Source organism: Juglans microcarpa x Juglans regia, chromosome 7D (assembly GCF_004785595.1).
Source record: "Juglans microcarpa x Juglans regia isolate MS1-56 chromosome 7D, Jm3101_v1.0, whole genome shotgun sequence".
Lineage (NCBI taxonomy): Eukaryota > Viridiplantae > Streptophyta > Magnoliopsida > Fagales > Juglandaceae > Juglans > Juglans microcarpa x Juglans regia.
In genome coordinates this window covers 17,660,803-17,732,891 of record NC_054606.1, presented here as the reverse complement: position 1 = coordinate 17,732,891, position 72,089 = coordinate 17,660,803, and the positions used below count along the sequence as shown (strand labels likewise).

Genomic DNA, 72,089 nt, shown 5'->3' with positions numbered 1-72,089 from the left:
CTTGTTACTCACTGTGCGTTTCAACTTCCCAAGGAATCGTTCAATGGGATACATCCATCTATATTGAATTGGTCTTGCAAGTCAAACCTTATATGGAAAATGAACGGCTAGGTGAACCATGACGTTGAAGAATGACAGTAGATAAATACTCTCCAACTTATATAATATTATAGCAATTTCACATTTTATACGATCTAAAACTTCTACATTCAACGTCCTAGCACATAAGTCTTTAAAAAATGCACCAAACTCAGTCAAAACCATGAGCACACAGATTATCGTGACTATGTCGCAAACGAATTATCGACTAGTATGGGAGTTCGAAAAATATACTCTTATTTGTCAAATTCAACTAATTAGCAGTTCATTTTCTCTTCTGTTACTTTTTACGAAATTCATTACGACTGATATCTACAAATTGTACAAGTACATCTTCACCAGACAAATATGGTGATGGGTGCCCCAGTCAATAGTGCCATCAAACATCCTAAAATTTTCACGGCATTTATTGTCACCAAGTAAAAATTGGCAACGACTCATAAAACATGATTTCCTCCTATACGTAAGCGATTCAGATTTGGTATGTTTGTTACAAGTCGGACATGTCATTTTCTCCTTAGTACTCTAACCTGACATGTTTTCATAAGCAGAAAAATAATTTATTGTCTATAACACAGCAACATGCATCTTAAACGACTTGTCTGTTAATGAATCAAATGTTAGGACTTTATTCTCCAACAAATCTCTTAATTCTGCAATTAATGGTTATAAGTGTACGTTTATATCATTTACCGGTGATCTCGAACCTGGAATGAGCAAACTCATCATGAAATATGGATCTTTCATACACTTTCACAGTGGAAGACTATACGACATAAGTATAATTGACCAAGTACTATAACTTGTACTCATGATGCCAAATAGATTAAATTTATGTGCTGCCAACCAAAGTCGCACATTACGAGATTTTTTAGCAAATCATGGGTGTTCCAAAACAAATTGCTTCCAAACCTAGGAGTCAGCAGAATGTGACAAGACACCATCATTCTTGACTCTGGATGATGAGTGTCATTTCATGTCTACAGCCGTTACACGTGACACAAATAACCGTTGTAATCTAAGTATCAATAGAAAGTGGTGTATGACCTTTTGTGGCACATTTTGCTTCTCAGATGCCCATCTTGATTCATGGCAAATGGGGTACTTGTTCAATTGCTTATTCTCTCACCAAAATAATACACAGTCATTATTACATGCATGTATTACGTTGTAATCAAACCCGATTCCTCATTTCTACTGTTTTGCTTCATAGAAGTTGTGAGGTAAAATATTATTTGATGAAATTGCCTCTTTAAATAGCTCGAGTAACATATTGATAGTTTTAATAGATAATCGGCACATGGATTTTATGTGAAGTAATCTAACTATAAATGACAATTTACTGTACCTTCTGCATCTTGAATATAACTCATGTTGTGAATCATTTCACAAGTATGCAAAAGTGTTATAACTCGCATCATTTGAATTTGATGTATCCATATCACCTTCATCCATAAACATTCATGCACCAATATCACACAGCATTTGCTCTATATCTTCATTGTATTCATTACCAACAACCTCTGGCAGGTCAGCTTCATCGATGTCTTCTTCTTCATGTGGAGGCTCGAATGACGTTGGATATGGTTCACCGTGTAAGACCCAATCAGTATAATCTTGGTCAATACCTTTGATAAGTAGATGTTCTCTCACCAAGTCTATCTTATGAGAATGCAAATTCTTGAATTGTCGACATGGACATCTAATACGCCTGTCACTATCAACAATACAAGCTGTGAACCCCAAGAATTTTCTTAACACTTTCATCATATACATTGTAATTCTCACCCAAGCAATCTCTAACATATCGTGTAGGCATTAACAAGCAAGGATGTATCTAACAAATCGTGCAATTTCTTCTTTTTACCGGGTAGTTGGTCATATCTCATTCGAGATTGAAATATCATAGTCGCCAACCTATCAACTATTATCTGTCACATCCAATGAAATTTCGGTAGCATTTCCCCTTAGTTATCCAAATATGCTCATTTGGTCGTGTGCACCGATGAGTAAAACGTTGATGCATCATCACCCAAACTGCATATCCAGAGAACAAGAAGGGACGACTCTACTAAAATCATAGTGTTGAACACTAACAGATATAGTTGTATAGTTTACGAGAATGATTTTACAATCCCAAACTATCCACTCTAGACAATTCAAGAGTTATCAATCAACCGTTCATTTGGATTGATAACTCTCGAACGGGTTTAAGGTTTATTTGAATAAAACATACAAGACACGAGAGTAATGCCCAACAACAATGCAAAACACGAGAATATATCAAACAACAACTAAAAAAATTATCAATATTTATATTAAATTTAAATAATTAATCAAGATTTTAACATATTCTATATATTAATAAATATCCGATTTGCTATGATTTTCTTGTAAATATGATTACTATTAGAATAAGTTAACATGTTATTATGTCTTAAGAATTTTTTAGTATTGTTTTAAGTATTAAGTATTAAGTACTAAGTATTTTAATTTTTTCTTTTATACTATCCTTATTTTAAGTATTAAGTATTTTAATATTTTTTTATACTATCCTTATGTTAAATATGAAGTATTTTTTTAATATTTTTATATACTACTCTTATGTTAAATGTTAATTAAGTATTTTTTATACTATTATTATGTTAACTGCTAATTATTTTTTAACTATTTTTTAATAAGCATTTTTTTATACTATCCTTATGTATTCTATGATTTTCTTATAAATACATTCTTGTGAAAAGTATTATTTGCTATATATGTATAATCTGTATTTAATGTAAATTAACACTCGAATGTATAAAACTAATGTTCGAACAAAACTTTACCGTTCGAATGGTAACATATACACGTTCGAATAGATTCAACCCAGATTCCAGACGCAAACCTAGAATAATATCAATAACTACAATCTTCAAACATAACCTCACTAATCATGTAAAATACCGACAATCACACAAATACATAAATTATAATGAGTAAGCTATAAACTATAAGACACGAAATTTACCATCAATGCAATTCCAAACAATTCAACTCACAATAAAACACCAAGACAACATGTAAACAAACAATAAAATCAGTGAATATAAGATTCATGTGCAGTGAAGAAGATGAGTTAGTAGTTTAAAAAAATCAGTGAACAAAAAACATACCTTTAAAAAAATCTGTCTAGCTCTCTTTGAAATGTGAGTTCAATCTAACTCACTCTATTTCTATCTCTATGTCACTCTTTGTCTCTCTCTAATCGAAATGAGAGAAGAATGAATAAGTGTGGGGAGAAGAATGAAGGAATGTGAGGAGAAAATGATGGAGTGCGACACTGGGTTGAAGGAAAATAAGAGATAAACGAGAATAAGGGGGTCTTGTGGAGTCTTTTAGTTTGTGCAGAATTTTTAAAATTATTACAACAAAAAATGTCGTTGTAATAAGTACTAAGTGCATGTAACGTTGTTGTCAAACTTAAAACTTCTCTTATTAAGGTGAAAAAAGTTGTCACCTATGCGCATTGTTAAGTTATTGATCGTTCGAACGTGAAAATTAATTCAGCGTGTAAGTTTTCTCACTTGATAAATTTTCGTGCCAGCGTTCGAATGGTAATAAAGTTCTACTATTCCACTACTCAAGGATTGGCAGGAGACATTCCCGCCACCATTTCAGGAGGCGCCAAAAGCCTTAGAAAACATTCAAACGTGCTTCTTCATGTCTAAAAACGTTCAATTACTGATTAAGCATTCGAACGCTAGGCCATAACATTTGAACGTATCTTACTAAATTTTTTATTATAGTCTAATATCTACACTATACATTTTAATTTATTACTATATATAGTTTTTTTTTACAAACATTACTATATATATAGTTATATATATATATTGTGATATATAAATATATAAGTACAGTGATGATATATACTATAGTTATATACTAATATACGATATGATAATATACTATATTATAATTAGCATATACTAATACTATATATTATAGTATTTATATATGAAATCACTATATGATATATTATACATATAATATCATATAGTATATAATATATTAAATATAAAAATTAATTAATTTACTAAATTTGAAATAAACACAGTTCAAACAGTAAGTCAAAATCGTTCGAACGTATAACTTATCGTTTGAATGGTTTTGTACATATAAGGTATCGGGAGAGGCTTTTCAACGCAATCATCACCCCCATAACAACCATTCAAACAAAATCAAACGTAACCCATAGACAGTCGACCGCCGTTGTCACCGCCACCGCCGAAGACTATCATTTTAAGTGCTATGCTTCGTATATACCTCATTTGGGTCATTCTAAATAAGTTTTGTTGAATTATTTGTAAAAAATAGAAAAAATTTATTTCTCGGTCAATAGCCACCATAGGTGGACGGAAATCCACCATAGGCTGTTTACCCATCATTGTGTAGTTGTTATTTGTGGAAGAACGAAAATGAAAGGATTAGGTGGATTCATTTCATTTTCATGGACGCTGAGTTGACTGAACCATGGCTAAGTTTGATCCAAATACCGTTCGTTCGAACGGTAGGAACTCAAACGTCGAACGTTTGATAGGTTCACCATACGGGTATGATTCATGTTCGAACGGTGATGTAAAAATTATAATGTTTGAACGGGTATGGATTCGATCGAACAGTATAATAAATAACAGTTTCTCATTGTTTTAATTAGTATATAATTTTGTGAATATTTATGTGTTATATTGTATAACTAATTATATATTTTATTTTTTAAATTCTAGATTGATAATGTACCATTGGAGATGTAAGCATGGTAGACTAGGGCAACCTTCCATTGAAATAGTTCGAGAGATGACCTTTTTACTAGAGCGTAGGTGAAATTTTTTGACTTTTTGACTTTTATCCAGGAGGGTCATTCCTTGACATTAGTCTTCAATGGTCGTGGTTGGACACCAATCATTGTTCAGAAGGATGAAGCATGAGACCTCGTGTCTTATATTGACATCGTCTCTAAGTTCTATAAAGAGCTCGGTGGTGCCAGCCCAGATGACAGAGGGGCATACACAATCTCTATCCAATGAGTTTTAGTTATATTTTCAAAGGACAGACTCGCGTATTTTATTAGTATTTCTAGACTGCGCACTGCATATTCGAACGTGGTGCCTAGAGAGTCTCCACTCTGGGTGATGGGGCTGGAGACGATTGAGGATGAGTGATTAGCTTATACAGATGAGCTCGATGCTCTCGTTGATCATGAGGTGAGAGAGTTGTTATTGGTCTAGATGATCCTCTGTATAATGGGACGAAGAGCATCAAGCATGCATATCTATTTGCTTTCTTCAAAATCATGAACTTGATAATCGCTAACAATATTGATCCTCGGCAGCACAAGACAGAAGTTGGCATGGATCGGGCGAAGTTTACGATATGCGTCATTCATGGCGTTCCTATCGACCTAGTGAGTTATATATTCGACAGACTTTGATTAGAGGCCCGGTACATTACGACTGATATATTTCCATTTGGGATCCTAATTACCCAATTTCTACTACATGTTAGGGTCATGTCAGATATTACCAAGCATGTCTAGGAGCTGATGAGACCGATTAACAACTCCATCCTATCACGAAATATGGGACACTCGAGACTTCATCTTCGTGGTCCTATTCCAAACCTGGTCAATACTCAGAGAGATGGACACCTGGTAGAACGTGAAGTATTGACCGGTGAGACATTCATGCAGGCCAAGACATCATGCACAACTACCCGTGAGGAGATGACTAATATAGTGCGTGTAGAGATCAGCGGACAAATATCAGTGGTGATCGATGCAATGCGTACGGAGATCCATATTGCTATGTTTGACTTGCGTACAAAGATTAATGCTAGCATTTCTGACTTATGTACATAAATCGATGCCGTGTCTGCGATTCAAGTCATAATCAGTACTTGACTGACACAACTAGAGACACGTCTAGCTACAATCAAGGATGTGTATAGAGAGCTATGGTCTTAGTAGTTTCTATCTTTTATTTACATTTTTTTTGTTTTTGGTATAGACAATATTTAGTGTTTTGTAGATTTAACTTCATTATGAATTAAATATGTTTTGTCTTTTCTAAATTAATTACTGATTTCTTTTATTCCTATTATTTAATTGCTAATTTTTATATAAATTAAATATTTATCCATAATTAAACAAGGTATTTTGTTGCCATCAATAATTGTAAAAATTATGTAACCATCGAACAGAATATTTCACATTCAAACGTTTCTAATCTCCGTTCAAATACTTTATTTTACTTTCGAACATTGATTAACTTATTAGTTCGAACGGTATAGTAATCTGTTCGAACAGTAAGTCAATGTGCCGTTAAATTTATTGACTTAACCCACAAATTTTTCGTTTGATCATATATAATATGTGTTCGAACATTGATTATCTTTGACGTTTGAACGTGCTGTATGTTGTTCAAACGATAAGTCAATGTTCTGCTAAATTCATTGACTTAACCCGCCAATTTCTCGTTTAATTATATATAATATCTGTTCGAATGTCATTCGAACATTGATTACCCTTGACGTTTGAACATTATTGTATGTTGTTCAAAGGGTAAGTCAATGTCCCACTAAATTTTGTCACTTAATGTGCCAAATTGTCATTCGACCATATATAATTTCCGTTCGAATGTTTATTTTGTTCGAATGTTTTTTATGGATGTTCAAATGATTATTTTATTAGGGACGAATTTTTTCATCCCTACATATACCGTTCGAAAGTGTTCGAACGGTAAACACATTCCGTCATTTTTTAGGAATGAAATTTGAATTTTGTCCTTACATCTCATTTTTTGGGATGATTTTCGTTTTGTCTCAAACAAAAATCGTCCCAAAAACAAATTTTTGTTATAGTGATTCTAAGTATATAATTGATAGGATACAAGTCTCAAGACAATAAAAGCAAGAAATAATTTAAATTAAGGGCAAAAGAGGACAAAAAAATATTGACTAATTGTTTTTTTTACACACGTTTGTATAGCCATTTTTAGTTTCAAGAAAACGTCGACAAATCAATAATTTTGTATTTCGTTGAAAGTTTTGCTTGAACTTTTTGCATTAATCCGCTAGCAGAAAAATTTATATTAATAATTCTATCGTTCATCATTGTTATCATTCTTAAGTACAAGCTATACATATACATACATACATATATATATATATATATGTGTATATATTTATGTGACATAATATTTTGCGAATTAGTCCATGCACAGGACAAATAATAACCGTGATAACTTGAGAAAATATCGATGTGCCTTTTCATTTCATGATATTCTATTACGCGTACCCTAATATATGCTATCCTTCTTTTTCTTCTTAATTTATTACCATATTTTTAATATGACATCAAATTATTGGTATGATAGTTAAAGAATTAAGAACATTATTATTCAAAATATTAGAAACCTAAAGTTAAAGAGAGAGCTTATATATAGTGATTGCAAGCGCCACGCAATCCTCTTAAGAAAAGTGAGTAAATATGATACCTACATGAAAAAAATTAATTTTTTAATAATAGACCCTACTCTTTTTTAAAAGCATTGCACAGCGCTTGCGCACTGTATAACTATATGTAACATTACTCAGTGATTGCAATGTTTATCATTGATCGGGGAAAATGTTGGTTATGAGCTACGTCTACAAGTTTTCCATCTGCCTTATCTCTCTATTTCAACAAGTACTTCTAGAGATCATGGGACCCCAAATGCAACTCATTGTTCCTACACTACACATTTATTTTTATTTTTTATTCTTTTATTTTTTTTCCTTAGTAAGTATGTGGTGTAGAGTTGCTGAGTATTTTTCCTACTTGTACTCAATATTCATATACTTTGCCTCAAAGGAATGAAGTAAAACGTTGTGATGATCAGTTGGAAGCTCAAAAATATTCCTACCTCAAACTAATTAAAAGCAAAGTATTTATTTACCATTGAATCAAACAAGCACAAAAGGAAAAAGGAAGAAAAAGAAAGTATGGTGTATTGGACTGTTGGTCGTTTTAACAAATAATGTGTTAACTTTCTAACAAATAATGCGTTGCCTATATATATGTTACAAAAAGTTAATTACGCGGTGCTTAAAAGTTTTTCAAAACCAATGTTCATATTGGTTTTTTCCCCCCTCAAATCATATATATTAATAGGGAAATGATTTATACAGTTTTAAACTGTATAAGTCTTGCGTGCACACTCATTTTAATAAAAATAGAAGAATTTGAGACCTACAAGCTAAAGAAATCTTTTTTTTTTTTTTACCTCATTTCTTTTCAAAAGTTATATACACAGAGCTTGCACACTTTAATACTGTATCTAAGATTTAATGAAAAACTGTATTTAGCATTTAATGACAAGAAGAAGGGATGAGGAATTCCAATGAATGGTTCCCTACAATATTACAATTGCGGAAACAAAAAGAAAAATAGTTGGAAAATAAATTAGGTGCTAAAATGTTTCAACTTTCTTAATTAATTAGGTGCTAACAAAAAATAAATTATCACAAAAATGGTTGATCATAAAATTCGGAAAGGACAAAATTAACTACGTTTGGATACTGAGATGATTTCTGATGATCAGTAAATAATAGTGAATAATAATAAACATTTTATAAATAGTAGTAAACTACTTCACTTACCAAACACAGCCTTAAGTTCATAATTGATTAGGATGTGAATATTTAAGAGAAGCTAGGTCATTAGCAACAATATCATAGGGTGAGAATATATATCTATGTATTGCGTTACATTAGGATCCATCTACCTGCATGTAAGACAAAAGTAAAAAAATGAAAAAAAACTCTAATTTGCACACGAAAAAGGTTCAGAATTATAAATTTAAATGCAGATTTAACTGAATAGTGAGTTTTAAATAGAAGAAACACCAATTCCACCTCTTGTCCCTGGAAGGAAAGTAAAAAGATGGGGGAAAAGGAGATATTCGCAAGCAACAGGCGTTGCTTTATGACGCTTTATGAAAAGGCTGAAGACCACCTTTATTATTCTCATGATCAGGAGATCTCCTCTCCCATTATTGCACTGATTGGATGATGTATCTGGGTGGCACAGAAAGAGAGAGAGAGGTAGAAAGAGAGAGAATAAAAAGGAAAGGGAAAAATGCGAGAATATGTTTGGAATTTCATTTTCTTACCACTTCATAATAATAATAATAATAATGATATTTTCAAGTTTAAAGTATGTAAATTTTGCATGGTTTTTTTTAGAAAAATAGGTAGATTTGGGATAAATATGAAAAAATTATTTTTTTATTGTTAGATTTTATATTTTTTTATTAAATATCTGGAGAACTTACATACCTTATATAGCATTAACAGATTCCGTCATAAAGAAAAGTTTCGGGAGCCAATTTTATATGTTTATAGCGAATGAGGTTTTGCCACTTGGCAAAATGGGTAGGGGACACGTACGTAGACAGTGTAGATGGCTTGAGCTAGGGGCTGTGCTTTTGTCGTGGTCCAAGTTCTTTAGCCCACCATGATGGTGAGACCAGCGGTGGCTGTGGATTTGCCTTTTTAGAATGGTGGGAATTATGAATGAACCACCCACTAGGTATTGGTGGCCAGCTTAGCAGAATCTTGGAAATATTCCTAGAATTATGTCTGTAGGTTTTCCTGGCTTACACTTGTGCATGACTTTAGGCCCCTTCCTTTCATCTTTCTAGGGGGTCGAATTACAGGATCCTGTCTTGGAATTTCTGAATATTACATAAAAGTTTGTTATTCCATTGAGTGAGTATTTTACTGTATCAAAACCCATAACTTTATCCTCCTTCCTCTGTTTCTTGACAGACATTGATACCCTTATCTCCAAGTACTGCAGCTTGTAGGGTGGCTATTTTTTTTGTTTTTTAGTATTAATTGTGAATTAACAATATTAAGTTCTGTTAAAAGCATGTCAATGCTGTGTAATAGTTCTGTATTGTTGAGGAATAATTTTACATTACCTGTGAATAAGGTTTTGGACATGTTTATAAGGAATGAACAAACATCTCTTGAAGAACCGGTTTTATGAGATAAGTTAGGCCCCTGAATTTATTTATGATATCAGAGCCTGCTACAGGATGAATGAGGGTCATACTACTTATGCCATGACAAGGATAAGAAAAAAATACTGATCTGCACGTGAAAGAAGGTGTTGAGGAATAATCTCACATTACTTGTAGACAATGTGTTGGACATATTTATAGGAAATAAACTATTATCTCTTGAAGAATCGGTTTCATGTGATAGAGTTAAACCCATAAATTTCTCATAGACTTTGACATGATAGACAGCTGGTGGAGGAGATGGTATAGATCATGTTCATAAGAATTGTCCATATATAGAATAAGTGTTCTCGTAGACATGGCCTGAGCGACAAGATTTCGATGGTCATCCAACTCATTCTGCATATACTTGCACATTCTCTGATCTGGTGCGCAACATTTTGAATTCCAATTTATTATCTATCAAAAGTTGAGACTATGCCACCACCCATGCTTTATACAAGCTAGCAAAAACATTACAGATTTCTAATAGTTGTCAAAGAAATTTTGTTTATTTTTCTATATGAGAGTTCTTTTTGGCAAAAAAAAAAAAAAAAAAAAGCATTCTATTTGCTTCCTCCAGCCACGTAATCCATTGACTTCCTAACCTCGTCATCCTTGTTGATATAAAAAATTTTAAGTAACTGTTCATTTAAGTGGTTGATGTGTCAAAGACATGTAGTCTAATTGATATAACCCTCAGCTTTCAAAATGGAGGTCTGGAGTTCGAAACCCCATTTCTCCAACTAAAAAAAAAAAAAAAAAAAAGTTGGATGGAGCAATACTATGTAACTGTACGTACTATGATTATGATTGTTACATGTAGTTTAAGTTACATAGAGTATGATGTTGTTAAAATGAAATTATAATTTATATACAGCCTGATGATCTTAAGGCTTTGTACGTTGCAGATCATATAGATGTCAATATGAAAAATTAGTTCATATTTTCTTCTTTGAAATTTTCTTTTTTATCTTAACAAACGAAGTAGTAGTACTGTCTTACAAGGAGTATCTTATTCTTTTGCGCTGTGACATTAATGATCTCTCATGTTGGATTCGCTAGCTTACAACTATATTATGATCACCAATTAATTATTCGATATCTTTGCCTTACATATTCAGTTGTTGAAATTTTGCATTAAAATTGCTTTATACAAAAAGGTGGCGGACATTAAGAATGAATGAGCACATATCGTTGTCCATAAAACATATGGATTAGGGCATCATCATAAAGCCAACAGGGAAAAAAAAGAGAAAAAAAAAAAAAAAAAGTAGTTCAAAGGAAGAAGGGCATAATCATGATCTAGTAGTGAGCAAATTATTGCAGGACGTTGCTATGTCTACAGAGGATTTCTAACGAAATTATCTACCGATCAGTTAAAATCTTTTTTTTTTTTTTTTTTAATTTTTGTTACTTTTAGTTTCACCATTTTTTTAATTAAAATATTTAGATATTTTTTAAAAATAAAAAAAATCACATATTCATTTAAAACACTTACTCAATCACTAAGTAAAAAGAAATTAAAAAAAACTTCGGTGATGGGAAAAGCATTTCCCAATTAATGCACAAAGAACTCCGAGCTAGATTAAAAAAAAAAAAAATAGTTCAAGCCCCCACATGCTTACTATGAAAAAAAAAAATGAGATCTATTATTAAAAAATATATTTTTTAAAGTAAATTTTAAATTTGTCTATTTTATTTAAAGGAAGTGGTTAAATCTTGCATATTTTAAGATTGTAGTACAAATCATTTTAAAAAAAAAAATAATAATAGTAGGGATGTAGACAGCAATCCCGGAGCTAAAATGGGGAGGCATAGGACCAGAAAAAATGGTGTTACATGATACCATAAATCTAGGACTTTGTTTTGGAATCCTACTCCATGCGCTTTTGACTCTTAACAAGACAAGCCAGCAATAGACATGGCAAAACTTTTGGGGGCTGCTGAGAAATTGTGGTGGGTAGGGGTGAGGCACAAAACCTAGCATGGAGATGGTGTGGTCGGTTTTCCAACCACTTAATTCCGACCGCTAATATGCTAACGTAATTGTGAATTATATCACTGCTTAGGATGAGACATCACTGCCTTTATTTGTTGGGGGTTATGGCTCCCATTATAAGTATGTCGCTTACTTTCATTATCCATATGGTTCAGGAGGACGGGGCACGCACAGGAGCTGCAATAATATATAATCCAACCATGATATTATTTCTTTATTTTTCTAAAAGGATTTTGCATGTTTTATTTATTTATTTATTTTTAAACAGTACATGGTATGGTTTTTTTTTTTCTTTTATTTATTATAAAAAAAGTTACTATCATATATGTTTTGTTTGAGTATCTACCGGGCCGACAACCTAATGTATCTTTGGGACACGAAAGACCCTTTAGAGCTCAATGTCCCAGTGGCAAGTTGTTGGGCTAGAAAATCCAGAGTTCAGCAACACCAATAACGTTATCGTGATCAAAGCTGGGCCTTAATATTCCCCTAAACTTGCCCACAATTTAATCTTTTTTCTGGTTAACACTAGGGGTGAGTATCGGCGGTCCGGACAGGAAAAACAGACTGGATTGGCCAATTCGGTCTAGCCCGGACCGGACTGGAGCTGGTCCTAGTCGGTCTGGGTCTAAATTTTATAAGACCGAGTTCATTTGGTCCGGTCTACGGTCTAGGGGTTTTTCGGACCGGATCGAATGTAAATAAAATATATATTATAATTTATATATATATAATTAATTATATAATTTTAAATATAATAATATTAGTATAGTATAGTATTACTATTATATAATTATATAATAGTATAATATATAGTATTAGTATATATTAATATATTATAAGCGTTATAGGATTATAGCATAGTGTATGTATAATAGTCTAGTATTAATATCACTATAAGTTATAACTATATATACCTAACTTATAGTCATATTACAATGACTATATATACCTAACTAATACAATGATTTATTAATCATATTACATATTTATTGTTTTCTTTTATCATTGTATTTTTCAAGATCAAGTTTTTTTTTTTAGAATTTTTAGCTAAAAAATATACAAAATTTGAAGTGGGCTGAAAATAATTGAAATTGAGAAAAAAAAAAACACCATATTTAGATGGGCTAAATAGCCCATTTGGGTCATGTCCAGACCGAATGGACCAATCCTGGACCGGATCGAACCGAACCTATATATACTCGATCCGGTCCAGGGTGAAAAATCGCTGGACCGTATAGGTTCGGTCTGGCCGGTCCACAAAACTGCCTAAGGCTGCATTTGGATATTGAACTCAGTTGAGTTGAGATGATAAAATATTGTTAGAATATTATTTATTATTATTATTATTATTTTAAAATTTGAAAAAATTGAATTGTTTATTATATTTTGTGTTGGGATTTGAAAAAGTTGTAATGATGAGTTGAGATGAATTTATTTTCCAAACAAAGCCTAAGACTAGACCGGACTGGACCAGTATCACCCCTAGTTAACAGGTCCCAACTCGGTTTGGAAGGGTTGAAGTTTGCACCGAGATCGCATGATCTCCTATTTGAGGTACATCAATTGAAGTGCACCGATGGGTGGTTCTTGCTGGTCAATATCTACTTTGTTTGAGGAATGTTATTGTAATACCTGAATTCTACTACGTAGGTCCTTACGTCATTTATTAATTTCTTAAGTTAAATATATTGAGATAAAGACTTTTATTGTTTTATTATTTTTATTTTTGAGATGAGTGTGCTTTTATTATATTTTTTTATATGTGGGCTATTAAATGATTCAAGGGTATGATTTTTTTTTTTTTATGACCTTATAATATTTTCTTTCAAACCCTTTAATTTTATTTACTCAAGAAATGACTCAAGCTCTCTCTACCATTGGATGGCTAGATAAAGAAATACCTTTCCACATTTAATCTCCACCATTTATTTCTCTAGCTTATGGGATAAGCCTTGATAAAATCCATTGACTTTTCTCCCCCTTGAACCCGTAGCTTCCTCAATAAGCCAATTAAGTTTCCTTTTTTCTCCCTTATATGTCAGCTTACAAGAGAAGAAACAAATCCCTTCTTCTCTTTAGCACCCACCGACGTCTAGAGCAAGGAAATGAAGAAAACTCTTCTAGCCCTCACCGTGCGACTACAACCCCTTCTCTCCCATTCCATTTCTCTTCCAATCTCAAGCCAAGCTTCCATTTTTCCTCCTTCTCAAGAGGGAAATAGTAAGGTAAGAGCACCCTCAACCCTCTCCCTTGTGTATTTCGAAACTTAGTCATGGTTTAATCAAGTGGATTTTTCTCTTGTTGACTATTGATATTTCGGTTTTGGACGTCCAACCAAGGGTTTCATGTGCCCTCTGTTTTCCTAAGCCGAATCTACCTTCCTCTTCACCATTTTCGTGTTTTGGGAAGGATTTAACCAAAGGTAAAAACCCTAACTTGACCCACTCTGTTTTAGTTGATTTTGGAGACCCATTGAGTTGTTTGAGCTTGAATCTTAATTTTTAGTTGTTGTCTATGTGTTGACAAACATCAATGCTCTGTTCTTTTGGGAAAACCGAGCATATTGAAGCTGTTTGTGCCGTGTATTCATCTACCCTTCGAAATTGGTATTTTCTATTTAACTTGGTTAGTCACAAGTGATGATTAATTGATCTGTTGATATATATATATATATATATATATATATATAGAGAGAGAGAGAGAGAGAGAGAGAGAGAGAGAGAGAGATGAAGAAGTCGTGGGTCATGTGTTTTGGTGTTGCAACCGTGTGTTTTGCAAGGCAGATTTTGTAGTCCTTTCTTGTGTTTTCTTGAGTCTAAGTCATGTTTTAATTATGTCTTTATGTGTTAAATTAATGGAGTTGAGGTTTACACTTTTAGATACACTTTCCTCAAGTTTATGGCCTAAGTAAGCCACTAAGAATTTCTAGTTTAAACTAGCAAACTTGTTTTAGGAATTTTAAGTTGTCGAGTGTTGTATCCCTTTTATTATGCTATGTTTTCAGAAAATATATGAGGCTTTTCTTAAGTTTTCTACAACTATAATATTGCTTAATTGTGTAGTTGAGATTTTGGTTAAGAGATTGATGTTTAAGACCATGAATGCACTAAGACTTGCTAGCTGCTCATGTACTTCAGAATTTTTGAAATATGTTCTGTTTTGAAGCCTAAACCAGCCCATTTCATCCCTTGTTCAATTTCACCCTTTTTGTTTAACTAAAGATAAATTTTACTATGAAGAATCATTGAAGAACAATTGACAAAAATTAATCCTCTTGTGGGCATTGGCCTTTTGTTGGACTTACCTTCCAAATGATGTTACAAAACTATCAAATGCCCTCTTTAAATGAAAATTCTAGACTTGTAGCACTTCCTTGTTCCCTTCCATTCTTAAATAAATCCCTACCATCTATACATTCCTAACTTATGATTTCTACCTATCCTTCATATAGAAAATGATGGCCTTTAAAAAAGGATAGCAAGCAAGTTATGTACTTTCATGAGTTTCTTAAATGTCAAAACGAGGATGTTAATGTTTTGGCTTAGTGCCATGTATAGTGGGTAGCTAAATTGGTTAAGGAAAAACAATAAGTAAGCATGTAGGGGTGTTGAATAGTAAAGCTTAAAGTGAAATGAATATTAATATGTTTATCCCATTTCATTGAATAAAAGTTTATTTTCAAGATTCAAGGAACCTACTTGTAAAGCATTGAGGTAAGTAGTTATGGAAGAATGTCTCTCTCTCTCTTTTCAAATGCTCTTCTAAAGAAAGAATAAATGTATATATATTATGTACAAGCCTTTCTTGGTGGCCCCTGTTAAGCACTCTATTGATTATAATTGTGTGTTTGTGTATAAGGTAATGTATCATGAAAATTTTATACATGATCTCTTAAATAACTACTCCTTATTTATATGTAGCATGACATGAAACACTTTTTCAAAGAAACGCACATGCATTTGGACTAAGGAAAGATAATGAAAACGTTTGACTGCAAAGAAATGAAAGCATGAAGGTATGTAACGACCATATGAATAAAATGGTACCAAAGGAATTGGCAGATTGCAATGCTGGGTAAGTAGTACTAGTAGTGCACCCAGTGCTGCCCCCATGAAAGGGATTCCCAACCTATGGCCGAGGGAGAAATTCGGGTCCAAAAGACTGCTAACCCCAACACATGGGGCGTAATAGTGTGTACCGACCAAAGAAAGTGAAACATAAAGTAAAGTCATTTCTTAGAGATGTTTATGCATGAATGTATAGTTATGCTTTAAGCTGTTTATACATGAAAGTATAGATATGCCTTAAATCATTTGTCCATGAAAGTATAGTTATTCCTTAAACTGTTTATACATGAAAGCATTGTCAAGAACTAGCAAATGTTTATGTATATATATTTTCAAAAGAAAGATTATGTGATTAATAAGTTAACTGCATGGTGTACTGCTTATTGAGTATTAGACTCACCTTGTGTTTATGTTTTAAACGTCCAGGTATGGATGAAGAGGCTGTGGAGCTAGGCACTACTGAGGAGGGAGGGGCCGATGCTTAGAGTTCCTTGTCGGTTCGACTTTCGATGATAATGGTTTATGTTTTTATGTTTTTGTGATGGGTCTCGTGTTGGGACGTTTTGTTGTCTTAACTTAAGACAATATGTCTTTGGGCATCAAACCCCACATACGATGGTTTAACACCTTTTTTGTATGTGTTGTAGGACTGAGTCCCCTCTTATTAGAACTAGTTAATGTTTGATGAATGAATGTTGGACTCTGAGAGTCTTTTATGTAAAATGCTGGACAGATCGTCTATCAGGTGTTCCCTTTTAAACTAGAAATGCAGAGTACATGCATGTCATGTCCACGCATATCACTTATCACCTTCGTAGAGAAAATAAATAAATAAATAAAATAATAATAATAATAATAATAATAAGGAAAGAACAGGTCATGGGTCACGGCCTCGTCCTAGTTTAGGGCGAGGTGGTGACAGTTATTATTCATCTTGGGTAATATTATTCCTAGTCACACTTATTAATATATTACATTTTTTGGATGACGTTCCCAGATTCTGCTTGGGATTGGACAGATATCTGAAGCGTCGAGACATGCAACACAAGGTTACTTACATCCGTTCATGACAGATAAAGATGCAATGTTCCTAACATATATCTATCAATATGCAATATTCGCAGCAGATATATTTTTTTCTTTGAGCAACACTGCACGAAACTAATAATATCCCAAATACTTAAAGTATGATCCATACATATGAAAAAGATAAACGTCCATCATATAGGGCTGTAAATGAACAAATCTGTTTGATAGCCCGCTCGGTACTCGCTTAGTTAAACTTGAATCGAACTCGACTCATGAAAAAAAAGCTCGTTCGTGAAAGTAGATACCCGCTTGAATTATAAATGACACATACCCGACAAAACTCGACTTGACTCGGCTAAGGCTCGTTAAGGCTCACTCGCTTATGCTAGAGTCTACTCGTTAGCTCGACTCGATTAAAACTCATTCATATATTGATAAATATATACATACACATATGTATATATACTCATACATATATATATGTAGTAACTAATAATATAAGCATACCACTTTTATAATTAAATATATAATATATAATCTAATTACTTATGTCTATATAGTAAATATACTTCATAAGTATATTTTATAATTTGTATAATAATTATAGATAAAATTTAATAATTTCATATACTAGTATGTGGGAACCATATATGAAATAGATATATGCTATCATATTAAGTGTATGTATTAATAATATATGTAAGCATATAATATATTGTTATTTTGGATAAATATCAACTAGTTAGATATTAATTACTTATAATTTTTTTAAAATTTTATAATTCAATAGAGGTTTTACTTGTTAGTTGTATAAATTCAATATTAGATTTTTTATTTTTTTATTTTATTAATTATTAAATCTTATTAAAAAAAATACACAGTTTGAGCTCGAGCTCGGCTCGACTCGAACTCGTTTGTGGGACGAGCTCGAGCTCGAGCTCAAGTTAAGTGTTTAGCTTATCGAGCCGAGCTCGAATGAAGAATAAAAAAAAATCCTGAGCTTGGGCTCGAGCTCAAGTATTTTGAGTCGAGCCGAGCTCGGCAAGCCAAAGACCGGCTCGGCTCCGCTCGATTTCAGCCCTACGTCCATGATTACTGTACAAGTCTCAGAAGACTATAATCTCAAAACTTGAGAGACTGAACTCCATAATTACATTCTAAAAAATAATAACTACTGGGTTAGTTCATCGAGTAAGTCGCGTAACTCGATCAATGATGCTATAATATTATCCAAAAATCTAACTAAGGAGGTCACAAGCTCGTGTCGTGTCAGTGTCGCCTAATCAACTCCCTCCAATTGGCCAGGCTCCATTCCCTCTCCTCAACTTGACACATCTTCTATCATTCGGGAGGAATGGTAGTTGGGACTACCAATGTGAGATTTGAATATAAATCTTAGCAAGTTAACAGAGAACTTCTACATAGGTTAATGATACATGCATGACGGTAAAGGCATGAATGTATAATCATAGTCATAAGCAAGCATAAAATAACTTGACATGTAACATGGCATAAATTGACATGACTTGAACTTGAGCATAAACTGAATTGAAACGAAACATGACATGACATGAACTTGAACGTGAAACATGACTGAACATGAACGTGAAATACATGAACTTGAAAACTCCTGCTCAATCTAACACTACTCAGTAGCTCGTCTTGACTCTGGCTGGTCAAGTATAGTTGGAGGGATAATCCTAATGTCTTGTCTAAACCAAGACATTGTAGACTCATCCATCCACCTAATAGAATCAAGGGGCTGACGCTTCTCGTGTGGTAAGGCTCTCCTCAAACTGATGTTACTTTTCCTGTTGTGGTCAAGGATATGAGTCTTATGGTACTCCAATCTCTCTAGGGTCTCCCTCATATGCTCAAGCTGTCTACGTCTCCTCTCAGCCATAACTCTTCGGAGTCGACTGGGGGTCGAATATCCTCGTCGTGCAACCCTGTCGGTTCTGGCCATGACATGACTGCAAGTGACAAGAGAAGTCACATGTTAGGATAGAAATGGAATGTATGCTATGCATGCATGAATGGATGCAGATGCTTTGATGATGCCATGCAGGTTCACAAGCCAAACAAATAAGGGTTTTTGTTTCTCATATTGACTTCCTTTTCCCAAGTAGCTTCTTCGACATCGTGATTCCGCCATTGAACCTTAAGTAGAGGAATTTTTCGATTCCAAAGTTCCTTATTCTTCCAATCTTTGATAGAAATTTCCTCATAAGTTAGGTAGGTTTGAGTGAAATATCCCTCAAATCTACAATTGCTAGTATCTGACTCAATTGCTAGTATCTACAATTGCTAGTATCTCATAGGGTCCTACGTATCTTGGACTTAACTTCCATTTCTTTCCAAATTGAAATACTCCTTTCATGGGCGATACCTTAAGATAAACCCAATAGCCAACTTTGAACTCGAGGTTCCTCCTACGACGTTTGATATAGCTCTTTTGTTTATCTTGGGCAGTCTTCATCATTTCCTTTATTAACTGGATTTGATCCTTCATTTCCTAAAGAATTTCAATACCAAGAATTTTTCCTTCTCCTAATTCATCCCAGTATAAAGGAGATCTACATTTTCTTCCGTATAAAGCTCCGTAAGGTGCCATCTGAATGGTGGTCTGAATGCTGTTATTTTATGCAAACTCAATCAATGGCAAGAGCTTTTCTCAATTGCCTTTTTCTTGTATCACCCATGCTCTCAGCATGCCTTCCAAGGTCTGAATTGTCTGTTCTATTTACCCATCAATCTTAGGGTGATAGGCACTACTAAATTTCACCTTGGTGCCTAGAGCATCCTGAAGGCCTTACCAAAAAAGAGAGGTGAAACGTGTATCCCTATCAAATACAATCATTTTTGAAACTCCATGTAGTCGCACTATTTACGATATAAATAACCGAGTTAGTCCCTCTAACGAGTCGGTATTCTTTATTGGCAGAAAATGAGCACTCTTAGTTAGGCGATCGAATATGACCCAAATAGAATTATTCCCCGTCGAGCTCCTTGGAAAATGGCTACGAAGTTCATAGAAATATCCTCCCATTTTCATTCTGGGATTGAGAGCGGCTGCAATTCTCTAGCGGGTCGTTGATGCTCAGCCTTAACTATTCTACAAACAGAGCATTTATTAACATACGCCGCTACAGCTTTTCTTTAAACCTTCCAATCAAAAATGTTGCTTTAAGTCCCGATACATCCTCGTGCTCCCTAGATGAGCCGTGTATGGGTCTGATGTGCTTCCCTTAGTATTTTATCATTGATCTTCGGATCTGCTGGAATTACCTTTCGGTTTTAGTAATACAGGAACCCCTCATTCTTAAGGGTAAATCCTTCTAGCCCTTCCTTCATTTCTACTTTCTAGCTAACTTCTACCCATTTGGGATCTTCTAACTGCTACTTCTTTACTTCCTCCCACATAACAAGTACAATCTCTTGTATTGCAGCGAGAGTTGCATTTGGTCGAAGATCCTTAATAAGCAAGTTCCTCATGCTGTGCAAAAGTGATCCTTCTTCCAAATTGGGATTGTCATTCCACGACTTACGACTTAACGCATCAGCTACTATGTTAGCCTTACCAAGGTGATACTTGATTTCATACTGGTAGTTGCTAATTGATTCGAACCACCTCCTATGTCTCATTTAAATTCTACTGACTAAACAAATATTTGAGACTCTTGTGATCCATGTAAATTTCGTAAGTTGCACCATATAAGTAATGCCTCAAAATCTTTAAAGCGAAAACTATGATGGCTAGCTCCAAATTATGAGTGGGGTAATTTTGGTCGTGATTCTTCAATTGTCGTGAGGCGTAGGCTACCACTCGCTCATCTTGCTTAAGTACACATCCAAGTCCTAATTTGGACACATTGCTAAATACCACGTAAGGCCTATGGGGTTTAGGTAAAGCTAATACTGGTGCGGTTGTAAGTCTTTCCTTGAGTTCCAAGCAACTCTGCTCACATTTCTCCTTGCAAATATACTTAGCTTCTTTCTTAATTAGGGCAGTAAGAGGTCTTGATAGCTTGGAGAATCCTTTCACAAAATGTCGATAGTAGCCAGCTAATTCTAGGAAACTCTGGATCTCATGCACACTAGTCAGACACTTCTAATCTACCACAACTTCAACTTTGATGGGGTTAATTGATACTCCTTGACTTGAGAATACATGCCCTAAAAATCTCACCTCCTTAAGCCAAAATTCACACTTACTAAATTTGGCGTACAACCTATGTTCCTTCAAACGGAGATGTTGCCTATGCTATCCTTCATTTCTAGAGTAGATCAATATGTCGTCAATGAATACGACTACAAAACTATCCAGATAGGGTCTGGACACTCTATTCATCATATCCATAAATGTGGCAGGGCAATTAGTTAAACCAAAAGGCATGACCAAAAATTCGTAGTGCTCATATCTAGTTTGAAATGCTGTTTTAGGAATATCCTGATCCCTAGTTTTGAGCTGATGATACCCAGACCTTAAGTCTATCTTTGAGAACACCGATGCTCTTTGCAATTGATCTAATAGGTTATCAATATGTGGTAAGGGGTACCTGTTCTTCACCGTTAGTTTGTTTTATTCCCTATAAGCAATGCACATCCTTAAAGATCCATTCTTCTTCTTTACAAATAGAACTGCCGCACCCCAAGGTGTTGAATTAGGCCGAATGAATCCCTTCTCTAGTAGTTCTTCTATCTTCTCCTTTAGCTCCTTCAGCTATAAAGGGGATATACGATAGGGTATCTTATGGACAGGGGTAGTAGCAGGTTCTAATTCTATAACGAATTATATCTCTCTATCGGGGGGTAATCCGGGTAAATCGTCTGTGAAGACTTCTAAATATTCTTCAACTACAGATGTCCCCTGAATCTCCTTACTATTACTATTTTCATCTAGTATGAAAGCTAAATAAGTAGTGGCTCCATTGGCGATGCACTTCCTAGCTTACAAAACCGAAATTAACAAGGGGATAGCTTTCACTGACCCTCTTGTATAACAGATCTGCCCAACTACAGGCGATTCAAAGGTGATCTCCTTATTCCTATAATCTATCTTAGCGAGATGCTTGGTCAACCAGCCCATTCCTAATATAACGTCGAGTCCTAATATGTCGAAGACGATCAAGTCGGCTCCCATTAGTACACCTCCTAAGTTCAGCGGGCAGCTTCTCATCACGCAGTTACAACCGATTGAGCGTCCATCGGGAAATGACACTACTACAGCTTGAGGTAACGTATGCGTCGGCAAGTTACAAATGTGTGTAAATGTCGTAGACACAAAAGACCTCGTAGCACCTGAGTTAAACAAACCCCAGATCATATACTCGTACAGCGTGACTTTACCTAATGCATAATCACTACCAATTTTTGAGTAGTTAAAACAAGTAAACTATTTACTAAAGAAGGGTACTTATGGAAAAATACCAGTGATGACTCCTACTTCTTCATCACTGGAGATTTCCTCTCTAATCTCTCCAGGGGTGATAGCGTACACATGAGCTTGGGTAGGTGGCATGTGGTTGGGCCAGTTGTTGGGAGCGTTTCCACCTTGTGTGCTCTATGGGCATTCGCGTATCATATGCCCGGATTGACCGCATCAGTGACATACTCCTAATCCTACTTGGCATTCTCCACCGTGATTCCTTCCACATTTCTTACAAGTGGTAGGTGGGGCCGTCATAACACCTTTGCGCTTGTTGGAACTTTGAATAATCCTTCTCTTAGAGTTATTCTCTCCTACAAAGGAAGAAGCCCTTTTTTGTTCTAAATTAATCTGAGCTGCCACGTTCCGCTACTTTGCTTCGATTATCGCGGCCACGTTAATTAATTCTTGAAATTATTGATACGAAATTCGGCCACGTAGCTACAAATCTGGGGTTACAATCCTCCTTAAAATTTCTAGGTCTACATCTTTTCTGTTGCAATCAAGTGTGGAGCGAACCTTCCTAATTCCATTAATTTTGCCGCATACTATTCTACAGTGAGCTTGCCTTGTACCAAAGTGGCAAACTCCTAGGCCTTCTGAGTCTTCATCGGTTCAAGGAAGAATCAATTATCAAACTCCTCTTTGAACCTATCCCAAGTCAAAACAGTGATATGACCAAATTCTCTTATCAGTAATTGCCTCTTGGTGTCCCACCAAATGCTAGCTTCCCCTTGACGTAGATGCCCTGGGTACTGTACTTTCTCTTCTTCTATACAGCCGCTGATCCTGAAGGTCCTGTCGAGATCTAGTAGCCACTTGTTGGGTATCAGTAAATCAAGAATTTCTAATACGAACAACCTCTATTTTCCTACCTCTCAACCTGAGGGTTTCGTCTCAGAATTAACTCTTGTTGTTGCTTCATGGTTTCCATCAGAAGTATTGCATCTGCCAACTTGCGCCCTCCATCTAGACCATGATCCTGCTCATGACGAATGTTGGATCCTTCGAGGTTCCTTTCCCTTCTTTCACGTGCCATGTTGTCAGGTACATGCGTCAAATCAAAATTTTTGCTTCATGATTCAAGCCTACCCGATCTAAAATCAAAACCTATATTCTGGCATATACCTAAGGACACATGGGTTTACTCAGAGATGTAATTGCTCTGATAACATCCTATGATGCTCCCAACCTCTACTTGGGATGCAACAGAGACTTAGTGCATCGGGACAGACAACACAAGGTTACTTACCCCAGTACACGATAGTTAGTATGCAATGCATCCTAGAAATGCAGCTAGCAGTATGCAATAATCACAACAGAAAGTAAGGGTGAAAATGAACTTATGCCAGAATAACTAAATCATCTCAATAATATGTGTAACACCCCGCTCTTTCCTTTTGACGTAAACAAATTTCGAGAAAGAAAATTATATAACACTCTGCCCTTCTCTCTAGAGACTGCAAGTCTCGTTATGCGTGTCGAACTTGGATGGCGTGTTTCTAAAGCTATCATGTGATTTCTAAAGTACGTCCAGTATTTTAAATGCACTGAAAATATTTATATGAGGTATTTCCAGTGTTATTGAACTACCCTTAATTTTAAATAAGACAATTATAATATTTTTGAAGAGCACCAAAAGTATTATAATTGTCAAAAATCATTTTAATATCATTTTATTAAAATGATTTCAGTTATTTAAAATATTATGGGATTTGAATTATGTTGAAAACTCTAATTAATTAAATGGTTTTATTCTTTTAAAGATATTAAATAAGACTTCAATATTTTATTAATGATGAAGGAATATTATTTTATAAACTAAAATTTAGTTTAAATAATATTATATCTTAATTTCTCTTAGTGCTTTTAGTTAAGTTAATGTTTAAACATTTTAAATCAGTGTTTTAATTATCTACCATTAGATCATTTTGAGGATCTCAATATGAAGGGCTTGGATTAAACACCCAAGCCCCCTCTCTTTCTCCCACAGTTTTCCCGTTCCCCTCTGTCTTCTCCCTCTCCCACGCAGTTTCCTCCTCTCTCTCACCCGATTCTCACTCAGCCCAATTCGGGGCCACCGTGCACCGCCCAGCCTCACTGCCACCACCAACGGCCTTCTCTCATGCCGGTGAACTTCAACCACCGAAGCAGCTTCCACCTCGCAGCCGCCCTCCCCACGCATGCCCGTAGAAACCCACACACTGTCTTACCATGCGTAGCGCATAACACCGCTATACACGGCCACCCACAGCCACCGAACACCACCATGAGCTTCTCCTTCCCTCCCCATTCCTCTTCCCTTGACCCGAAGCACATAGCCCCTCCCTCACAAGCATGGGTTCTCTCCCTCACGCACGGATTCCTCCACCTCAACTGCCGTAAGTCGCCACCCACGGCGTCCAGCAGCAGTCTCGAGCCTCTTTTAGCCACCATCGGCCTATCCCATCATCCCATAGCCCTGATCTACCCCTCACACATGCCCTTTCCCTTTCACGGACTCTTCCTCACGCACGGCTAGATCCACCGCCTCTAGCCACTGTGGTGCCACCCCAATGCCACTACAAGCTCCACCACACCTTCCTCAGCCCCTCCATGGCCAGCCACGACTAGCCAAGCTCTCCCTCTGATTTCCCATGTTGAGACCCATGGCCTTAACTCTTCCACGAGTCGTCGTGTCTCTGATGTGTGCCACCTTGGCACCACCACGAGACCACCACTCTAGGACCACGACCCAACCCTCCTACGCATAAATCTGCACCTGTAGCCACCGTACGTGGGTTAGCCACCATGTACAACCCTTCCGATGTCATTAATCATGACGGTCAGCAAACAACGCACAGGTCAATCCCGACGATGGTATAATCCTTTATCCCTCGTTATTTATGTTAAATTTCAATTAGTTGTTTAGGTTGTAGACTGTGCTATTAGTATTGTGGAGTTCGCTGTGTAGTGGTGAAGTGTTTGGCATAGTTGGGAAGTGTGTTGTGTAGTGTTGTGGACTATGCTGTGAAGTGTGGTTGTGGAGTATGTGTTGTAATGGTGACGTGGCGTTGTGTGGATTGGGAAGAGTACACGTAGAGTGTACTCTGTGTGGCATAGCATGTGTGAGGGGATTACAAGTGGAGTGTACTCCATGTAGTGGAGTGATGCACCATATGACACATATGCCGTAATGGTGATGGGTCGTAGTGTGTGTGAAGGGAATACACTTGGGGTGTACTCCATGAGGTGCAGCGATACACCATGTGGCGTGTCGCAAAGATAAGGATGATTGCGTAGTTGATGGATGTAAAGCGTGGTGAGTAGTGTCGGGAACTGTGGAACAGTATCCCGAAGTAACTGTGATATGGCCTATAGTCTGAAGTGACAAGTATCACCGTGATTGACTTATTGTTGGAAGTACGTGTAAAGTGGTAGAACAAGTATAAGAGTGCGCAACGGAAGCATGACTGGAGAATGTCACAAAGTGACATGGTTAAATCAGAAGTCGTGCTTGTGATGGGTGAGGAGTTAGTGTAGGAATGGCATATAAAGAACACAACGAGATGTCACGATGTGACAGGAGTACGTGAGGGACTGTACTCACGATGAGTTAGGAGTTGGCATAGAAACGACATAGCAGGATGTCAGGTGACGCAACAAGGTCACAGTGTAGCTTGGGAGTAGTCTCGAGCTATATGACATGACGTAAGGCGTAGTTGTGAATGGAGTCTTGTTGTGTCAAGTGTTGGAATGAACTGTCAAAAGGGACGGGTAGCATGAAGAGTCATGCTAGCCGGGTTAAGAGAAGGTTGGTATCGAAGTATGGAGCTTGTTCTTACGAGCATGTGATCAATGTGTTATATATTGGTCTTATGTGATAAAGGGTAAGATACATGTGTAATCTGGTGAGACACATGTGCAGGATGGATTCACCATATGTAATGGATAATCTATCCTAAGCACGGTCACACGGTGCTTAAGTCTCAGAATTGGGTTAGAGCCGTGTGGCATGTATGGATGGAAATGACGATTCGTGTGAGCTAAGGTGCATGGAGGTAGTGACGGGTGTATTGTCTAGGATTGGGATGCACGACTCCGTCGGTCGGAATCATGCGCCAGAATGTGGTCAATAGGAAGAGTAAGATGAATGTCTTAGTGTCTTGATCCTAAGATGAATCATGGGTTCACTTTAGTGGATGGGCACTTGAGGTAAGACCTTGAGTTTGGAAGATGTAGTGACCGTAAGTGGATCCTGAAGGTTTTAACATAGTAAAGGGCACGTAAGAGCACGGGATAGAAGGAGAGTGTTCCAAGTGAATTGTTGTTTATGTCTTCTAAGTTTAGTTGCTTATGCATTGGATAAAGAATGACGTCAAGATTATGTGCATGCATGTAGGTTACCATTTGCTATGCACATGAATGGACTGCATGATATGAAAGTAACATGAAGTCTAGGTAAGTATTACGTTCATACTCTTCTAGAGTTTCTAAAATACACGAAATGAAAATGAAATGTTTTTCCGTTACGATGCCTTACAAAATGACACGAAAGATGTTTTATGAAAACATACTAAGCATAAGTGTTCAAATGTATATGTATATATGGCCCTCCTTGCAGCCCCTTTTTACGCACCCAAAATTATTAATTGTGCGCATGTAAATGGATGAATATATGTTGTATCTATTGTATGTATTTTTCTCAAAAAGAAATGTTGAGGCTTGTACCAGATGCTTTAATTGATGCTTTAAACGACGCAAAGAAAGTGTTTTAAAAGGTCCCTATGAACTGATATTTTAAGAATGTCATGAACTGATGTTTTATGGATGCCATGAAAGATGATGTTTAAGCCCATGCTTTTAAATTACTTTTTCTATGAATGAACTGTTAAATGAAAGATAGAGTTAAAATGAACTGAAAATGAAGGACGGAAATGACTGAAATGAATGGACTGAATGAAATGAATGTTTAATGCATGAAAATACATAACAGCCATATGAATGAATGAATGGGGTACTGAATGAATGGGCAGATTGCAATGCAGGGTAAGTAGTACTGGTAGTGCACCCAGTGCTGCCTCTTGGCTGAAAAGGGATTCCCAACTCGTGGCAATGGGCGGAGTCCAGGTCCAAAGGAAAGCCGTTAACCCCAACACAAAGAGTGTAACAGTGTGTACCGGCTAATGAAAGTGATAAAAAAGATTATATGAATGCACGAATGTATCGAATTTTTAAGAAATGAAGGTACTGATGGGGGACACATTTTACGAAAAGAAAGCCCATTTTTAAAGAAAAATCCCACCTAGTGACATTTTCAAACGAACGCATGTATGCATATACGTATAGTGTGTATGGAATGATGAATGCATGAATGAAAATCTATGTTATTATATTTTAACTGTATGAAGTAATGCTTACAAGTCATCGACTCATTTTAGTTTTTATGTATGCCTTTCTCCCCCACAGGAACTGAATGAGCAGTACGCATCAGAACGAACACGATCCAAGGGGAAGAGCACAGAAGTTTAGGCATGAGAGTTTTAACTGTATGAGAGGCATTTTTATCTTAAGATTAATGTTTTCCGTTGTAAACCTGTTTTATTCTTAAAGCACATTTTATTTTATAACGTAGAGTCTTGTATCCTGGGTATGGAAGTAAAAAGTTTTAAATCGAAAGGTAATTCCCGTCGTCTTTTCTAAAATCATTTTATAAAAAGTCACACCACAAGGACGGGCGTTACAATATGACATTACCAAGTCTCAAAATAAACATCAACCTTTCAAAATACTAAATCAATAGAACAAAACAAATCTACTGAATAAAATTCTCCACTTATCAAAATATTCTCTTTGTACTTACTCCACTATGCTCACATGGTCTTACCCATGCTTGCTATTCTGAATCCTCATTTGAAACACCAAAAACATCTAAAAATACTGTGGAAATAAGGGGTAAGTTATCAACAACTCAGTAAGTAGAGAGCATATACTAGTATGTAAATATAAGTCATTTACTGAGTTCAAAATTCAAAACAAAGCATTTTAGTTTCAGAATGCAAAACCAAAACATGGTATCCAAATATCAGAGCAACAGTTCAAAATATTCATATTCAAAAGTCATTTGCATAGTATAACTAAACACAATCATCTTATCAGATCATATCAGAGCATCATGTTAAAACAAAAATCATGTTTAACTCCTATGGTAGGGTATTGCTATCCCCCGTGGCCAAACTGGCAGAGACAGAAGTGAATCTTCATCTTATCATTTTTGAAATCCTAAGTGTGCACATAGAAAATACCACAAATATTCTGTCTCAAAAGGCAAAAAACAAACAAAATGGTGCACCCTTAAAGCTTGTCAAAGAATAACAAATTATCTATCACATCAAGAATATATCTATTTCGCACCGATACCTCTTCAATTAACTCACAATGAGAATAAATTTGTGAGCATCTCATCAATTTTCCCAACACCTTATTTGCATTATTGATTTGGGACCCCCAAGCCTTACCCTATTTCCATTTTGTACATAAAGTAGCTATATCATCAAGAAGATGGATAAGATGAAAGCAAATTAGCCGGAATACAAGAAGATTTCTTCCAAACCCTAGAGTGCAACTTGAGGATCTCTCTAGCTCTTTCTTTTGTCTTTAAACTACTATCAACCTGAAGCACCAAGCACAACTTGGACACAACACCCAATTGCAACATTTCATGAAGAACCCTAGTGGTCGCCGAGAACCTACAAAGTGAGGACAGAATCCTCACTGCCCTATCACTTGCCGCATGGGAAACTCGAAGTATTTTCTTGGACACAATCGCCATTCCTGCCCCATGCTTCAACAACTCCGCCCGCCCTTCTGCACAACCACAAAGCTGATCCAAAACAATAAGCAAGAGCTCGCAAAATCTCCTATGATCTGATGACCCAATAAGGAGCTCTATCAAGACTGGAACTGCACCGCCTTCCACTGCTTTGATTCGGTTTCTTCCCCAGGGACAAAGCTCCATCAAAATCTTCAACGCCGCCTTGGAGGCTTGCTGTGATATCTGGTCATCTAAAACATGTCCTAACTCCTCAAAGAATTCGAGCTTGAGGCTGATTAAATGGATAGGATCGGCGACTTCGAAAATGGACTTCAGTAGCAGAGTTATGTGAGCTCTAGATTGGAAGTTTCCACGCCTCAAAACTTGCGTTAAGGACTCCAGGAATTCACCATCGTTGTTTAGCAGATTTTTCAGATGTGTTTCTGAGGTTTTAAGACTGGAAAGAATTTCAACAGCTGCTTCAGTTACAGTTATGTCATTGTTGCCATTCTCTACGATTGAGGCTAAGAATTCAACTCCACCAGCCTCCTCTAAGCATCTCTTGCTCCTTTCGTTTTCAAATGCAATAGATCTGAGTCTTCTGAGATAGATGAGTACTTGCGAATTGGGCAGCTTCTTTGCCTCGTCGATAAGTTTGAGAATTTGGACTTTTTCAATGGGTGGCTTTGGGGTAGGAATGCGTTCAATTCCATGCGAGGCGTTGAGGGTGCACCATGCTTGGATCAACCTGCGTAGAGTATGGTTTGGAGTAAGCTCTGTATTGCTCAAAACTTGCTTCGTTGCCGGACAACTGTTGTTCTTGCATGAAAACAACCATCTTTCAATATTTTCTCGATCGTAGGTTATCCCAGTAGAGACCGTGACGGGATCTCTCATCATTTCCATAGAAATCGGGCAGAGAAAATGAGAGGGAACGTCAATTTCATCCATGTCAGGCCAGATCTGAATCTTCAAAGTCCAATTGTGAGAGAAACCAGAAGGCTTTTAGGGAATGAAAGATAGGTCTAAAAAAGCTAAAAATAAAATTTGCACTACAATAACAAAAAATATATTAATGAAACCAACCAATAACGCTTGAAGTCGGACGTCTCGATTAATTGTAAGAACATGTGAACTCAATCTTGTCTGGCAGTTTGCAATCTGGCTGGCTTGTTGAAGTTTGTTTTAGAGAAGTTGCTGCATATATATATATATATAAGAGGTAGAGCTGAAGCAACGTTGTCGAAAACGATAAAGTCAACACGCGGAAATTGAGAGAGAGAGAGAGAGAGAGAGAGAGAGAGATCAAATAAATATATAGGACCTTTTTCAAAGTTTTGGAGGAAGAAGAGCTCAAATAAATGACTGACTTTGCTGGGGCGATAATAATAAATGAAGGAATGGAGCGTCTTGGGGGTAGCGTCGGTGTTGCAAAGCGAGCCTTAATTAACCCAATTGGGCATTGAGCCTTTGACTTCTCTCTCTCCAAAACATCAATTTCATTTAATATTTAGTTCATCCACATATGATCTCTACAGATCTTGACATCTGCCGACAGCCTCTCATGGGGCTAATGGGGCTCCCACGCATTTCTAGCTGCTGCTTCAAATTCTGTATTTTTTTTTTTTAATTCATTTAGAAAAAGGTTCGGCTACATGCATCCAGGGAGTAATGAGACTTTGCTTAAAACTAGGACTTTTATTATTTGACTAAGTAATTAATTATCGTTAGCTGTACTTCTTCTTTCACTAAAATATGGAATCATTGAAATTTAATAACAATATTGCATGCATGAGCTGTAAGTATATTAGATGCTTTTATTGGGTTGGAAGTAAGAAGATGCCACAGTACTTCCCCTTTTGATCACTATGCCAGAAAAGACGATTTACGTGAACATAAAGATAGAGGCACAGGCCAAAACCGAAAAGCATATACACACATACACGCGAACAACACCCATGCAACACTACGTAAAACTGGTTATCGTTTTCTGAGTTTTGACTTTCTTTCGAAACGCTTCCTGGATTTCAAAAACTATCACCAGCGGGCAGCAAGCTTGCATTTCGCTCATTTTTCAGCGTATTGCACTTCTGGTCGCCAGCCTTCTTTCAAAAGTTTTAACGGGACTCACGCGTATGCATCGCGTATTGAAAAAATAATGTAGGTCATATAGTGTTTTTTTTTTTCCTTTCGAGGAAAGGTCAAATAATTAATAGTCTAAATGACGGGCGTGTTATTAATGCATACGACGTAGTACCATATTTATTAACAAAATATTAATAAAAACGAAAACGGAAAGATCATAAAGTAATAAAACTTAGAGAAATTTTACATACAAATCTTATACTGTACATGACCGAGCATCTAATTAATATGTGATTTATCATTTTTATTATTTTATTTTATTTAAATATATATATATATTTAAATAAATGAATAAAATAAAAAATCACATATTAATTAAGTGAAAGTGTGTAGTGTAAGATTTTCTCGTTATTTTTCTCTAAAACTTAAAAGAAAGAAAATGGAAGGAAGGTGGATCCAGCCATACATTCAAAGACGACGGATCGAAAGTCCTCTACGGCCAATCTCCATTGCGGCTAGATATATAGCTAGGTGGTGTAAACTAAAGAAATTAATATTTTGGTAAATTGTGATAACCTACCGCTAATTAGAGATGATATCAAATTAATAATTTGATTTCGTAATGATTTAGATATTTATTTTATCTTATTTTTATGTAATTTTGATCAATGTTTTGTATTTAATCACAATTTAGAATAGCAAAATATAGCCATGCATCAAGGCGTCTCTTATTCTCCTCATTCTTTTAATTTGATAATTATAAAAATCAAATCAAGAAAAAAATAAAATCAAATTCTTGATTTGATTATATTATATATAATATTAAGATGTCAAGTAGCATGGTGATAAACTTAGCTAGACTTGTCTAAAAGAGAAGTATTATAGTAAAAAAGATTTCACAAAAATAAATTTACAAACTGATATGATTTTATATATATAATATAATATTAGATCTACTTTATAATAAAATAAATTTCCAACTTTACGTATCACATTAAGCACACGTTATATTGTGAAGTTATTTAATTTGTAATTAAAGCATTCCTCTGTCCAAAATATCCGTGCAACCAAATCTACTCGAATAGAAAAAGTCATTCTCATGGCTTGATCACTAAGGTTTTGAAGGGGCGCGTATCTATCCCGTTCCTCAAACCCGAAAAAACTTGGTCTTTTCAAGTTCTGACTCAAATATTATTATTATTTTTTTGAAAACGAAATTTTCAAAAGGGAGCCGTTTTACTAATTCCAAATATTAATCATAAAAGCGGATCAGATTTCTTCCTACGCGACCTGCAGGCCGTTTTAATTTTTGAAAAGAGAAAAATTATTCATCATTTTAATTTTTATCATTCTCTCATCATTTTATAATATTACATTAATGATAAACTTACAAGTAAAAAATAATAAATATTCAAAAAATTAAAATATATAAATAGCCACATTTGAGAGTCATATTAACATTTTACATTGTGATTTTTATTGAATTGGAAAGGGGTAAGTTTAAAGTTCATTACTCATACGTACAATACGTTCTGTCGACTTGATATTTTAAACCAAATTTGACTTGATCAAGTAAGATGGGGATAAAAGTGAGAGTTGACATCTTTATATATATAATAAATAAGGTTAAATCCAGTCATAGAATGCGCGAAACCGTAAGTTTCGAGCATTTCCTTTGAAAAAAATAGTCTACAATTAAAAAAATAGTTTTTTTTTTTTTTTTTTATGTGGGTTCATGGATTTAGCCACTTTTTTTAAAAAGAATGTGCAAAACTTATATACATTAAGATTGCAAATATTATTTCTCATATAGAATTAGGCCTAGTTTGGTTACACAAATGAGAATAGATAGAATGACATGATAAATTTGTAAATAGTAGTGAAATAGATTGAATGAAGATGTTTTATAGACTTTTAAAAAATGAGAGAGAAAAATTTAAATAAAAAAAATTATAAAGTTAAAAGAGATTTACAATATTATTTTTGTTTGGAGATTTGAAAAAGTTGGATTGTTTTTTTATTTTTGGAAGGTTTGGAAAACTGTAATGATTAGATGAAAAAATTAAAAATTGAAAATTGAAAATTGTTTATGTTTGTGGTATTTGTATGTTGATGTAACACCTCGTATTTTAGTGTATTTTCACTGAAGGATTATTTTTAATAATTCAAAAATTTATTCTCTTGTTTTAAAATTATCGGATATTTTAAATGGGTTATTTTATGATCTTTAAATTGTGAAAATTAAATTGTTATGTTTTCTTAATATTTATTTATTGTTGTACATTTAAATTGTTCTTCTTTTAAATTAATTGATTGTGAGATTTAATTATTTTATTTTCATTGTATCATTACGTTTAATTTATTTTAATGGATTTGCTGTTTTAAAATCATTTTCGTTGGATCATTTTCTGTGACCTAAGATGTGAGGATTGAACCTCATTTCTTTTCCCCACTTTTCTTTTTCTCTTTTTCTTTTCCCTTTCTTTTCTTTCTTCCCCTTTTCTTTTTCTTCCTCAGTTCTTCTTTCTCCCGCGCGCGCAGCCCCTCCCTCTCTCCCGTCCGATTTCTCCTCTACCCAGCCCGCCGCCATGAGCCGCCCGTGACTGACACTGCCCCTTCCATTCACCTCCCCATCAGCCAACGACCTCACCTCCCAAATCCCAGCCCCTATCTTGCCGCCGATAGCCTCCACACGCAACACCCAGCCGCGGCCTTCTCTTCCTTCGCGCGCCGCCATCGCGCCACCTCCGGCCACCATCTCTTCACCACTTCATCATCGACCTCCAAGCAACCCAATGGACCCAACCCCGGCTCCGATCAGTCACCGGTGAAGCACAACCAAGCCCATCTCCAATTTCGACTTTTTGCCTTAAAACTACCCTTTGCGCCGCCACCCACAGCAAACCACCACCACCATTGGCTTCACCGACCTCTCTAGGCACTACCCTATCAATTTCGGGTCTTAGTTTGTCTCCATTCAAAAGTGGGTATTTGAGACCCACTGCCACTGTATATTTTACACTGTTACGTTGCTGAGCTGCCACTTCTTGCAGCTTCCTGATCCTTAGAAAATTATTATATAGTACTGTAAATATTTTTCCAAAGAACTTTCATGATATAAATGTATTTTTGCACTAACACGTATTATTGTGATCTGATTGGATATGCCGGACTGAGTCCGAGGAGTTCGGGGGTCGGATGGATTATGGACGGAGTTGTGTGTTTGGTTAGTATTGTGAATTGTTGATTGTTGTGGTGTTGTTTTATGTATATGGCATATTTGCACGCATGTTTATGTTTGTTAATAAAAACTGGGTTTTCACATGATTGTATACATGTTTATGTGTTTATCTGAAAATTAGATTTTCATGTGAAATGATTTGAGTGTGTTTGAAACAACTGGATTGACTGGTTTGAGAAAAAGGAAAAGAGATTGTAGGGATGGTGGTAGAGTTCCGTCTGCGATTCCCGCCTACGGTGCTCTGATAAGTATTCATTGTGTGTGATAAATATTCATTATGTGGAAAGGAACTGTAGGGATGGTGGTAGAGTCCCGCCTGCGATTCCCACCTACGGTGCACGAAGTAGGGATGGTGGTAAGCAGAGATGGTGGTTGTGTCCCGCCTGTGATTCCCGCCTACGGTGCATGCGGTAGGGATGGTGGTAAGCAGGGACAGTAGTAGAGTCCCGCCTGCGATTCCCGCCTACAGTGTCCGATAATTGGTTTGTTTTGTGTGAATCATTTTCTGGAAAAATGACAGACTATGTTTTTGGGCCAAAATAGGATTTTGGCATGTGTTGGAAATAATCATTTTTGGGAAAAAAATGATATTTTCTGGATAAGTGGATTTTGTCGTATGAATGAATGTTGGTTGCATTAATGTATTTTTATCTCGTAGTTGTTTGGTTTATACTTACCTGTGGTACCTTTTTATGGTATCTCAGATTTTGATGCAGATGAGGATGACGAGCCTTAGCTTGGCTCCGCTGGTGGAGTGATCTGGGATTGCTCCTGTTTATCAAGTTTCATTTTTTTTTTATCAATTTATGTGTTATCTTTGTAATATATTTGGGATGACTGTATAACTCTTTAAAGGTAATTTGTTTTGAATATTTGTATTTAAAAATTTCTGGTACTTAGATGACTAATTTATATTATCCGCTGCGATTTTTTTGTGCACTCTTGCATGTTGCACACACTTGAGCACATTTTGTTGGGATGCGTGACCCATGTTATCATCATCCTGACGTCACGATTCCCTTGTTTTTATATGTGGGAGTCGGGGCGTCACAGTTGAGATGAGATTAGATAATATGAGATATGTTAAAATGTTTGTAAAACCAAACCAGGCTCGTTTGGGAGATGAGATGAGATAAAAAAATTTGTAAATAATAGTAAGATAGTTCATGAATAGTAGTCAAATAATTTGAATTGAGTATTTTTTGAGTTTTGGGAAAGAAGAGAGAAAAAATTGAATAAAAATATTATAAAGTTAAAATATTATTATAATATAGTTTTATAATATTATTTTTGTTTGAGGATGTGAAAAAATTGAATTATTTTTTATTTTTTGTTTGAAAGTTTGGGAAAGTAATAATGATTAGTTTAAAAATTTTGTATTTGAATTATGTTTGGGAAGGAAATGGGATGAGATAAGATAAAAATTTTGGGATGAGATCTATTCCTAAACAAGCTGAAACTTTGCTGTTTATGTTGATGAGAAACTCCACATTGAAGTCTTACAACACAAAAATGACAAATAACATATTGATAAAGGTGGATCCAACTAATCAAAATTTTATTTGTCATTTTTATCATTCTATCTTAATGCTCAAATATGTGTATTTAAATAGAATGATAAAAATGACAAATCACAAATTGGTTAGATGGAAGTGTGTGGTATAGAGTTTCCTTATAACATTTCTCTTGTATTGATAGATGGGTTAAAATCCATGCTATCATTGTTGTGTCCACATGGGCTAAGAGCATGGGTAGAGAAATTACCTTGGTAACTCGCCCATAGCTAAATAATTTCGAAGTTAGTTAATTTTAATGTAGTTATTTTCAGTTCTTTTTTTTTTAATTTTTAATTTTTGTATTATTCGCTTAAGTTTTAGATTTCTTGAGTTCTTAAATTATTTTTAAAAATTTTTAATATACTATTCATGTGGCTCACATGTGATCAGTCTTATAATATCATGTGTCGAATTGTGAACAATATGGCATTTCTAATTGGGAGATGGAGGGGTGCCCACGTGGGCATGCCTCTCCTCTCTTGGTGCAATAACTTTACGTAAAAACAAGTCATGCGTTATGCCTCAAATTGAAAGTGGCTTATAGCCACTTCATGAAGATTAAAAGCTGACCTTTAAGGCCAATCGTGAGTGGTGCACAAGGAGGGCTATATATAGCCCTCCTCAGCTGGTTCCCACACTATTCTTGACTTGCATATAATCTCTTTTTATTTTTCATTCTCTCTTGAATAAACATTTAGGCTGTGGAATTTTTTGAGTATAACTTTAGATCATTCTAAGTAGTATACTTCATCACCAAGAGTAGATGCTTGAGGCTTGTTGAAATTTTGGCTAAAAGGGATAAACTAGTAGAGCAACTTGAAAAGTTGCGCTTGAGGTATTACGTTGTGCCCTCTTTCATTGGTATCAGAGCTTTTAAGTTGTTGCTTCCAGTTTACCGAATGCCCCTATTTTTAATGTAATTTGAATCTCTATTTTTCTAATTACGACCGTTTTTTGTGCTTGAGTTGACGGAGCCATTGCAAGCACCTCTCCTGCTGCAAGCATCAATCGGTGTTGCGTGCACCAGCAGGGGTACTACGTTCATAGGAGTGGCGCTGCGTGGTGGTGCTAATCACACCATGGTGCAGCTCACACCGTGGGGGATCTGCATGCCATGGTACAGGATGCACCAATGGTGCTATGCTCTCCAGAAGCTTCTTGGGTGAGGAAGATGAATTCTTTCAGGTTTGGGGTTGGAAATTCGTCATATGCTAATTTGGTATACCTCGAAGCAAAATTTTGGACAAATAGACGACAATTCGATTCTAACCATTACAGTGACTGGTGTACAAAACGTGGAATCAATGTCAAATACACCTCTCCAGGTCATCTCCAGGCCAACGAGTAGGTCGAGGCTACCAACAAAATCGTGCACAGTAGTTGAAGAAAAGATTGGCGAGAAAAAAGAGATCATGGGCTAAGGAACTCCCAAGATTCTTATGGGCATATAGGACAACCACGAAAATCCCAACAGGAGAAATCCCATTCGCCATGTCCTATGAGAGTGAAGTAGTGATACCGGTGGAGGTCGGGATACCGAGCTATAAATTCTAACGTTACAACGAGGAGTTGAATAACAAAGGGTTAGAAGATAATCTTGACCTGCTAGAGGAAAGAAGGTAAGAGGCAGAAATCAAGATGGCTACTTACAAAAGAAAGATGGAGCACTATTTTAATAGAAGGGTCAAACTTAGGTCATTCAAAATATAAGACTTAGTGCTAAAGGTAACAGGAACGATGACTCCAAGAGAAGGAAAACTTGACCCTCGGTCAATATGGCCATATGTGGTCATGGCCAATCATAGACTGGGATCATACTTCCACAACGACATGCAAGGAAAGGAGTTAACTCACTGGTGGAATGCTGGACACCTTAAGATATATTTTTCTTAAATTTTCTCATGTAACTTGGAAATACAATAAAATTGACTTTCTTTCAAATGTTATCTCTCACGCAATAATCCAACAAACCAAACGGCCAAAAACACCACTTAAAATAATTGTGTTAATCCTCGTTAGCGGGATCGAGCATCTCTCCCGCCATCCTCAAAGCCAAGTGTTAGCAACACTTACGCAATTAGGGTTACCATCGCACTTGGTGATCAAATGATAACACCACTTGAGCAAGTGTGTTAGTCCTCATCAGTGCGATCAAGTATCTCTCATGCCATCTTTGAAACTGAGTGTTAACAACGCACATGCAATCAGGAGCTAACACTCCTACTCGACGATTAGTAAGGGTGGGTATTCTCCTTTTTCCGAAGGCAACAAAAAATCTTCACCCTATGTGGGCTTTTCCTAGTGTTTTATTGTTAAGTATAGTTATGATTTTTTCAGCCAATTCGTTGAGTCAAAAATAAATCATAGTTATATCTATTAATATACATGGTCTTGGACGGTCAATAATGACTTTTCATTATAGTTTAGCTACATGATCGTTCCATTTACTTATATTATGTTAATCTTAATTACTAATGTCGGAATTATGGTTCTTACTTATGGTGACAATTATATGTCTCATGATTAAGGATATTTGAGATTTTTTGCTTATATGAGTTTTTTCAATGCTTCAATGTTGGGATTAGAAACTAGTTCTAATTTGATACAAATTTATATTTTTTGGGAATTAGTTGGAGTGTGTCCTTATCTATTAATAGGTTTTTGTTCACACAACTGGAGGACCAGCACGGTTGAGCATCCCTCCCGCCATCCTCGAAGCCAAGTGTTAGCAACACATATGTAATTGGGGTTAACACTCACGGCGATCAAAAGATAACACCACTTGAACAAGTGTGTTAGTCCTCGCTAGCACGGTCAAGCATCTCTCCTGCCATCCTCGAAGCAGAGTGTTAGCAATGTCTATGCGATCGGAGCTAACACTCGTACTGGTGATCAAAGGATATATAAAGATCACTTGTACAAGTGTGTTAGTCCTTGCTTGCATGGCTGAGCATACTTATTATGCCGATACAAATAGTGCTTGATTTTTACTTATTCTGCTGCTGTTTAAATGTATATTTCCTTACACATGCACTTTCTTGTGATCACCATTGTATAATTATTCTCAATCTAAGTCCAGGATGTTGCCGACCAGTTGGCACCCTTGGTACCACGGATCCTTGCCAGATCCTTTATCGAGGAACCGGCCAGGTTCCACAAACTATATTTTCTCCTCATGAAAAAAATTAATATTTTGATCATTCTCTCTTTTGAAAAACTAAATCGCAAACAACGGGCAGGAGTAGGGAGTATTAAGATATAAAATAAGTAATATCTACTTCTTCCCATCAGTTTAAAATTTTAGGATAAGTGGTGATTTCACATGATATCAAAACAAAGATATTGAGTTCGAACCCTAACTCTACACTCTACCCTATTTAATTAAATATTCCACGTATTGAATCATCCATTTTAGGAGAGTTTCGCCCACACATGAGTAAAAATATTAAGATATAAAATAAATAATAAAATTTACCTCTATCCATTAGTTTAAGATTTTGGAATAAGTGGTGATTTAGGAATAAGTCTCCAATTTTGAAGCCCCTTTATTCAATTCATGAATCCATTTGAATTTACATGCAGTGAAAGTTTTACAAATATAACTACACAGTGGAATGTGTACTTTTAGGTCGTCCACAAGGCTTCATTGCAATTAATTTAACAGCTAGCACAACTACCAGAACCAATAATGCAAGCTTCATCAATGACTTTGGCTTCTTCAGATCCCAGGTTAAGCCACCAACCACTAGCTTATAACGGCCATTTAGGACTCTAATTAATTCACCTGTAGCATCTGCAACCATGCTACTCTTTCCATCCCAACTGCTCGACTCCTTTTTCTTTGGTGCCTTTTGAGGATCTTTGTTACCATGATCTAAGACACTTTCTTGCACAGTAGTTTTCTCATATGATCGTTTATCCACATGACTGCTGGCCTCTGAAGCAACTTCTGGAGCAGCCTGTTCTTCATGAGCATCGGCCTTCTGATCTTGTGGTTCACTTTTGGGCTTGTGTTGAGAGATCACTTTTGGGTGTCTGACGTAAAGTATGCCTTTTTCAAACTCTGCAGTGATTTCAGTTGTCTCTGCATTCGATGGGACCGAGATTTCCTTCCTGAAACGCCGATATTTCTGGTCACCAAGCGGGCGTTCGCCGCTAATCCTAAGAGTACGATTTGAGGTGAGCTGAACCCTTAATTGCTCCTTTCTAAAACCTACGCCATCACGGTAGATTGTTTAAATAAGAAACACTGGCACAAGTTATGTTAATATTTTCTTGTCTTTTGTGAGCACTAGAAAAAAACTGTTTATTTGTAGACAGTTAATTCCAGCGAAATGATTATTTACAGTTACAATAGTCTGTTTTAATCATAAATAATCTTTTTATTAAATTAAATGACCACAAAAACCGACTTTTCTTGTAGTGGGGGTGCTGCTAGGTATATATCTTGCATGCATGTGTTGAACATTTTACTTTTGGTGTGTTTCTAAAGGTTCGTCTTTTTCTCTTTTCAATTGATCCATAACCCAACACTCTTCCTCAATTACTGAAACAATTCTAGCGTGTAAAATGTCAAGTAAACATTATTAAAATAATTAAAATACACAAATCTTATTTGAAAAACATAATAAAAATGCAGAATAACTTGAGGGGTAACCAACCACGTCCCCTGGCCATTGAAGACTCATACGTGAGTCTCCACGACCGTGAAAGATTCACGTGCCTTTGTTGGGTCTCCATCCAATTCTTGTCATCGGCTGTTCTGTAGATAGTATAATCATGGAGATCTAGTACAATAGATCCTCAAGATTAGATACCATGGCCATGGTAGAAGGTCCATGGTGTGGTTGTAGGTCTTCAGTGGCCTGGGTTAGTTATGAAAGACCAACGACAAGGTCAGAGAACTACAATCTAGCCATAGGTCTTCTTCTTCCGTGGTGTGTCCATGGAGACCAAGCCTTGGAGAGTACCATTAGTAGGCCTTCATGACCAGAGACTTAGCTAGGTCCTGGCAAAAGACCAGCGGTTTTGATTTCCAGTAGCTCTTCGTGGCTATAGCCTGGTCCTGGCAAAAGACCAGCGGTTTTGATTTCCAGTAGCTCTTCATGGCTATAGCCTGGTCTTTATGGGTCTGACTGGGGTGAATCGATGAGTTAACTTTCTTATTTAATTTTTGTGCTTTTAAAGATTTTTTTTTTCTTTTAATTGTTGTAAGGCTTGATTTAATTCAAAGACATGGATTTTCCACGTCGGTTTTTTAGTTCACACGGTGAACATGTATTAATACCACATTATAAGTTTATCAAATCATAATAATGAAATATGTATATCAGATTATAATGTTTATAGTTATATAAAATATATCTGAAATATCATGTCAAAGTACGATCAATTTATAAATGTTCTTTAATTTTGAAATTCTCCTTATCGGCCTAGCTAGCTCTCCCCTCATTACTAACAAGCTGATATTGGAGCAAGGCTCGTCTTGCTCGGCCAAGTCATAGAACCTTGAACAAAGTAATAACTCATGTTAAAATATCAAATAAATAATAAAATTTGTATATTTCTATTGGTTTAAGTTTTTTAAATGGGTGATGATTTTACATGATATCGGAGCATAAGTACTTCTCACTACATCAAATCTTTTTTTTTTTTCATGTGGGACTGTGGTCGAAAAAAGTGTATGTTTCGTGGGAAAAGATCTTAACACTCTATTTCATTTAATTAAATATTTCACGTGTTGAACCTCTTGTTGAAGAAAAATCAGACTCTCACGTGCAAAAAAGTGTTAAGATATCAAATAAATAACAAAATTTTTATTTTTTCATTAGTTTAAATTTTTGAAATAAATGATAATTTCACAATAATTATAAACACTCTAGGGAGGAATGAAAAATAAACTCACCTGGCAGGAGAAGGATTAAAGTGTCGCATTCCTCTTTTGCCCACTCCATTTGAGGTTCAAAATCCTCATAAACACGATCTACAGGTGGCTTGGCATCCATCTTAACTCAAGTTTCTTTTATGATGAGTTGGCTATTTCATTTGTTCTGACAACTTCCAAATGAACTCGGGCATGACGTTGAGTTTTATATACATGAAGGGAAGCTAGCTAGGATATTGGTTATTATAATGTGATCTCGTGATCAGCTTTTGTGTTTTCTTTGAATTTCGTTATTTCCTTTTTATTTACTTTTATGATTTTTTTAGAAATGAGATGAAATAAGATGAGATTAAAATTAAAAAATTAAATAAAATATTATTAGAATATATTTTTTAATATTATTTTTATTTTAAAATTTAAAAAAGTTGAATTATTTATTTTATTTTATATAAAAGTTTTAAAAAATTATAATAATAAAATAAAATAAGATAAAATAAAATAAAATAAAATGAGATATTTAAGAATACAAATATCCCTTGTTCACGCAGGGGTAATTACTTCATACACGGGGAAAGTGAAGGTTCTATCTTTGTAGCCTTCTAGAAATCTTCTTATCAGAATATCTTTCTTGGAAGAAGAAATGAAGAATTCCAAGTTAATTTGGGGCACGATGCCCCTTATTCGTACTCGACTGTTACATGTAAAGAATCTCTGGTGCTTCCGAAACTTTGAACGTACAAGCTGATGACAAGTGGAAAAATTGACTTATAATAATAATAATTATAATAATAATAATAAGCTCAAGTTCAAATTATGTTAGCTAGGCTAGACCCAGTTCAAATTATTAAATATATTTAATATTGTTAATACTTATTAACACATTCAACACACTATATTGATTTGGAAGTCTTTATATATATATATATATCAGTTAGCATTAAAAAGTATATATAAATGTTTTGATTTATTTTATAACTAAAATATGTCTCACATCAAGTGGTGCGTTTACACACCCATTTGTAATTAGTTGGAGTGAGCCGCGTACAACAACCTTAGTATCCATATATGAAGGCTAAGAAATTGCTAGACTAGAACAATTATTTTCAAACCTCCGTTATTTCTCCACGAGATTCTGATAATTTGAACAAATCATGGGTGAAGGAGGTATCGCTACAACAAAAAATACTTTTTGGGACGATTTTGTTTTGGAACGAAATAAAAATCCTCCCAAAAAGTAAGATTTTGGGATGAATTTCAAATTTCATTCTAAAAAAATGACGAAAGAAAAAAACCGTTCGAATGCGTTCGAACGTTATAATTAGGGACGAAATATTTTGTTCCTAATAATGAAACCGTTTGAATGTAATATTTTAACGTTTAGACGGTTAAATTTAACCGTTCGAACGTACATTTTGGCGCGTTAAGTAATATTATTATAGCGGAAAGTTGTTATATCGTTTGAACGTAAAATTCTCATCGTTCGAATGATTAGTCAGCACTGTTCGAACGTACATTTTGGCGCTTTAAGTATAATTATTATAACAGGAAACTGCTCTACGTTCAAACATACAATTTAACCGTTTGAATGAGGAATCAGAACTGTTCGAACGTGCAATTTGAAGTGTTAAGTAACATTATTATAGCGAATATTGCTCTACCGTTCGAATGATGAATCAATACTGTTCGAACGTTATTTGTATGGTTCGAATGGTGATCATATGTTTTTTTTTTTAGAGAATTATATTTATATTACGAACAATGTCAGTCTCATGGTTATTTATTTAATTCGCACTTATTATAAAATTTTTGTGAGTATTAAATAGTTTCTAATGTATTTTTTCAAATATTATGAATGTCTATTTAGTTTTTTATTATTGACTTTAAATAAAATAGTTATCGTTCGAACGACCACATAAGATTCGAACGCTCTAATTGCGTGGAGTTCGAACGGTACGTGAGTTCGAACAATCACGTACCGTTCGAACTCCATTTATTTTCATAGTTTTCGAACATAACATATACTGTTCGAACGCTTTTATCGTTCGATCTGACCCTTTAACGTTCGAACGGAAAGCTAAATAAATACCGTTCGAACGTGTGTATAATTTATTTTTGTTCGAAAGTATTTTGCAATCGTTTAAACACATTAATCCTGTTCGAACGTAAAATTATAACCTTTTGAACGATATTCTGGGACGAATTTTAACTGTAACAAAAGAAATTCCCGTTCGAACGTGTTCAAACAGTTTCCTTCAAATTCGTCCTAAAAGATATTTTTTGGCACGAAATGTTGATTTTCGTCCCAATATATCTTTTAGCACAGTGTTGTTGGAACCAGCTCGGGACGAATTTTTTTCGTCCCAAAAAATCTTTTGGGTCAAAATGACTATAATTTGGGGCGAAAATTTTCATCCCTAAAGAGCCTTCTTGTTGTAGTGTATGGATTTGGAAGGGATGTTTAGGTCTCATGGCAATAAGCTCACGACTAGAGGGTAGATTCAACCTACGGGCCCAAAATTGGGAGACTCACGGCCTAAGAGCCCATGGCACGAACTGTGTGATATGATAATGCCGATAGATCAAAGTCGTTATCTCATTCACTTATTAAGGGATTATTCATGATGAACGCTTAGATTTAATGGTTATATATGTCCTCAGAGCCTCTAAAAATAACATCTGAAGGTAATAGATAATTCATTATTACTTACACACTTACATTGAGACTTAATCTCTCTAACTTAGGCATCGGAGCTCCTTTGGGCACCCAGTGACGCCCTCTCATCTGTTGCAGGTTATCTGAGTCGTCAATGGTGTGAAACAGGTCATTTACAATGGCACTGTCTATGGGATCTTTCCAGACTTCAGCGTGATTTTTACATGCCCACTACTGAGCAATCTCAAGCAACCGGCGATCAATAGATGAATGTGGCAGAGGTAGAAGCAAGACTAGCAGAAGCCAAGGAAAAGTTGGAAAAGGCTATGACAGTGGTTGAGCATGACTTACAGAAAGAGAATGAAGAGTTGAAGCGGCAAAATGCCACTACACTACCTGTCCAGAATGGGCAAGTGGAAGAAGATGCACACAGTGCAGGAGGCATGAATGGTGAAGAACTGGAAAAGAAGAGGTTACATGACGAACTGTGTAACCTCGTTGACAAATATGAGGAGATGGCAAGAAGAATGGGAAGGTCCTCTTCTGTTGAACAACTACTTAACTGGACCAACCTTTCTTACAACGAGGAAGTAATGGCAATGCCCTTTTCACCCAAGTTTAAAGTTCCTCAGATCGACATGTATGATTGGTCGTGGGACCCTGTAAATCACCTGAAGAACTTTAAAGCGCACATGACTCTCCATGGCTGTGATGGCTTGAGTTTTGTCTAGGCTTGGTCCTTAGAATTGTTCTAAGTTGTCGTGGTATTTAGGAGCCTTAGAAGCCTTTGGTGTAGTAACTTAAGCTCAAGAGAATAGTGGCACTAGTTTACCTTAGAATTTCGGCCTTATTGGGAATTTAGGTCCAATGGTTTAGTCCAATGATCCAATTCAAAATTTACTAAGTGTTATGTGACCCAAGAATGTTTTTGCTTTGAACCTAGTCTTGAAAGTGGGCTAAGGGGGAAAAGAGGTGTAGGAAAGCACCCAGATGGGCTTATAAGCCCAGCCCATTGCTTTTTTTTGTCAAGAAATCGAGTTCCAAGGTAGGTTTCGTCGAAATGGGAGTCTAGGGAAGTGAAATGGTATCTTTCTTGAAGCTTTGCATAGGAAACTAAAGGGAGGCCTTTGAGATTTCAAATTTTGTTAGGTTTTGCCATGTGTCAAGCATGCACCAAGGTTCTAGAAGATTTTTAGATGTGACTTTTTATCAAGGACAAGTTTGCCCCTGGGATTTTCGGCAAGCATACCCCCAGGTATTCCATTTGCTTGCCACTTGTCACTTAGTGCATTTTGGACCAATGAAATGTGAAGGGTCACCTAGGGAATGAACTTTGGGAAGATGAAGCAACACCTTCAGAATGAAAAGTGAAAGGGACGGCTAGGGCTATGGCACACGCCCATGCCACTTGTCCTCCATGCCAAGAGTCTTTCATTAGGAATCGGAAAGGTCATGCACGGTTTTACCAAGTTACCCCTTGAGAAGATGTTGACTTGTTAAAGGACAGGAAAGGCATAAGAGAGAAATGTGATTTTCGGCCAAGGAGGGAAGCCCACACGCCACCTCCAAGATTTTCTTGCCCCTTCCCAATGCAATCTAAGTGAGGAACTCCAAGAGGTTTTCAGTTTTTGAGAGGGGAAGAAGAATGAATCTTGCCACTTGTCTCACATGCAAAGGTTTTGATTCATACAAGGAGGGAAGTGAAGGGTCACTATATAAAGAGAATGGTGCACGCCTAGGAGGCTTTTCCCTTGCCATTTTTCGGATTCTTGCATGAGTTTCCACTCTCTCCACACAATTCTCTCAAGTTCATTTGAAAGCTCTCTCTCTTTTTCTTGTGTTTTCTCACCAAACAAACAAGAAAGATCCTTGCAAGAGAAGGATTCAGCACTATCCAAGGATTTACGAGGTAATATTCGGTTTTCCTAAGTCTTGCTCACACATACAAATCTTTTCTCAATCCGAAAATGAGATTCAAATCTCATTAGACTTTGAGAAATGATAGAACACACACTTTCTATTATTTTATTGGAAAATAACTTAGGGTTTCTAAGAGAAACCCTTGAGACCAATTAGTGAAGGGGGAATTTATCCTCCATATTTCGACCATCACATGTATTCTTGGCTATTCTAGGTTTTGTTTCACCTTATGAGTGAAATGAAGAAGGTTTTAACCTAATAACCCTAGAAGATGAATGGGTTAAAACCAAGTGATGCCCTAGAAACACACACTAAGAACATGAGTTAGGGTTTTAGATGCTCTTTCTAATATGGTATGTTCGGATTTACAACTTGCTAGTGTTCCTTTACAAGGTTTTTGTAAGTATACACTCAATCTACTCTAGGTTGATATTTGTATATGATTGTGTAAATCTTTGCATTACCATGTTTGTTTTGGTTGCTATTTCTTGATTTCTTGTTTGATTATGTTAATATGATCTTATATCAATCTATGTAATGAATTATATGCTTTGAAATTGTGATGAATATGCCATGAAATACTTGTATATGTTTTGGTTTTCACATGTTTAAGAATGATGGAATATGTATCATGACATTTCGGCCATACCATGTCTTGAATGATTCGGATATTTGTCAAAGGTTATGATTTCATACTTTGTTTTACTAAACTATGATTCCTATGTCATTTTCTTGAAGTTTAGAACATGTTTATGTGATGAATCTTTATGTTTTTGTACCTAAGTTTCAGCCTAAGCAAGTTTTTATGGTTCTATGCACATGTTTTGATATCTATCATGTTTATGTGATCATGCTATTAAATGATATGTTATGCTTGGTTGTTATGTGCACGGCATCTCATATGTCATATGTCATGCATAAGTAAGCATGTTTAAGTCTCATGTCACATGCATTTGGGGAAGAAATGTTTTCAATGAAGTGTTTTCAAAGAAGAGTTTCAAAAGTGTTTTCGAAGAAAATGTTTTCAAATAAAATTTTTTATCATGACCCCAAGTGCTAGGACCGGAGATTGTCCTAGTGGAACTCTTATGTCCACTCTAGAGTGCTTAAGAATGTAGTGGTAACCCTTGAGTTAACAAGAATAGTGGATGAGCCTCGAATGAATTCTTTCTAAAGAATGCCGGAGCGAGGAAGCACCTAAAGCTAGTGGGTGCATAAGGCATGTAACCCAACGAAGTAAGGTCGAGTTAATATGATTATCTGTTTACGATGTATTCATTACGGTGTACAGACCGTTGACGGTGGGGTAACTAGCAGGAACACATGGTGCAAGGAGGGGAGCTGTGCTGTATCCACCTTCTGAACAAGTATAAGAGCTCATATGATAAGGATCACTCAATGAAAATCTTGTGATATGTTTTGATAAGGCAAGTTCTGAATAAGATCACGTGGATAAGAAAGTTAAGAAGTTTTTATGAAAAGTTTAAGTCTCTGTTACAAATCTTTTGTAAATGGTTAAGTGCATAAGTCAAGTTCTGATTAAGGCATAAGTCAAGTACATGTTCATGCACACATATCATGATGTACCTTTCGTATGCTTGTATTAACTGTGGTATGTTGTGTGATTACTTGCTGAAATTTTTTAAAATCTCATTGTGGTAGTTTCCACTACTATTCCCCAATCAGAATGGTAGAAATTGTAACAGGTTTAGTAAGAGGCGACGATTATCGAGAGAAAGAGAATGACACCTCCTCCTCCGAAGAGGATTGTGCCTAAAATGGCCATGGATCGTCCCGAGTCTTCCCTCTAGAAGCGACTCAAGGCCATCGATCGAGAGATCACGGGTATACTTGAATTTATCACCGAGTTCAAGCAGCGTAACAACCGAGACAAGCACAAGGTTTTAGAAAAGCGTGTGAAGCTCGAGTCTTCTTGAAGAGTACAGGAGTATAAGTGTTTTGTAGAAAGAAGAAAAGAAAAAAAAGCGAGAGAAGGTAACAACATGTATGGCCATCTTTTGTGGACTTATGTTTCTTTTTGGGAATCTCGTGTTTTGGGAACTTTAAAATTATGGTTCATGCTATTGGGATATTTTGCCTTTAAGGCCTATGTTTATGTTTTGGGACAATGTTTTGGGTTATGATATTAGTTTATAGTACCATGTGCTTTGTAATTGCTTATCGCGTTGCTTAGTTATCCGACTTTTATTACTTTTTTTCCTGCATCGTTATTAAATACTACTAGTGTACTTAGGTGCATATCATATTATCTGTCATGTACGAGGGGTGTGTAGTCTTGTGTTATATGTCACGGCATCTCAGTCACCTTCCAATCCCAAGCAGGGGCTGGGGGCACCACAATGGTTAGCTTTCCTAGAGAGGTGGCTTGTTGTGCTTTCCCGTTAATATTAAAAGGGATAGCACGGGGCTGACTCGGGACTTTGCATCCAGGATCCATTGGTAGTTTCGAGGAATTAGCCAAGCAGTTTCTAACGTAGTTCATGGCAAGTAGGAGGCGCCGAAAACTAGCAGCCTATTTGCTTACCATTAAACAAAGTGAAGGAGAGAGCCTGAAAGCGTATCTGACTCGCTTCAACAAGGAGAGATTGACCACAAATGATCAAGACTAAAAGATCACGCGAGCCGCCCTCCTGGGGGGCATATGGTCTCAGAGCCAGTTTATGGTTGAATTGGTCAAGAAAACCCCTTCCACCTTGAGGGAGTTTATGGATAAGGCAGATGATTTTGTTAATGCCGAGGACTCATTGTAAGCTCTTTTGAAGCCCAAGAAGCAGGAAGTAAAGTCGGAGATTAGGAACTCAAATGGTGCTAAAGACAAGAAGATCGGGAAAGGTCATCAAGATGAGAGACGTGAAAGGCCCTTCAATCAAGATGAAGCAGAAGTCCCAAATGACAAAAACAGAAGTCCCAAACGACAAAAACAAGAGAGGGAACGGAGACACAACACCCCCCTGGCAACCACGTGATCTGGACCAAGCTCCTATTGGAGAGATTCATACCAAAGCGAGAGGGTTCGCCAGCGGGTGTGTAACAACATCCAAAAGAAAGGCTCACGCCCGTAGAGTAGTGTATCACATGGTGTATATGGTGGATAAGCCTCTTAAACACCCCAGACTAAATACCACCCCTTCCATCTCATTCGGAGATGAAGGTTGCCAAGGGATCTTGGACCCCCATGACGACACCTTGGTTGTCACCCTACTGATAGCCAACTACACTACCAGGCAGATTCTAGTCGACAATGGGAGCTCAGTTGAAAACGTATTACGTGATGCTTTCACCAAGATGGGCATCAGCCCTAATAGGCTATGCCCGTCACCATCCCCCCTTCATTCTCTAGAGGAGCTGTCCAACCTATGGGCGCCATCGCACTACCGGTCACAGTTGGCCAAGGCGCCCATCTTGTTACCACAATGACGGATTTCTTGGTGGTCAAGGCTCTGTTGTCCTATAACGCCTTATTGGAAAGACCAACTTTGAAAGACTTAAAGGTAGTCACCTTTACTTACCACTTGAAAATAAAGTTCCCAACAGAAGCAGGCATCAACGAAATCCTAGCACGGGAGTGTTATGTTCAAGAGCTAAAGGTAGGGGCGCTTAGCGTGTGTGTCGTAGAGAATCTAGACAGGAGACCACCACCCCTGCCCTTGGTTGAAACTAGCTAAGATATGGAGTCAAGAGATGAAAACCTGATGCAGGCTAAGGCCATTGAGGCTCTAGAGATAAGAGCCTTATACCCAGATTGCCCAATTGCCATAACAAGGGTCCAGACAAGGCTCCTGCCAAAACACACAGAGGCGTTGAAGCAGTTACTGATCAAACATTGAGATGTGTTCGCTTGGAGCTATGAAGACATGCCAGAGATTGACAAAGGCATCATAGAACACAAGTTGTGTGTCAACCCGGAGGCAAAAAAGATAAGCCAAAAGAGAAGATCATTCAGTACGAAGAAGTGCACGGCCATAGCCAAGGAGATAAATCATCTCTTGGCGGCGGGATTTATAAGAGAAACTTACTGCCTAGAGTGGCTGTCCAATGTAGTACTGTTCAAAACAGCTAACAGGAAGTGGAGGATGTATGTAAACTTCACTAACCTCAACAAAACTTACCCCAAAGACAGTTTCCCACTGCCACGATTTGATGTCATCGTAGATGCCACAACAAAGTACAAAGTCTTGAGTATCATGAATGCATATTCGGGGTACTATCAAATTCAAATGAATAAAGCAGATGAGGAGAAGACAAAGTTCATCACCAACAGAGGTCTTTATTGTTATCGAGTGATGCCCTTTCAATCGAAAAACACCGGGGCAACCTACTGAATGTTGTTAAATCGGATGTTCAAACATCAAATTAGCAAAACTATGGAAGTATATGACGACAACTTGCTAGTGAAGAGCAACGAACCTGCCCAGCACCTAGCAAACCTCAGAGAATCTTTCCCGGTGCTACCCAAATACAAGATGAAGTTGAACCGAGAGAAATATTCCTTCGAGGTCAACTTGAAAAATTTTTTGGGCTTTATCGTCTCAAAGAGAGGCATTGAAGCAAACATTGAGAAGATCGACGCCATTCTGAACATGGCACCGACCAAAAACATTAACGACACCTAACGCCTGATGGGTAGAGTTGCAACCTTACATAGGTTTGTGTCAAGGTCTACAGACAAATTTCTTCCCTTTTTTAGGGTCTTACAAAAGGTACACCCATGAAAAGAAGAGTGCGATCAAGCTTTCCAAGTGTTGAAGCAATATCTGGCAAACCCACCTCTACTAAAGCAGTCCAACAAGGGGGACACCTTATATGTATATCTATCGATATCCCTCATGTCGTCTCAGCAGTCCTAGTCAAAAAAGAGGAAGCAACACAAGTGCCAGTATATTACAAATTCAATAAAAAATATGAATAGGCACATTTGAGAGTCATACTAACATTTTCCATTGTCATTTTTATTGAATTCGTAAGGGGTAGGTTTAAAGTTCATTACTCATACGTACAATAATTTAAGACCACGTTCTGTTGACTTGATATTTTAAACCAAGTTTGACTTGATCAAGTAAGATGGGGATAAAAGTGAGAGTTGACATCTTTATATATAAAATAAATAAGGTTAAATACAGTCATAGAATGGGCAAGTTTCGTGCATTTCCATTGAAAAAAATAGTCTACAATTAAAAAAATGATTTTTTTTCATGTGAGTCCAAGGATTTAGCCTCTTTTTTCAAAGGGAGTGCGCGAAACTTACACACTTTAGGATTGCAAATATCATTTCTCATATAGAATTAAGCCTAGTTTGGTCACACATATGAGAAGAGATGGAATGACATGATAAATCTGTGAATAATAGTAAGATAATTTGTAAATAGTAATGAAATAGATTAAGTTAAGATGTTTTATAGATTTTTGAGAAAGGCGAGAGAAAATTTGAATAAAAAAATTATAAAGTTAAAAGAGAGTTATAATATAATTTTTTAATATTATTTTTGTTTTGAGATTTGAAAAAGTTGGAAAGTTTGAGAAAGCTGTAATGATTAGATGAAAAAATTAAAAGTTGAAAATTGAAAAATGTTTATGTTTGTGGTATTTGGATGTTGAGATGAGATGACATGGTATAAGATACTTTAAAATGTTTGTGAAACCAAACCTGAGGCTTGTTTGGGCGATAAGATGAGAAAAAATTTTGTGAATAATAGTAAGATAGTTTGTGAATAGTAGTCAGATAGTTTGAATTCAGTATTTTTTGAGTTTTGGGAAAGGAGGGAGAAAAAGTTGAATAAAAATATTATAAAGTTAAAATATTGTTAGAATATAGTTTTATAATATTATTTTTGTTTGAGGATGTGAAAAAATTGAATTATTTTTTATTTTTTGTTTGAAAGTTTGGGAAAGTTGTAATGATTAGTTTGAAAATTTTGTATTTAAATTATGTTTGAGAAGGAAATGAGATGAGCATTTTGGGATGAGATATATTTCCAAACAAGCTGAAACTTTGTGGTTTATGTTGTTGAGAAACTCCACATAGAAGTCTTACAACACAAAAATGACAAATAACAAGTTGATAAGGTGGATCCAACTAATCAAAATTTTATTTGTCATTTTTGTCATTCTATTTTAATACTCAAATATGTGTATTTAAATAGAATGACAAATCACATGTTGGTTAGGTGAAAGTGTGTGGTATAGAGTTTCCTTATAGCATTTCTCTTGTATTGATAGATGGGTTAAAATCCATGTTGTCATTGTTGTGTCCACATGGGCTAAGAGCATGGGTAGAGAAGTTACCTTGGTAACTCGCCCATAGCTAAATAGTTTCGAAGTTATTTAATTTTAATGTAGTTATTTTCAGTTCTTTTTTTTTAATTTTTAATTTTTGTATTATTCGTTTAAGTTTTAGATTTCTTGAGTTCTTAAATTATTTTTAAAATTTTTTAATATACTATTCATGTGGCTCACATGTGATCAGTCTTATGATATCATGTGTCGAATTGTCAACAATATGGCATTTCTAATTGGGAGATGGAGGGGTGCCCATGTGGGCATGCCTCTCCTCTCTTGGTGCAATAATGTTATGTAAAAACAAGTCATGCGTTATGCCTCAAATTGAAAGTGGCTTACGGCCACTTCATGAAGATTAAAACCTGACCTTTAAGGCCAATCGTAAGTGGCGCACAAGGAGGGCTATATATAGCCCCTCCTCAGTTGGTTCCCACACCATTCTTGACTTGCACATAATCTCTTTCTATTTTTCATTCTCTCTTGAGTATAACTTTAGTTCATTCTAAGTAATATACTTCACCACCAAGAGTAGATGCTTGAGGCTAGTTGAAATTTTGGCTAAAAAAGATAAACTAGTAGAGCAACTTGAAAAGTTGTGCTTGAGGTATTCCGTTGTGCCCTCTTACATTGGTATCAGAGCTTTTAAATTGTTGCTTCCAGTTTACCGAATGCCCCTATTTTTAACGTAGTTTGAATCTCTATTTTTCCAATTACGATTGTTTCTTGTGCTTGAGTTGCCGGAGCCATTGCAAGCACCACTCCTGTTGCAAGCATTGATCGGTGTTGCGTGCACCAACAAGGGTACTACGTTCATAGGAGTGGCGCCGCATGGTGGTGCTATGCGCACCACGGTGCAGCTCACACCGTGGGGGTGCTGCACGCCGTGGTACAGAATGCAGCAATGGTGCTTTGCGCTCCAGAAGTTTTTTGGGTGAGGAAGAAGAATTCTTAAAGGTTTGGGGTTGGAAATTCGTCATATGCTAATTTGGTATACCTCGAAGCAAAATTTTGGACAAATAGACGACAATTCGATTCTAACCATTACCGTGACTGGTGTACAAAACTTGGAATCAAAGTCAAATACACCTCTCTAGGTCATCTCCAGGCCAATGGGTAGGTCGAGGCTACCAACAAAATCTTGCACAGTAGTTGAAGAAAAGATTGGCGAGAAAAAATAGATCATGGGCTAAGGAACTCCCAAGAGTCTTATGGTCATATAGGACAACTACGAAAATCCCGACAGGAGAAATCCCATTCGCCATGGCCTATAAGAGTGAAGTGGTGATACCAGTGGAGGTCGGGATACCAAGCTATAGTTTCTAACGTTACGACGAGGTGTTGAATAACAAAGGGTTAGAAGAGAATCTCGACCTGCTAGAGGAAAGAAGGTAAGAGGTAGAAATCAAGACGGTCGCTTACAAAAGAATGATGGAGCACTATTTTAACAGAAGGGTCAAACCTAGGTCATTCAAAATATAGGACTTAGTGCTAAAGGTAACGGGAAGGATTACTCCGGGAGAAGGAAAACTTGACCCTCGGTCGAAAGGGCCATATGTGGTCGTGGCCAATCACAGACTGGGATCATAATTCCTCAAAGACATGGAAGGAAAGGAGTTAACTCACTCGTGGAATGCTGGACACCTTAAGATATATTTTTCTTAAATTTTCTCATGTAACTTGGAAATACAATAAAAGTGACTTTCTTTCAAATGTTATCTCTCACGTAATAATCCAACAAACTAAACGGCAAAAAACACCACTTAAAATAATTGAGTTAATCCTTGTTAACGGGATCGAGCATCTCTCCCGCCATCCTCGAAGCCAAGTGTTAGCAACACTTATGCAATCAGGGTTACCATCGCACTTGGTGATCAAATGTTACACCATTTGAGCATGTGTGTTAGTCCTAGCCAGTGCGATCTAGTATCTCTCATGCCATCTTTGAAACTGAGTGTTAACAACGCACATGCGATCAGGAGCTAACACTCCTACTCGGCAATTAGTAAGGGTGGGACTTCTCCTTTTTCCGAAGGCAACAAAAAATCTTCACCATATGTGGGCTTTTCCTAGTGTTTTGTTGTTAAGTATAGTTATGATTTTTTCGGCCAATCTGTCGAATCAGAAAATAAATCATAGTTAAATCTATTAATATACATGGTCTTGGATTGTCAATAATGACTTTTCATTAGAGTTTAGCTACTTGATCGTTCCATTTACGTCTATTATGTTAATCTTAATTACTAATGTTGGAATTATGGTTCTTACTTATAGTGACAATTATACGTCTCATGATTAAGGATATTTAAGATTTTTTGCTTATATGAGTTTTTTCAATGCTTCAATGTTGGAATTAGTAACTAGTTCTAATTTGATACAAATTTATATTTTTTGGGAATTAGTTGGAGTGTGTCCTTATCTATTAATAGGTTTTTGTTCAAACAACTGGAGGACTAGCACGGTCGAGCATCTCTCCCACCATCCTCGAAGCCAAGTGTTAGCAACACATATTTAATTGGGGTTAACACTCACGGCGATCAAAAGATAACACCACTTGAACAAGTGTGTTAGTCCTCGCTAGCACAGTCGAGCATCTCTCTTGCCATCCTCGAAACCAAGTGTTAACAATGCGTATGCGATCAGAGCTAACACTCGCACTGGTGACTAAAGGATATATAAACATCACTTGTACAAGTGTGTTAGTCCTTGCCTGCATGGTTGAGCATACTTATTATGCCGATACAAATAGTGCTTGATTTTTACTTATTCCACTGTTGTTTAAATGTCTATTTCCTTACACATGCAATTTGTTGTGATCACCATTGTATGCTTATTCTCAATCTAAGTCCAGGATATTGCCGACCAGTTCGCACCCTTGGTACCACGGATCCTTGCAAGATCCTTTATCGAGGAACAGGCCAAGTTCTACAAACTATATTTTCTCCTCATGAAAAAAATTAATATTTTGATCATTGTCTCCTTTGAAGAACTAAATCGCAAACAACGTGCAGGATTAGGGAGTATTAAGATATAAAATAAATAATAATATCTATTTCTTCTCATCAGTTTAAAATTTTGGGACAAGTTGTGATTTCACATAGTATCAGATAAGAGATCCTGAGTTCGAACCCTAACTCTGCATTCTACCATATTTAATTAAATATTTCACGTGTTGAGTCATCTATTTTAGGAGAGTTTGGCTTACACGTGAGGGTGAGTATTAAGATATAAAATAAATAATAAAATTTATATTTTTTCATTAATTTAAGATTTTGAAATAAGTGGTGATTTAGGGACAAGTCTCCAATTTTGAAGCCCCTTTATTCAATTCATGAATCCATTTGAATTTACATGCAGTGAAAGTTTTACAAATATAACTACACTGTGGAATGTGTACTTTTAGGTTGTCCACGAGTCTTCATTGCAATTAATTTAACAGATAGCACAACTACCAGAACCAATAATGCAAGCTTCATCAATGTCTTTGGCTCCTTCAGATCCCAGGTTATGCCACCAACCACTAGCTTGCAACGGCCTTTAAGCACTCTAATTAATTCACCTGTAGCATCTGCAACCATGCTACTCTTTCCATCCCTACTGCTCGACTCCTTTTTCTTTGGTGCGTTTTGAGGATCTTTGTTACCATGATCTAAGACACTTTCTTGCACAGTAGTTTTCTCATATGATCGTTTATCCACATGACTGCTGGCCTCTGAAGCAACTTCTGGAGCAGCCTGTTCTTCATGAGCATCGGCCTTCTGATCTTGTGGTTCACTTTTGGGCTTGTGTTGAGAGATCACTTTTGGGTGTCTGACGTAAAGTGTGCCTTTTTCAAACTCTGCAGTGATTTCAGTTGTCTCTGCATTCGATGGGACCGAGATTTCCTTCTTAAAACGCCGATATTTCTGGTCATCAAGCGGGCGCTCGCCGCTAATCCTAAGAGTACGATTTGAGGTGAGCTGAACCCTTAATTGCTCCTTTCTAAAACCTACGCCATCACGGTAGATTGTTTAAATAAGAAACACTGGCACAAGTTATGTTAATATTTTCTTGTCTTTTGTGAGCACTATAAAAAAATTTTTATTTGTAGACAGTTAATTCTAGCGAAATGACTATTTACAGTTAAAATAATCTGTTTTGATCACAAATGGTCTTTTCGCTCAATTAAATGGCGGCAAAAGCTCGCTTTTCTTGTAGTGGGGTGCTTCTAGGTATATATCTTGCATGCATGTGTTGAACATTTTACTTTTGGTGTGTTTCTAAAGGTTCCTCTTTTTCTCTTTTCAATTGATCCATAACCCAACACTCTTCCTCAATTACTGAAACAATTCTAGCGTGTAAAAAGTCAAGTAAACATTATTAAAATAATTAAAAAACACAAATCTTATTTGAAAAACATAATAAAAATGCAGAATAACTTGGGGGTAACCAACCACGTCCCCTTGCCATTGATGACTCATACGTGAGTCTCCACGACCGTGAAAGATTCACGCCCCTTTGTTGGGTCTCCATCCAATTCTTGTCATCGGCTGTTCTGTAGATAGTATAATCATGGAGATCTAGTACAATAGATCCTCAAGATTAGATACCATGGCCATGGTAGAAGGTCCATGGTGTGGTTGTAGGTCTTCAATGGCCTGGGTTAGTCATGAAAGACCAACAACAAGGTCAGAGAACTACAATCTAGCCATAGGTCTTCTTCTTCCATGGTGTGTCCATGGAGACCAAGCCTTGGAGAGTACTATAAGTTGGCCCTCATGACCAGAGACCTACCTAGGTCCTGGCAAATTAAAGACCTGCGGTTTTGATTTCCAATAGCTCTTCATGGCTATAGCCTGGTCTCTATGGGTCTGACTAGGGTGAATCGATCAGTTACTTTTCTTATTTAATTTTTATGCTTTTAAAGATATTTTTTTTTATTGTTGTGAGGCTTGATTCAATTCAAAGACATGGATTTTCCATGTCGGTTTTTTAGTTCACACGATGAACATGTATTAATACCACATTAGTTAATCAAATCATAATAATGAAATATGTATATCAGATTATAAAGTTTATTGTTATATAAAATATATCTGAAATATCATGTCAAAGTACGATCGATTTATAAATGTTCTTTTAATTTTGAAATTCTCCTTATAGGCCTAGCTAGCTCTCCCCTCATTACTAACAAGCTGATATTGGAGCAAGGCTTGTCTTTGCTCGATCAAGTCATAGAACCTTGAGCAAAGTAATAACTCATGTTAATATATTAAATAAATAATAAAATTTACATCTTTCCATCAATTTAAATTTTTTAAACGGATGATGATTTTATATAATATCGGAGCAGAAGTACTTCTCACTACAACAAATCTTGTTTTTTCTCAAGAGGGATTGCGGTCGAAAAAAGTATATATTTCGTGGGAAAAGATCTTAACAACCTATCTCATTTAATTAAATATTTCACTTGTTGAACCACCCATTGAGAGAGAGTCAGACTCATACGTGAGGGGAAGTGTTAAGATATCAAATAAATAATAAAATCTATATTCTTTCATTAATTTAAATTTTTGAGACAAATAATAATTTTATAATAATTATGAACACTCTAGGGAGGATTGAAAAAAAAAAACTCACCTGGCAGGAGAAGGATTAAAGTGTCGCATTCCTCCTCTTTAGACCACTCCATTTGAGGGTCAAAATCCTCATAAACACGATCTACTGGTGGCTTGGCATCCATCTTAACTCAAGTTTCTTTTATGATGAGACTTTGGCTACTCTATTTGTTCTGACAACTTCCAAATGAACTCAGGCAGGACGTTGAGTTTTATACACATGAAGGGAATTAGCTAGCTAGGCTGGTTATTACAATGTGATCTCATGATCCGCTTTTGTGTTTTCTTTGAAATTCGTTATTCCCTTTTCACCTACTTTTATTGTTTAAAAATACAAATATCCCTTGTTCACTTAGAGGTAATTACTTCATGCACGGGAAAAGTGAAGGTTCTTTCTTTGTCGCCTTCTGGCCAGAAATCTTCTCATCGGAATACCTTCCTTGGAAGAAGAATTCTCAAGTTAATTGGGGGACACGATGCCCCTTATTCGTACTAGAATGTTACATGTGAAGAATCTCTGGTACTTCCAAAACTTTGAACGGACAAGCTGATGACAAGTGGAAAAATTGACTGATAATAATAATAATTATAATAATAATAATAATAAGCTCCAGTTCAAATTATGTTAATACCGCTAGACCCAGTTCAAATTATTAAATATATTTAATAATGTTAATACCTTCCAATAAAGAATTAATTTTATAGACATTTTTTACAAGAAAAAACCTATTTGCAGTAAGCTCACTTTTTTTTTTTTTGGTATTATTTGTAAGCTCATGACTTATTAACACATTCAACACACTATTGATTTGGAAGTCTTTATATATATATATATATATATATATACTAGTTAGCAGTAAAAAGTATATATAAATGTTTTGATTTATTTTATAACTAAAATATGTCTCACATCAAGTGGTGCGTTTACACACCCATTTGTAATTAGTAGGAGTGAGCCACGTGACAACAACCTTTGTATCCGCCATGTATGAAGGCTAAGAAATTGCTAGACTAGAACAATTATTTTCAAATGTCCGTTATTTCTCCTCGAGATTCTGATAATTTGAACAAATCATGGGTGAAGGAGGTATGGATTTGGAAGGGATGTTTAGGTCTCATGACAATAAGCTCACGACTAAAGGGTAGATTCAACCTACGGGCCCAAAACTGGGAGACTCACGGCCTTAGAGCCCATGGCACGAACTGCGTGATATGATAACGCCGATAGATCAAAGTGATTATCTCATCCACTTATTAAGGAATTATTCATGATGAACCCTTAGATTTAATGGTTATATATGTCCTCAACGCCTCTAAAAATAATACCTGAAGGTAACAGATAATTCATTATTACTTACACACTTATATTGAGACTGCATCTCTCTAACTTAGGCATCAGAGCTCCTCTAGGCACCCAGTGCCGCCCTCTCATCTGTTGCAGGTTATCTGAGTCGTCGATAGTGTGAAACACATCATTTACAGTGGCACCGCCTGTGGGATCTATCCAGACTTCAGCTTGATTTTCACATGCCCACTACGAAGCAATCTCAAGCAACCCTTGATCAAGAGATGAATGCGGCAAATGTAGAAGCAAGGCTAGCAGAAGCCAAGGAGAAGTTGAAAAAGGCCATGACAATGGTTGAGCAGTTACAAAAAGAGAATGAAGAGTTGAAGCGGCAGAATGCCGCTACACTACCTGTTCAGAATGGGCAAGTGGAAGGAGATGCACACAGTGCAGGAGGCGTGAACGGTGAAGAACTGGAAAAGAAGAGGTTACATGACGAACTGCGTAACCTCGTTGACAAATATGAGGAGATGGCAAGAAAAATGGGACAATCCTCTTCCGTTGAAGAACTGCTTAACCGGACCGACCTTCCTTACAACGAGAAAGTAATGGCAATGCATTTTTCACCCAAGTTTAAAGTTCCTTAGATCAACATGTATGACTGGTCGTGGGACCCTGTAGATCACCTGAAAAACTTTAAAGTGCACATGACCCTCCATGATTGTGATGGCTTGAGTTTCGTCTAAGCTTGGTCCTTAGAATTGTTCTAGGTTGCCGTGGTATTTTAGGACCCGTAGAAGGCTTTGATGTAGTAACTTAAACCCAAGAGAAGAGTGACTCTAGTTTACCTTAAAATTTCGACCTTATTGGGAATTTAGGTCCAATGGTTTAGGCTCATGATCCAATTCAAAATTTGCTAAGTATTATGTGACCCAAGAATGTTTTTGCTTTGAACCTAGTCTTGAAAGTGGGCTAAGGGGAAAAAGAGGTGTAGGAAAGCACCTAGATGGGCTTACACACCCAGCCCATTCCTTTTTTGTCTAGAAATCGAGTTCCAAAGTAGGTTTCTTGGAAATGGGAGCCTAGGGAAGTGAAATTGTATCTTTTTAGAAGCTTTGCATAGGATGCTGAAGGGAGGCCTTTGGGATTTCGAATTTTGTTAGGTTTTGCCATGTGTCAAGCATGCACCAAGGTTTTAGAATATTATTGGATGAGACTTTTATCAAGGACAAGTTTGCCCTTAGGATTTTCAGCTAGCATACCCTCAAGTATTACATTTGCTTGCCACTTGTCACTTAGTGCATTTTGGACCAATGAAATGTGAAGGGTCACCTAGGGAATAAACTTTGTGAAAATGAAGCAAAACCTTCGGAATTGAAAGTGAGAGGGACGGCTAGGGCTATGGCACACGCCCATGCCACTTGTCCTCCATGCCAAAAGCCTTTCATTGGGAATCGAAAGGTCATGCACGGTTTTACCAAGTTACCCATTGAGAAGATGTTGATTTGTTAAAGGAAATGAAAGGCATAATAGGGAAATGTGATTTTCGGCCAAGGAGGGAAGCCCACACGTCACCTCCAAGATTTTCCCCTTCCCAATGCAATTTAAGTGGGGAACTCCAAAAGATTTTCGGTTTTTGAGAGGGGAAGAAGAATGAACCTTGCCACTTGTCTCACATGCAAAGGTTTTGATTCAAACAAGGAGAGAAGTGAAGGGTTACTATATAAAGAGAAGGGTACACGCCTAGGAGGCTTTTCCCTTGCCATTTTTCTAATTCTTGCATGAGCTTCCACTCTCTCCACACAATTCTCTCAAGTTCCTTTGAAAGCTCTCTCTCTTTTTCTTGTGTTTTCTCACCAACTAAACAAGAAAGATCCTTGCAAGAGAAGGATTCTGGCACTATCCAAGGATTTGCAAGGTAATATTCGGTTTTCCTAAGTCTTGCTCACACACACAAATCTTTTCTCAATCCGAAAATGAGATTCAAATCTCATTAGACTTTGAGAAATGATAGAACACACACTTTTTATAATTTTCTTGGAAAATAACCTAGGGCTTCTAAGAGAAACCATTGGCGCCAATTAGTGAAAGGAGAATTTATCCTCCATGTTTCGACCATCGCATGTATTCTTGGCTATTCTAGGTGTTGTTTTACCTTATGAGTGAAATGAAGAAGGTTTTAACCTAATAACCCTAGAAGCCGAATGGGTTAAAACCAAGTGATGCCCTAGAAACACACACACACACTCAAGAACATGAGTTAGGATTTTAGATACTATTTCTAATATGGTATGTTCGGATTTACAACTTTCTAGTGTTCCTTCATAAGGATTTTGTAAGTATACACTCAACCTACTCATGATTAATACTTGTATATGATTGTGTAAATCTTTTCATTACCATGTTTGTTTTGGTTGCTATTTCTTGATTGCTTGTTTGATTATGTTAATATGATCTTATATCAATTTAAGAAAGGAATTATATGCTTTGAAATTGTGATGAATATGCCATGAAATACTTGTATATGTTTCGGTTTTCACATGTTTAAGAATGATGAAATGTGTATCATGGTATTTCGGCCATACCATGTCTTGAATGATTCGGATCTTAGTCAAAGGTTATGATTTCAAGCTTTGTTTTACTAAACTATGATTCCTATGTCATTTTCTTGAAGTTTTGAACATGTTTATGTTATGAATCTTCATGTTTTTGGCCTAAGTTTCGGCCTAAACAAGTTTTTATGGTTCTATGCACGTGTTTTGATATCTATCATGTTTATGTGATCATGCTATGAAATGAATATGTTATGCTTGGTTGTTATGTGCAAGGCATTTCATATGTCATGCATAAGTAAGCATGTTTAAGTCTCATGTCACATGTTTTGAAATGTTTTCAATGAAGTATTTTCAAAAAAGTGTTTCAAAAGTGTTTTCGAAGAAAATGTTTTCAAATAAAAGGTTTTATCACGAACACAAGTGCTAGTGCTAGGGTAGGGGAATGTCCTAGTGAAACTCCTCTGTCCACTCTGGAGTGCTTAAGAATGGAGTGGTAAGCTCTGGGTTGACAAAGAACAGTTGATGAGCCTCAAATGAATTCTTTTTAAAACATGCCGGAGCGAGGAAGCACCTAACGCTAGTGGGTGCATAAGGCATGTTGCCCGATAAAGTAAGGTCGAGTTAATATGATTCTTTGTTTACGACGTATTCATTACAGTGTATGGGCCGTTGATTGTGCAGTAACTAGTAGGAACACGCAGTGCAAAGAGGGGAGCTGTGTTGTGTCCACCCTCTGAACAAGTATAAGAGCTCATATGATAATGATCACTCAATGAAAATCTTGTGATATGTTCTGATAAGGCAAGTTTTGAATAAGATCACGTGAATAAGAAAGTTAAGAAGTTTTTATGAAAAGTTTAAGTCTCTGTTACAAATATGTTGTAAATGGTTATGTGCATAAGTCAAGTTCTGGTTAAGGCATAAGTGAAGTACATGTCCATGCACGCATATCATGATGTATCTTTCGTATGCTTGTATTAACTATGGTATATTGTATGATTACTTGTTGAGATTCCTCGAAATCTTATTGTGGTAGTTTCCACTACCATTCCTTAATCAGAATGGTAGAAGTTGTAACAAATTTAGAAAGGCAACGATGACAAAGAGAAAGAGAACGGCACCTCTTCCTCCGGAGAGGATTGTGCCTAAAATGGCCATGGATCGTCCCGAGTCTTCCCTTTGGGAGCGACTCGAGGCCATCGATCGAGAGATCACGAATATAATTGAATTCACCGCCGAGTTCAAGCGGCGTGACAACCAAGACAATGACAAGGCTTTAGAAAAGTGAGTGAAGCCTGAGTCTTCTTGAAGAGTATGAGAGTATAAGTATTTTGTGGAAAGAAGAGAGAGAATGCAGCAACATTTATGACCATCTTCTGTAGACTTATGTTTCTTGTGGGAATCCCGTGTTTTGGGAGCTTTAAAATTATGATTCATGCTTTTTGGATATTTTTCCTTTAAGGCCTATATTTATGTTTTGGGACAATGTTTTGGGTTATAATATTAGTTTATGGTACCATGTGCTTTGTATCGCGTTGCTTAGTTATCCGACTTTTATTACTTTTTTTGCTGCATCGTTATTACATACTACTAGTGTACTTAGGTGCATAGCTTATTATTTGTCATGTACAAGGGGTGTGTAATCTTGTGTTACATGTCACGGCATCTCAGTCACCGTCCAATCCCAAGCGGGAGCTGGGGGCGCCACAATGGCTAGCTTTCCCGAAGAGGTGGCTTGTCGTGCTTTCCCGTTAACGTTAAAAGGGATAGCACGAGGCTGATTCGAGACTATGCATCCAGGATCCATTGGCAGTTTCAAGGAATTAGCCAAACAATTTCTAACGCTGTTCATGGTAAGTAGGAGGCGCCGAAGACCAACAGCCTATTTGCTTACCATTAAATAAAGTGAAGGAGAGAGCCTGAAAGCGTATCTGACTCGCTTCAACATGGAGAGATTGACCACGGATGATCATGACTAAAAGATCACGCTAGCCGCCCTCCTGGGGGGCATATGGCCTCAGAGCCAGTTCATGGTTGAGCTGGCCAAGAAAACCCCTTCCACCTTGAGGGAGTTCATGGATAGGGAAGACGATTTCATTAATGCCGAGGACACGTTGCAAGCTCTTCTAAAGCCCAAGAAGTAGGAAGTAAAGTCGGAGACTAGGAACTCAAATGGTGCTAAAGACAAGAAGATCGGGAAGGGTCATCAAGATGGGAGGTGTGGAAGGCATTTCAATCAAGATGAAGCAAAAGTCCCAAACAACAAAAACAAGAGAGGGAACGGAGACACAACACCCCCCATCAACCACATGATCAGGACCAACCTCCTCTTGGAGAGATTCATACCAAAGTGAGAGGGTTTGCCAGTGGGTGTGTAACAACATCCAGCAGAAAGGCTCACGCCCATAGAGAAGGGTATCACAAGGTGTATGTGGTGGATAAGCCTCTTAAACACCCCAGACTAAATACCACCCCTACCATCTCATTCGGACATGAAGGCTGCCAAAGGATCTTGTACCCCCATGACGACGCTTTGGTTGTCACCCTACTGATAGCCAACTACACTATTAGGAAGATTCTAGTCAACAATGGGAGCTCAGTCGACGTCATATTATGTGATGCTTTCACCAAGATAGGCATCAGCCCTAATAGGCTATGCCCGTCGCCATCCCCCCTTCATTCTCGAGAAAAGTTGTCCAACCTATGGGCGCCATCGCACTACCGGTCACAATTAGCCAAGACGCCCACATGGTTACCACAATGACGGATTTCTTGGTGGTCAAGGCTCTGTCGTCCTATAACGCCTTATTGGGAAGACCAACTTTGAACAACTTAAAGGTAGTCACCTTTACTTACCACTTGAAAATGAAGTTCCCAACGGAAGCAAGCATCAACAAGATTCGAGGAGAACAAATCCTGACACAGGAGTGTTATGTTCAAGAGCTAAAGGTAAGGGCGCCTAGCGTGTGTGTTGCAGACAGTCTAGATAGAAGACCACCACCCCTACCCTTGGTTGAAACTAGCTAAGATATGGAGTCAAGAGATGAAAACCTGATGTAGGCTGAGGCCATTGAGCCTCTAGGGATAATAGCCTTATACCCAGATTGCCCAAATGCCACGACGAGGATCAAGACAAGGCTCCCACCAAAACACAGAGAGGCTTTGAAGCAGTTACTGATCAAATACCGAGATATGTTCGCTTGGAGCTATGAAGACATGCCAGGGATTGACAAAGCCATCATAGAACACAAGTTGTGTGTCAACCGAGAGGCAAAAAAGATAAGCCAAAAGAGAAGATAATTCAGTATGGAGAAGTGCACGGCCATAGCCGAGGAGATAAATCATCCCCTGAAGGCGGGATTTATAAGAGAAACTTACTGCCCAGAGTGGCTCTCCAATGTAGTACTATTCAAAAAAGCTAACGAGAAGTGGAGGATGTGTGTAAACTTCACTAACCTCAATAAAACCTTCCCCAAAGACAATTTTCCACTGCCACAAATTGATGTCATCGTAGATGCCACAACAAGGCACAAAGTCTTGAGTTTCATGAATGCATATTCGGGGTATAACCAAATTCGAATGAATAAAGCAAATGAGGAGAAGATAACGTTCATCACCAACAAAGGTCTTTATTGTTACCAAGTGATGCCATTTGGTTTGAATAACACCGAGGTAACCCACTGAAGGTTGTTCAATCGGATGTTCAAACATTAAATTGGCAAAACTATGGAAGTATACGACGAAGACTTGCTCGTGAAGAGCAAGGAACCTGCCTAGCACCTAGCAGACCTTAGAGAATCTTTTGCGGTGCTACGCAAATACAAGATAAAGTTGAACCAAGAGAAATGTGCCTTCGGGGTCAACTCGGGAAATTTTTTGGGCTTTATCGTCTCGAAGAAAGGCATTGAAGCAAACATTGAGAAGATCGACGTCATTCTGAACATGGCACCGCCCAAAAACATTAACGACACCCAACTACTGACAGGTAGAGTAGCAACCTTGAATAGGTTTATGTCAAGGTCTATAGACAAATTTCTTCCCTTTTTTAGGGTCTTACGAAAGGTACACACATGGAACAAAGAGTGCGATCAAGCTTTCCAGGAGTTGAAGCAATATCTGGCAAACTCACCACTATTAAAGCAACCCAACTAGGGGGACACCTTATATGTATATCTAGCAATATCCCCTCATGTTGTCTTAAGAGTCCTAGTCAAAGAAGAGGAAGTAACACAAGTGACAGTATATTACACGAGTCATGCACTAAGAGTAGTCAAAATCAGATATCCGCGAATATAGATGTTGGCTTTGGGCTAGTCACAGCCACCAAGAGATTGCGACCATATTTCCAGACCCATCCAATGAAAATACTAACAGAGCACCCCCTCGGGAGAACACTACAAAAACCAGACAGTTAGGGATGATTGGTCGCATGGTAAATGGAGCTCATCTAGTTTAACATAGACTATGTGCCCATAATTACAGTAAAGGGGCAAGTCCTAGGGGATATTGTCACCAAATTCACTGGTTTCCCTGCAGATACTGAAGTGGCATCTCCCAATCGACCCTAGATAGTATTTGTTGACAGATCCGCTTGCCAAACGGGAGAGGGATCTACATTATCAGAGAGGCAAGACAAGACCACTACTATATGGCCACGCTTACTTTCAAAACCACCAATAAAGAAGCTGAGTATGAGGCCCTAATAGCAAGCCTCTCAATTGCAAAAGTTTTAGGCGCCAGGGAGATTAAAGCTAAGGCAGACTCCCCTATAGTGGTAAACCAAGTAACCTGGTGTAATGAAAGGGGAAAAACTAAAAAAGTACCTAAACTGGGTACTGGAGATCCACGACCAACTCGGTTATTTTAGTCTTGAGTAGGTGCCAAGGGCAAACAACGCAATAGCGGATAAGCCAGCCAAAGCCACCTCTACAAGAAATGACGTGGACCTACCCTGGGAAGTACAAATGAGGGTAATAGAGATCCTAGTCATCAAAGTACAGGTGAACCACATTGGGTCCTCAGGGCCAATGTGGGCCAAGGAAATATCTAGATATTGGCAAGCTTTCGAAAGGGAATGAGGCAGCAAGGAAAGTCAGAAAGAATGCGGCACGGTTAGTTAAAGTTGATGGAATTCTTTATAAAAAGGATTTCATTGCCCCTCTACTAAGGTGCATCTCACCAGAGGAAGCATAGTACGTCTTGGCAGAAATACATGCGGGCGTCTACGGCAACCAGCCAAGCCTAAGGGCTTTAGCAAGGAAAGCCATCAAGGTAGGCTACTATTGTCCCAACGCCTTAAGGGACACTAAGCAATTTGCAAAAAAGTGCACTCAGTGCCAAGTGTACGCGCCAGTTCCACACCGTCCGCTTGGGAAACTGCTATCCATCATTGTCTCCTGGCCATTTGCCTAGTCGGGGATTGACCTAGTTGGCCCCTTCCAACCAGGAAAGGGGTTGGTAAAGCACATAGTCGTGGCAGTAGACTACTTCACAAAGTGGGCGGAGCCCTTCGCAACCATAACAACAAAAGCCATTACCACATTTCTATGGAAAAACATTGTGTGTAGGTTTGGCATTCCCAACAATATAGTCTTCGACAACGGAAAAAAATTCGAGTCAGAACACTACAAAGAGTGGCGCTAGGAGCTGGGCATCCAAGTAAAATACTTGTCACCAGGACACCCACAAGCCAATAGACATGCAGAATCAACGAACAAGTCCCTGCTTGGGATCTTAAAGAAGAAACTCAGCGACAAAAATGGAGAATGGGTGGAAAAGCTCCCAAGAGTACTGTGGGCCTATAGGACAACTGTAAAGACCCCAACAGGCGAGACGCCCTTCACCTTGGCCTTCAGGAGCAAGGCAGTCGCTCTGTGGAAGTTGGCTTCCCATATACTAGACCAATCACTTCAACCAATCCAAAAATGACAAAGCACTCGAGCAACACCTCGACCTACTAGAAGAAAGGATGGGAGAAATGGAGATCCAAAACATCCTCAACAAAAGGAAAGCCAAGCGTTACTTCAACAAACAGGTCAAACCCAAGTCCATCCAAGTAGGCGACTTAGTACTTAAGAAAATGGGAGTGACAACCCAAGACGAGGAGGGGAAACTCAGCCCACGAAGGGAAGGACATTACGTGGTCGTCGCCACGAACAGACTGGGTTCCTACCACCTCAAGGATAGTTAGGGAAAGGAGTTGTAGTACCCTTGGAACATTGAGCATCTGAAAAAGTTTTACCCTTAGATATTTTTGCAAAATTTATGTTTTTAATAAGAGACAAGGCAATAAAGGCGAATGATTGTTCGGTTCACACATTTGCTTACAGTTAGCCACCAGTGTCGAGTCTATTGACTCACGGTGCAACGCATGGGCGTGGAAGTTAGAAGACCCCATCACCCCTATACTGAACCTCCAGTGTCGAGTCTAAAAACTCACGGTGTAACGCATAGGCGTGGAGGTCAGAAGACCTCACGACCCCTGTACTTAGCCATCAGTGTCGAGTCTAAAGACTCAGTGCAATGCATGGGTGTGGAGGTTAGAAGACCCCAAAACCCCTATACTTAGCCTCCAGTGTCAAGTCCAAAAACTCGTTGTGCAACACATGGACGTGGAAGTCAGAAGACCCCATCATCCCTATACTTAGCCTTCCAGTGTCGAGTCCAAAAATTCATGATGCAATGCATGGGCATGGAGGTCAGAAGACCCCACGACCTTTATACTTAGCCACCAGTATTGAGTGCAAAGACTTGCGGTGCAACACATAGGCATGAAGGTCAGAAGACCCCACAACTTCCTATACTGAGCCACCAGTCTTGAGTTGAAAGACTCAAGGTGCAACACATGGGCATGGAGGTCTAGAGACTCCACGACCCCTTTACTTAATATTGAACCCAAAAGACTCGCATAAAAAAGATTACAAAAGGGCCAAACTAAGGGCCAACATTGTCATTATACAAATAAACAAAACATGAGTAAAGTAAGGAAATACTATTCCTGCAACGACGAAGTCTTGGAGGAAGACGACGAGGTAGGAAAATGGGGCATGGTATTGCACCCTAGGGTGTCCACAAATTGGCACGATGCCACTTCGGGTTTGAAGGCACCCAGGTCCAGCCTTCTCAGGTCGGTCCGAGGATTTGCCAGCAAATGGGCTTGTGATGGGAACCAAGGTGGGCCTAGTCTTAAAGATTATTTGCAAATTCCAGATGGGCCAATTACAAAATCAAGGGCCAAGAAGATCAAGGAAGCAATGCACAGATTGGTGCAATCCACTTGGGATGAAGCTAGCAAGAGCCCAACACTCAAGATGGGCTTGAAAGAAGGAGAACCAGCTTTGATCCACTCGATTCAAGCTGTGGAAGACATGACTTAGAGATAGAGTCTATTGTTATTGGAGACTTCCAATTTGGTTAAATGATTTATTTTATTAATTTAGAATAAGTGGGCTTGAAGATGTCTGGCCCACACGTCTTATTTTTAATGAACTAGGGTTTTCAAAAAGGCTTTGTATTTTCGCCAAGGGCTTATTTGGGAAGTTACTTTTTAGGAATTAGGGTTTCAAGAGGTACTGTAGCGTTCCTGTAGCCGTACTGTAGCCGCGGTACTGTAGTGAGACACTGTTCATCAGGGCATTTTGGGTAAAAAAGGGTTTTATTTTGGCTAGGATTTTAATTAGGTTTAGTTTAAATATTCCTTATAGCCTCATTTGAAGGTTAGACAATATTGAATGTTATTTGTGAGTTGAGTTTTCTGCTCTTGTTCTTGATTGAACTCTTGAACTTATCAAAGGTAAATCACAACCTTTGTGGCGTTCCTCCTTTGTAATCTAGGTTCTTGAGACGGGTTCTTCAACGGGTTTAGATTTTGATATAATCTAGGTTCTTGAAACGAGTTCTCATCGGGTTTAGATTTTCCATCCATTGACTTGAATTTGGCTTTCTTGGGGAGTTTTCAAATTGATTGTGGGTTCAAGGGATTTCATTCCCGCGGGTTCATATCATTTGGTATCAGAGCCAGGTTTCCAAACAGGTCTGATTCTATCTTTTAATTTCTTGCATCCTTAAATTTAATTCTAGGGCTACATTGTTCTAGAGTTGCCAAAAAAAAAATTACAGAAACGAAAAGTAGGCTGCGAAAATTCTAAGGGTTTTGGTTTTGGCTGAAATTTGCATCACCTAGGGTTTCAAAAAGATAGGGTTTAATGCATATCTGAGTTTGTCAATTGCTTGGAATGTCGTTCCATTGATTCTCTTCTATTTCGTTGTCAATTCTTGTGTGCTTCAATTCAACTGCTTGATTTTTACAATTGAGTATATATCTGTTTGTGATTGAATTAGAAAAAAGAGAAGAAAAGAAAAGAAAGGAAAGGAAAAGAAAAGAAAGAAATGAAAGAAAAGGAAAAGAAAAGAAAAGAAAAGAAAGGAAAGGAAAGGAAAGGAAAAGAAAAGAAAAGAAAATTCGAAAAAAAAAGAAAAGAAAAGAAGAAGAAGAAGAAGAAGAAGAAGAAGAAGGAGAAGAAGATAAGGAGTGGTAGCATATTTAAAGGTTGTATTGTCTTGATTTAGTTCAACTAGTTCTTAAAGAACTTGAGCGGGAAAACTCTTGAGGTAAAAGGCAAGAGAGTGTGAGACTATTATCGAGAAAAAGCCAATTACGAGTGAAACACGAGTGGAGTGCCATTATTCGAGTGTAAACACGTAAGGGAGTGTGTGAGGTTTTCTTTTTGCCACTAACATTCTTTTGTGCAGCACCTTATAATGTCTCAGCGGAGTAACGCATCACCAAGGGGGAGAGCAGATAACTCATCCTATGTGTTGCAAGCCATGCAACAACAGTTTGAGCGGTTGAACTTTGTATTGGGTGAAGTGAGAGACAGGATGGATCATCAAGAAGCAACGATTAGAAATCTTCAATGTGGGAGAGATAGGAGGCGACGTGAGCATAGAGTTGAAAGGGAGTATAAGAATGAGGGAGATGGTGAGGATGAGGAAGACTTAACATATGAAGTTGGATTGGGTAGACATAGAGGAGTTAGGCGTGGAAGGGGACTTGGGGCAAAGCCGGGGGGTCGAGATGGAGTAGATAAGAACCTTGGGAGCATCAAAATAAAAATGCCATCATTCCAAGGTAGAACTGACCCTAAAATTTATTTAGAGTGAGAGAAAAGAATAGAGTTGGTATTTGATTGTCATAATTACTCTGAGGAGAAGAAGGTGAAGTTGGCGGTAATTGAGTTCACTGATTATGCCAGTATTTGGTGGGATCAATTAGTGACCAATAGGAGGAGGAATCTTGAGAGGCCTGTAGAAACTTGGAGAGAGTTGAAAGCTATTATGAGGCGGAGATTTGTACCTAGCCACTACTATAGAGACCTCCACCAAAAATTACAAAATCTTACACAGGGGTCTAGGAGTGTAGAGGATTACTATAAGGAGATGAAGGTGGCTATGATTCGGGCTAATGTAGTGGAGGATCGGGAGGCCACGATGACAAAATTTTTGAGTGGGTTG

The 72,089-nt window shown here is 37.2% G+C and overlaps 3 protein-coding genes across 3 annotated transcripts; all 3 read right to left on the bottom strand.

The window, feature by feature from the left end:
• Window positions 1-28,996: 28,996 nt before the first annotated feature.
• LOC121238415 (E3 ubiquitin-protein ligase PUB23-like) lies at window positions 28,997-30,739 on the bottom strand. The gene is made up of 2 exons (XM_041135261.1): window positions 30,589-30,739; window positions 28,997-30,475 (listed from the first exon to the last, which is right to left on the bottom strand). Exons 1-2 carry the CDS (start codon window positions 30,634-30,636, stop codon window positions 29,246-29,248), a joined length of 1,278 nt encoding a protein of 425 aa, XP_040991195.1. The 5' UTR covers window positions 30,637-30,739; the 3' UTR covers window positions 28,997-29,245.
• A 9,107-nt stretch (window positions 30,740-39,846) lies between these two features.
• On the bottom strand, window positions 39,847-42,505 carry LOC121238181. The gene is made up of 2 exons (XM_041135022.1): window positions 42,294-42,505; window positions 39,847-40,601 (listed from the first exon to the last, which is right to left on the bottom strand). Exons 1-2 carry the CDS (start codon window positions 42,391-42,393, stop codon window positions 39,991-39,993), a joined length of 711 nt encoding a protein of 236 aa, XP_040990956.1. The 5' UTR covers window positions 42,394-42,505; the 3' UTR covers window positions 39,847-39,990.
• A 13,957-nt stretch (window positions 42,506-56,462) lies between these two features.
• Window positions 56,463-59,027, bottom strand: LOC121238180 (inactive protein RESTRICTED TEV MOVEMENT 2-like). The gene is made up of 2 exons (XM_041135021.1): window positions 58,759-59,027; window positions 56,463-57,127 (listed from the first exon to the last, which is right to left on the bottom strand). Exons 1-2 carry the CDS (start codon window positions 58,859-58,861, stop codon window positions 56,517-56,519), a joined length of 714 nt encoding a protein of 237 aa, XP_040990955.1. The 5' UTR covers window positions 58,862-59,027; the 3' UTR covers window positions 56,463-56,516.
• Window positions 59,028-72,089: the final 13,062 nt, after the last annotated feature.

Coding starts and splice junctions, on each gene's coding strand:
- LOC121238415 (XM_041135261.1), bottom strand. CDS start 30,636: ATGTTCTTACAATTAATCGAGACGTCCGACTTCAAGCGTTATTGGTTG. Junction 30,476..30,588: donor ACTTCAAGCGTTATTGGTTG/GTTTCATTAATA, acceptor TGGACTTTGAAG/ATTCAGATCTGGCCTGACAT.
- LOC121238181 (XM_041135022.1), bottom strand. CDS start 42,393: ATGGATGCCAAGCCACCTGTAGATCGTGTTTATGAGGATTTTGAACCT. Junction 40,602..42,293: donor TTTAATCCTTCTCCTGCCAG/GTGAGTTTATTT, acceptor GTGATGGCGTAG/GTTTTAGAAAGGAGCAATTA.
- LOC121238180 (XM_041135021.1), bottom strand. CDS start 58,861: ATGGATGCCAAGCCACCAGTAGATCGTGTTTATGAGGATTTTGACCCT. Junction 57,128..58,758: donor TTTAATCCTTCTCCTGCCAG/GTGAGTTTTTTT, acceptor GTGATGGCGTAG/GTTTTAGAAAGGAGCAATTA.